Here is a 72,089-nt window from a genome sequence, read left to right as displayed (position 1 = left end):
ACACACCTAACAGGACTTAAGCTGAAGGAATGACCCAAATGGTGATCAAAAGCTGAAATTTGCTTGAACTTGAAAATACATCTTCCTTTTCATGCCCCATGTTGTATGCTAGCAAAGTAAAACCTGTACAATCTTTGCATGTGTATAAAGTTAGTCAAACTCCATTTAAGTGTGAAATTATGTCAACTGAAACTTTTTCCCCCATCCTTGAAGAGAACAATATAAATATGACTTAACAGGGGAGGGAAGTCAGAGGAGACTCTTCCTTTGTGTCCTGGGATGCTCAACAGGCTGTACCCTCTCCTTCCCCATGGGGACTCCTGTCAGGTAAGCTTTATTCCACAGTAATACTATTGCTTATGCATTCTGATGTCAGTGCATTTATCAACAGCAGTTTGTGGATCTTACTCTGTCCAAGAGGCAAGAAATTGCCCTGTTTGTGGATGTGGAGTCTTACTGAGTTTGCCCAGACTCACAGTGCAATGCATGTCAGTTCTGCATGAGGGACTGCACTCCTGGCCAGAATTACTGTGCCACCCCTCTGTGCCTCTGGCACCTCCCCAGGCTCAGAGTGCCAGAGTGCTCACTCTGAAATATTGTCTGTGAAGGTCTCCCAGCATCTCAGACAGGCAGATAATGCTGAGTGAGGAAGGGAGGGCCCCCAGGCCCCCTACATCTGCAGACAACACAGAAAGCAAAGGGGGAGTTTGCCTTTCTGATTTTTTATGTGACAGAAGAATTTGTGTAGTCAGCAGGATTGCCATGGATAAACAGTTACAGAACTATGAATGTGCTCCTTCCCAGGCAGGAAAGAAATGGGCCCAAAAATTCTGGAAATACAAAGCAATTATTTATGCAGTATTGGAGGCTCACTTATCTTACATGCAAAAGGGAATTAAAGAGTCCTTCCCTCAAATATATTATATATAGAACATGCTGCTTTGAAATCAGAAAATGGAGTATTAAAGTCATCAGTGGCTTTTGAGAGGGGAATAAAAGAAAGATTGGAAACCCAATAACAAGCTTATAACTGAGAAAGATAATTTTAAGGTTCTGTTCGCTTCAACAGAGCATAGGGAAAGACAATTATTGTAGAAATTAGGTAGGAAAAAAACACAGCAGTGTGAAACAAAATTGGAGAGAGGAAATAGAGGGCAGAAAAACAACTGCATTGTTACTATCTTTGGAAACTGAGCAGCTGCACAAACAGTTGCAGAAAGAAAAGGAGATAAAGCAAAAACTGGAAGAAAAGGTAAAAATTATGCTTAAGAGGGCTGCCATTCCAGCCAGCATTGTACAGATAAGAAAACCAATTTTATCCCTTGGAGAAAGGTGAAAAAGCTGAGGGGACAGTGGCCACCCACCATTGTCTGCAGGAGACTGAATGCAAATATTAACCCTTTAACTACTGCTGTGCCAAATTTTGTGGAACTGTAATGCAAATTCAGGGAGCAACCTATTCACAGAGGGCAAAACTGGACATAAAATATAACATAAAAGATGTTATTTATGATTCCACTCTGGGAATACCTCAAAGCTCAATTCATGCTCACCCAGAAGGAAGTGCAGTGTACCTTTGACAGATTCCCACAGGGATTTAAACATTCACCCATGACTGCACATTCTGTGATTGCCAAACCTTTACAGTCTCCCTCTCCCCAGATGTGAAATTCCATGATATTGTAGCAAGAGGAGACTCCCCTGAAAAAGTAGGGGAAGCAGCAACAGCAGCATGGCAAGCACTTCTCAAAGTAGAAATTGAGATTCCCCCAGAAATGCCAAGGGCCATGTAAAGGACTTTATCTGCTACATCTGCAGATAACCCAGAAAACAAGGAAGCCTTCCTTCCCCAAATTTTTAGCTAACACCATCTCATATGAGAAACCAAGGAAGCAGTAAACCAGCCATAGATTTTGGCTTTCTTTAGTCTGCAGCAGCTCAGCAGCTGCTGTGCAAACAGGGCAGGAGTGGAAGGAAGGCTGTAGGAGGCAGGTGGGTGGGTAGGCAGCTGTGGCAGGAGAAGGCTGGACTTTGGTATAGCCCCAAACCTTGTCCTTACAATGTACACAATGTACACAACACATAAGTCAGGGGGAAAAGGGGGAGAATCTGATCCAAAGCCTACTGAAGTTACTGAAAAGACATCCATTGACTTTTTCAAGCTTCATCTCCAGCTTTGAATGAACCAGGGTTCATGAAGTGCACATATTTTAAGCAGAACAGCAATTAAGGGAAAACATGTTCCTTTTCAGATAATTAATCTAAGTAGTTTGTATGATACATGCCACAGCTGGACTGAGTTGGAAAGAAATGAGCATGGGGGCTTTTTTTTACTGTAGCAAGTGTGTGTTACACTGATTGACAAATAAAACATCAATTCTGTGGCTGTTCAGGCATGAAGCACTGTCAGAGGTGCTCAGCTCCATCACACCATGCCTGTAGTGCAGCCTGGCACCATTTTCTCACACCTCAAGACACTGAATACAGTTTCACTGCAAAGGGAAAAACTGTCACAAAAGTAACTTAGACCCGGTTGAAGCTAGTGCTGGGCAATAGTGACCATAATTCTCATACCTCAGTGGTCCTGAAGCCATTCTGTCTCTGTGCTGTAGCTCCCATGTTGTGGATCATGGGGTTTGCACACTGAGAGCCACAGTTGCTCCTCTTCTCAGCATTCAGCATTCCAGCTGTGGCTGATGCTGCAGGTACCCCTGTGTGAGCCAGTTTGCCATCCTCCAGAAGACCTAGCAGGGACACACGGAATTGGGCAGTTAATAGTGAGGAGCAGTTTGAGCTGGCTCTGCCCTGTCTCTGTTTTGCCTCATTTTGTGGTGGTGTCAGTGATGCAAGGTGTGGTACAGTACCCAGTGAGAGCAGTCTACCTCCCTGTGGCATCTTCATCCTCACATTTTACATCATTTGGCCTTTTTCCTATGGTCCACTGCTCTGGGAACCATTGGCTCAGGAAATCTTGGGAAAACAGTCAATGAGTGCAGCATGTCAGTGGATTTTTGTCACCTGCAGGTCTCCACTGACTTCTCTACACACACACCTCCTTGCATGAGCAAGAGTTGAACTGAAGACCCAGAGAAGGCCCCCTTAGATCTGTTCCAGTTCTGGGAAATGAAGGGGTTAGATGTGAGCATGGCAGATGATACCAATATGGATGAAAGGCTGCTCTATGCATGGCCTTGCTTTGAATATTTTTTTCATTTGAAGTTGAGAAATTTAGAAAAAATTATTTCATGTTGTTTTGCCTATCAGCCATCAAATAAATGAGTGGTTTGCTTTCTGCTCTAGCTGTGTGGATACACATGAATTGTACAATATGATATTGGACAGCATAGATGAATTTTCCCGTCTTACTGCATTAACAAAAACCAGTTGTCATTTATGCTGGGTGCAGAGCACTCAACATCTGGTTGCAACAATGGGTCAGAAATCCAAATACAAGGAGTAAGTGGGGTGGATGACTGTTGCTCTCAGTTTAGTTTTTGTCAAAGCTTATTTATGAAGAGCTTTATGTTAAAAGAGAAACAAAGAAGGCAAATTTACTAACTGGCAATGCAGGTATCAAACCTAGAAAAATTAAGGAGTCACAGACGCTAAATGAGAAAAAGTATGTGGGAAAACAATGACAAGCCATGGCTATATGAAGTGACATTGTGTCATCAAGACCTTCTATATTAATCAAGCAGGAATTCAAGTGCTGTGTTAAAGATATTAAAAACGAAGCAAAGTCATGAATTCTTTCTCAGAAATCTGTAAAAAAAGATGACTTTTCAGTAGAAAGCAACATTTGTCAGTATTAGCTAGCAAAAGAAATGACTGAATTCAATAAAGTTTCACCCAAATATTCAAAGCCTTGGTCTTGAAAATATATAAAATTTTGTGAATAAAAGGTCTTTAAGATCTCTTCTGACTCAAGCCATTCTACCATTCTGTGAGTTAATGTCTGACTCCAAACTAGTCACTGCATTTCCCTGAGCAGTCAGAAGATGGAGGCAGAGTATTCCAAAGACACTTTAACTTGTAATGGTGGTAACTAATAATGCTGTCATGTAGGTTTTGATTGAAAAAATTTGAACTGAAAGTTGAAAATACTATAATTTATTTTTTACAAAAATACTTCTGTCTTTGGAAACTGCCTTTTCTGCTAGATATAAAAACTGGTGTTGTTCTTGTGTCCAAGTTTAGATGCAACTTCAGTAAGGCAACAGTAAACTTCACCTCTCCTGCATCTCCCAAAATTCCCCTCCTAGCTGTGTTTTAGGCCTTACCTCTCCCTGTCACTCCACAGGACCAGAGGAGAGGCACCAGTGCCTTGGTGCAGAGCAGAGAGGGGCACAGGCTGGTGCTGCAGACAAAAGCAGCTGTCAGGGAGGGAGATGGAGAGGCAGCGAGCCACTGTGAGTCAGAGCTCCAGCCAGGAGCTCACTGCTCCACCTTGCAGTGGAGCTCTGAGAACCAGCTTGAGCACAGCTCTCAACAGGCAAACTGCACGGGAATTACTCACTAATTCCATTAATTGAGTCTTTGACATTTCAAACTTCCAAATGATGAGTTTTTCCTTCTGTGGAGTCATCCTATGAAATTACTTTCCAGCATGTATCTCTTTGGCCATCTGGTCTCAGACTAAATTGTCTGGTGAAACATCTGTCAGCTAAAAAGCCATTTTGTTATTAAGTCCAATTGTTCATTTATCAGATTGTGTTGCATCTTTTGGTCTTGCACAGAAAGATTTTTCTTACATTAATCCATTTCCAGAGGCAGATGGAAAATCTCAATCCTGAAAATGTATATCTGGATCATTTTTTGTCTCTGTTAGTTTGCAGCCTGAGCATACTTGCTGCATCCTGTGTTGCAGGGGTGTGACTTTTTTTGCAATACTTGTCAAATATAAACCAAATATCAGAATTGAGCATTCCACTGTCACTACTATATTTTTATATGGATGACCTAGTATCACCAATACTGGGCAAAAAGATTTTTTATTTTATACTGTAATATGTTTGCTATTCTGAAGTTAAGGAACTATTTTAGAATTCATTTTCATTGGCAAATAGATGATTTAGACAGTGGGCAACAGCTTAGAGGCTTCAGTGATTCATTATTTATGAACACCAAGAAGAAATTACAGTGAGCATACATAAGCAGTGCTGTTAAGAGCACGAGATTTGTTGGCAATCCATAAAGCAATACCTACTTTATAGACTAGATACATAACACAAAATTATGATCGCCAAACAGAGATGATGTTTAAAAAGGATTAGGAACCCAGGGCTGCTTTTAAAATAGCAAATATTTTTTGCATTGCTATTTAGGATTTGCCACAGTACACAAAAATGAAGAGTTAACTCTCTTATGTATTATTGGAATTTAAAAGTCAGCAGGGTGGCAATAGTAAGGGTCTTGCCTCATTGTGGTTTAAAACAAGCAAACTGTTGAGATATTTATGCCATCCTCACAGCAGGGGTTTGGTAAATAACCTCCTTGGTCTTTCATGGTAGAGCTTCAGTTTACATCAGTGTTGTTAAAACACTGTAAACATCTGAATGAACGGGTTCAGTAATGCTGTTTTCATTCTCATCCTCTCATTCATGGCACCCCTGCCAAAAGTCTGTGGGCCTCTTTAGGCCAGGGGAAACAGCAGATCCCACCTCAATGCTCTGTCAAGTACACACGTTTTACTTTCAAATGAACTGGCAAGGCTGCAATATGCTCAAGGTTCCATTCCCAAACCTGAGTTTCTGGGTGATTATTAAATGCCCATGAATGTGATGGGGACCCTTCCCTTGGGAATGGCTGGTTGGGGTTTGGGGAGTGCCAGGCTGCTCCTTGTGTGGGGAGGAATGGAGGACAAGGGGCAGGTATTTCACTGCATGTAATCAGGTTTATTTGGAAGGAACACACACAAGTTCTGTGTCAATGGCCACAGGGAGAACAGCTCTGCAGCAGCCCCATTGCTCATAAATTCATAAATCCAAGTCTACCTTTCCAGCACAAAGTGTGCCTAAAAGAACTTGTCCTCCCATGGCAGCGTTTACCACCTTCCCCTCTGCTTGCTGGCCTGCACAGGCACACTAAGTCTTGCCTTTCTTACCATGCCAATAGAAATCCCTTAGGCTGGGGCTTGACAAATGCTTTTTTCAGCAGCATCGGGGGGAAAAAAGGATATTTCAAACTGAAATCAATCCTAGACTTTATTTTTTCCCCAGTGATGCAAGCAGTCAGACTGGCACAACTTGGGAGGTAGCACAGGAATCAGAACAAGCAGCTTAGCTTGGTGAGCTCTCCAATAAAACAAAACAAAAACGATAATTTTAAAATTTGGAAAGAGTTTTCATAAATTGTCAGACAGCATCATCCCAATTTTGTGGTTGAGAAGATAGATATTTAAAATTGCAGTCTGAAAGATTGCTCACAGACCTGCAAGGTTATGTCCATTCAAAATGTTTAAGTCATATAGCTTTAAACCTCCCCCCCACATTTACCTGGGGAGGAGCTGCCTAAGAAAGCTTTGAAAATAATTATTTTAGTAAATAGGGTCCTCATCACAGAGAAGTCAGTGAAAATGTCAAATTCAGAATGAAAACTTAAGACATTAGGCCTGTATTTCTTTTTTTTTCTAGTTTCTTTTATTATAATGGCAACACTAGTGAAAACCAAAGAGAAGCATTGTATACATGCTGTTCTAGTTCTTCATAGAACCTAGTTACACCTAAGAATTCAAATTATTCAATAACAGTATTTCATAAAGAAGAGAGGAAATTTTTACTCTTAACTCTTTCTAACCAGTTTTGTATGAATATTTTTGTATCACCTTTGTACAAAGATGATGTGAAAAGGGGGGAAATCACCTAATTTATTCAGGTTTTGAATGTAAAACTGGTCTGAAAAGCAAAGTAATGTCATGGATTGACATCTGGCACAGAGAGACAGAGAAGAGATCTAGGGGGAACAATTCTGTAGCCCTAAAATATCAGGACCGCAGGAAACTTCTCAAACCACAAATAACACATAGGCAGGTCTGCCTGGATCTCCTGCACAGGCTTAATCCAAAGAGTAAATCTTAGCAAGGTTCAAGGTGACCCGAACATTTCTGTGACTAAGAAAATCAGTGATGCTGCAGTAGCTAATGCTGTTGAGAAGTTTGGGCAGGGTATGAAGCCTTGCAGTAAGGAGACAAAGTTAATCTTAGCCAGCAGAATCAACTATTTGTGGAGAAAATCATTCCATGTGTGTTTGCCACAGTATTCTTCCACTTCATCTTAAAGCAGGAGATGAATTCTGACCCAAACCTGCTCTAGGTCTGACCCAGTACCCAGGAGACCCTGTGCTCTCAGGTGTTCTGTTATGGAACAACAGGCATACGTTTGTTTAAAGCAGGTAGCTGCTGATTAGCTGAATTTATACCTTTGGAACTGACTATGAACAAACCAGTAGGGTTCCATTTTCTAGTTCAGCAACACCCTTTTTTATTTATCAGGACTGTTATCTCATGTATAATGCATAAGATGCTGGTTTACAAAGTGCCTGCCTAAAAAGATGCTGCACTGTAAAGATGGACTCTGAGAAAGCTCACGGGGAAGAAAAATGGAAAGTATTATCACCACATGCAGGTGCTTCCAGAGGAAATACATGCTTGCAATCATCATCAAGTTTCTTGAATTAAATGTTAGAGTGATAATAAGCACAGAAAGCAGTGAAACATTTGCTTTCTCTACCTATTTTCCTGATTTGAAACTATATATTTTTGGGAAAGCCACGCATCTGCAGGCCTGAGGGCTGGTGCACGCTTTGGCTGCAAAAACCAGGCATAGCGAGGATCCAAAAAAAATGGAGTGGGGACTGTGACAAAAGTCAGGTTTAAGTAATTTCCTCCAAAGCAGTAGCCTCAGGGATAAGGCCAGATGCTCAGGAAATATGCAATAGCTCTTTTACCTAACAAGAAACAATTTAGAAACTTTGACACATAGCAGAGAGTGGGTTTGTGAGCTAGGATGAAGGATCCAGATTTACAGAGGGATGTCCTACTGCAGCAGGAAAATATTATCTGAAAAAATGTTTTGTATTAGTAAATACAATAATTCAATAAATTTTCTTCCCAGACATTCAGAGTATCCAGAATGATTTCTCTGAACTCTAATATGATATGAATTTTAGACAGTGAAGCAAAATACAACAAACACATTTTCACTTTCCACACATTTTGGAGGTCTCTCCCCAGCTGTCTGCAGGCAGCAGGGCTGAGCCAGGCCCAGGCACAGTGCTGGTGTGGGGAGGCAGCCAGGAGCTCTGTGCCTCCCTCCACACTCACAGGGGGAAGCTTATTTCAAGTGAGCTCATCCTAAAGCACAAACAAACTCTCCAGCTGCAAACCTTGATATCACCTGCATGGCCTGAAGTCACAAGTACATGCTAAATCTGTGCATATTGGTATATTTCAATTTCAAATGGGGATACAGAATCACAGAACAACTGTCTTGTAAACAAATTTAATTGTGTTGCAACCATGTCTGTGAAATAAAGGTGAATATAAAAATTTATATTTATTCCAAATAGGAAAAGCATGCTGCAACACTCTTTAACAAATATGTGATCATTTCAAAGCTCCAGACAAAAGGTTCTTCATGGCAAATAGAGTCCAGAGGATGAATTAAAGGGAATTGGCTTGACCATCAAGGGAAGATAGAAAAGACAAACATGGTGCTAGGTAAGGGCTTAACACCAGAAAGACAACAGAGTTTAATGCATGAAGGTACAAATTTTGATAACTGGAGCAAGATAGAAGAACCAAAATTTCACTATATTTTGGAATAAGCATCAGCAATATTTTGGAAGACCTTGACAGCTGAATACATCTTTTGCCTGGGAAAAATAACACAGAATGGATTAAGCAACTAACTAGTGTCACATGATGTGCCAGAAACAGACCACTCCTTCCTCCAACCTGAAAAAATAACACAAAATAGCAAAGCTCTGAAGTGCTTTTCATGGTACTGGATTTCAGAAGGATAGACAGTGGGGGTATTTGCTTTTCCACATGCAAATATACTGGCTGTGTTTCAGTAAAGCCCATGAAAAGTACATGTTAAAAATTATATACTCCATGCACAATACCTTGTATCATGGGTCCAAATTATGATAAATCAGCCTGTTTTCCCAAAGTGTGGGCTTTTGGCTCAGTTCCTGTCTAAACCTTTCCTTAAAACGCCAGGAAAGACGTTTTCCTCACAGGAGAGCACTGTGTGAGATGGAAAACAAGCAGCAGGCTGCTGGCCCTCTCTCAGTCTCCCTTCCCACAGCGGTGCCCACCCTGTTGAGAGCAGTGCCTACAGCTGGAGGTGCTCACAGGCTCCTTCCCTCCCTCTCCTTTACCTGGGCTTTCTTTCTCCTTTGGGATGTAGGAATAAAACATCTCTCATTATGGTCTAGACTAATTTCCAACATGGACATGCAAAGCATTACTATCAGTCTCATTACTTAGCTAAACACACCTGGAGTTTCATGATGAGCAAAATGCATCATTTCACTTAATCACACTGAGGAGCAGCAAAAATATTTAGGCAGACTAAATCTAAATCCTCAAGAAAAACATTTAAAGGTACATGAAACATGAGCTGAAATGAATCCTCACTTTTGCTTGCCAAGGTTCAGCAGCTGGAATTGAAGTTAAACATTCCAAGTAGTACCTTGCACATTTGTCACCATGATATTTTCTGAAAAATCCCTTCGCCAAGATTTTTCTCCTGAGAAGCTGAGAAGCCTCAGAAACAAAATGTAGACAATAATTATCTGATTGCTTGGAATGTGGTTTGGAGGCTGCTTACCAACAGGTGCATCTCTGATTGGTTCCCTGTGAATTATTTTTACTTGATGACCAATCCCAGTCCAGCTGTGTTGGACTCTCTGGTCACTCACAGGTTTTATTATCATTCTTGTCTAGCCTTCTGAGGTCTCCTTTTCCTTTCTTTAGTGATAATATAATATAATATAATGTAATATGATATGACATAATATAATGTAATATGATATATGATATGATATGATATGATATGATATGATATTATATGATATAATATAATATAATATAATATAATATAATATAATATATCAGTCTTCTGAGAACTTGGAGTCAATTCTCATCTCTCACCTTGTCCTGGAGACCCACAACACCACAACACACATTTATATTTTAAAATAGTGATTGACTACTGGGATAATTTACAAAGGCTTAGGCAAAATGTCAACCATTGGAAAGCTGTAAATTCAGTCTCAATGTCCCAAAGGTGTGTTCCTTGTGGGAATTAACTCAGAGAAGTCCAGTGGGCTGTATGGCATGGTGCCATTCCCAACCTTACAGCATAAATATACAGAAGGATACTGCTGACTTAACCAGTGTAACTATGATCATAAAGTGCTCTGGCTTTAATGCATCTGAATGCATGTTAAAAAGTCATCACTCACATTTATGTTCACTCTAAAATGAAGGCAGTAGCTACATTAAAACTTCATGCCATCAGCCATCAACCATCTTCTAGATAAATCCATTGCATTTTTCCATCTTTTCCACACACAGTGTAAATACTCAGAAAGCATTCAGGCATCAGCATTGTGCAAATGTCAGATATTCATGCTTTTAGTACTGCAAGTGCTTGAAACAATTCTGATGGCCCAATTCTGATGGGAAATGCTAGCAGTTTACTAAAATGAAAAGTGCAACATGAGGACAATATCTAGACAAAATGTACAGAGACAGAAACACAACTATATACACTGTTTGGAAACTGGTAAAAAAACCCACAATCAAAATATTTCAGTCAGTCAATGAAGAATGGGTTGGTTATTTTTCTCTCCAGTAGCTATCATACATCTGGACCAGCTAGCCTAAACCTTCCATGTCCCAAGAGACAGAGCCAGGAGGAGGCTCAACATTGCTTTGTTTTAATCAGCTGCTTCAAATGCAGAGGGGCTCAGTGAACTCAAGAAAAACTTAAAAAGTAAAGTCCTGGCTCACAGCCTCCAGCTGTCCATATTAATTGGTAAAATACCACTCCTTCATCTACCTCTTTCATTTACTTTTAACCTGTGTTTTTCCTAAACAGAACAGAAAAGGCATTGTGGCAGTCTAGGGAAGCAGACTGGTGTTTTATTTTGTAATGTATTCATCAGAAGATAAAATTGCCTCATTGCATTATTTCTTTGTGCACAGCAAGGGACCAAGGCCCTTGTTTCATGTGAGACAGTTGCTGAAAAATGGACCCACTCACCAGAGCCAGAGATCTGCTCCTGTACAACAGAAAGGAGGAGTGCTGGGTGCAGGTCAGACAGAAAGCCTTACAGTAAACTGCTGGCTTTGAGCATTCTGTTCCTTAGTCTTAAATATTACAGCTGCAATTGAAGATAAACCCCAACTTTCAATCCCAGATTTATTTTAACTGGAATCTGTTCTAAACTGCAGGGGCATCTGAGGGGAAAAAAGTTGGAACGAGCAATACCATCTCTGTTTCTATGAAGAGATATATTTTGAGAACTGATTACAGTTAAAGAAAAAAGAGATTTTGGCCACTTCAATGCTGAACTACTGCCATATGTGCTTTATGTGGAAATTTTGGAAATTTTAATCAATGAACAACAGGGCAAGCTGCACTCTGAACTGTGTTCCCTGTATGCAATGCATTGCTCTTCTGCTTTGAGATTGGCAGGAATCTTTGCTTAAATCTAATAAAATTTTTAAATTTTTGCTACGAATTCTACATTTCTAAACTGGAAAATGCAGAATTAGAACTGTCTGTAAAGTGTAAATACACTCCCAGGGAAAAGAAAAAACAATTTTTAAATGTCCTGAATCAGGATATAAAGGCTGGGATGGGGCAAAGAGTGCTGTTTCCGCAAAAAGAGTCATTTTGCAGAGCAATTTCCTTCTCAGCATTTTGCAGGCAGGATCTGCCATTGACAGAACCACGACTCAGGTTTCCTGCTCAAACACTTTCAGGCACTCTCCCTCTCTCACCATCCCTCCTCCCCACCACATGCTGCAGAGACAGAGTAAAATCCCTTCCTTTAGTTAATGACAGACCCTTAGCTCTCAATCACTAGGAATATTTTTGCCTTTGAAGATTTCAGTGCTGCCAAAAAGAGGGTTTTTTTCACAGGGAAGCAATTTGGAGAGATGGTTCCAGTTCATCTTCCTGCAAATCATCTCTATTGATGCTCAACAGCATTTCTGCTTCCTGGTGCTGTGACAGCTGGGAAAGTCTTTCATGTAATTCAGTCCTGTACGTGACATTTTCAGTGAATTTTCTTTATCAGTGGGTAAATTATTATACTGGGGTAAACTGTGGGGATCAATCCTAGCAGGTCTGCCTTAGACTGTAGGGAGGGTTTATCAAGGCTGTTGGCCACTAACTGAATGGATGCTAATCGAAGCCTGAGAGGTTTTGTGCAAAGATGATCACAGTTTAGGTTGGCTGGCATTACAACTCTTGCAGTGATTTGAGAAAATCACAGAGCAGACAGTGCAATGAAGAGGCTGCTGGGGAAGGAGGAAGCACCTGGAGAGCCCTGTCCAGCCCCTGCCCTCCCTTCTGTCACAGGGCTGGGGGTAGCTGCTCCCCCTGAGACACCAGGACTGCTCAGGAGGCTTCATGCAGTATCAGAACCACCTAATCTCAAACAACATTGAAGATTTCCCAGCAATTGGGTCTGATACCTCTCGCAGAATAGCAAGCTGAAGGGTCATAGAAAAAAATTTCTCATCTTTCAATTACCTTTGACACTTTTACTTAAGTTCTGCTATCTATGGATGCATCCTTTTTTTTTTTATGGCAGTCAATATTTATTTAAAATCAATAAATTTAAAAATACTTCCAGAGGTGGTGGAGTAGATTGCTTAGCATAATCAGATGGGCCAAATAAGTATTGGTGCCATTTTTTAACTGAAATGTGAAATGAAGCCATTATTGCACTATCAAATACAGCAAAGGTGAAAATGTGTGGAAAGGAAGCATTAACAGCTAGGGTTGGGCTGAAAAATATGGTCATTACAAAAAGCTGTATTTATCATCTGAGTCTGATTTTTTCCAATAATTTCAGTGATCTCTTGTGGAGCAACAAATAGTGGTTTAGGCCAACACTGTAATCCTTGATCACCTTCTGCACCGAGCAAACCCCAAGTATATGATTATTGTACAAGAAAATCCAAACAAAGGTTGTAGTGCAGTGTAATTTTCCTGCCAGAGAAGAGCAGAGTGAGAACATGTGAGAGGAACAACCCTGCAGGCACCAAGGTCAGCAGAGAAGGAGGGGCAGGAGCTGCTCCAGGCACCGGAGCTGAGATTCCCCTGCAGCCGCTGGTGCAGCCCATGGTGAAGCAGCTGCGCCCCTGCAGCCCCCTGAGGTCCAAAGAGATGCAGAAATCCACCCACACCTGTGGATGAGACCCACACGGGAGCTGTGGGTGCCTGGAGGAGGCTGTGACCCTGTGGAAGAGCCAGTGGAGAGAGGGCCCTGTCCCAGGCTGGAGCAGCTGTCCTTGGAGGGCTGCACCCATGGCAGGGTGACCCACACTGCAGCAGTGCTGGAAGCACAGCTGCCCATGGGATGGACTCACACTGCAGCTGTTCACACAGAGCTGCTGCTCCTGAGATGGACTCACATTGGAGAGGTTCATGGAGAACTGTCTCCTGTGAGAGGGACACCCCTTTTCCCTGAGCAGCAGGAGAAGCCTCAGGTGATGAACTGACCATAAACCCCATTCCCTGCCTCCTTGAGCCACTGGGGGAGGAGGTAGAGCTGGGAAGGAGGGCTTATTTTACTTCTCATTATCCTGCTCTGATTTTGTTAGTGCAGTAAATTCATTTCATATTGCTAAGTTGAGCCTGTTTTGCCAGGGACAGTATTTAATGAGTGATCTCTCTCCCAGTCCTTATCTCAACCCATGAACCCTTTATTGAATTTTCTCTCCTCTGCCCATCTGGGAGGGGAGTGAGTGAGTGCCTGACATCTGGCCCAGGTCAACCCACAACAGTGTGTTGAATAGGAAATGGCAAAGGCACTGCTCTCACACATTCTCTCTCCTCTGTCCTCTCTCCAGCTGCTCTTCTGCAGGTTCTTCCCCCCATTACTTCTTAAATATGTTATCCCAAAGGTGTCCCCCCGACTGCTGATGAGCTAAGCCTTGGCCAGTGCTGGGTCCATCTTGGAGCTGCCTGGCTCCTCAGGACATGGGGAAAGCTTCTGGCAGCTTCTCACAGACACCAACTCTGTACCTGCTCCCACTACAAAACATTGCCACACAAACACAACACATTATTATACCCGTGGTCTGGACTAACATGGAAAGGGAATGGATGCAATATGTCTACAGTCCAGAAGAACTGCATTTATTCACTTTCACCATAATTCTGAACTGTAATAAGGCTATCTCCTGAAAATATCACATCAGAATCACTGCTATAGTTGTTTATTAAACATACCGGATTTTGAAACAACCCGTTAATAAAAGAACATAAGGGCATAAGAGCACAAAGAGATCCTGATATTCCTGTGTAATGCACTGATCCATTTTTGTCTCTTGACCTAAAACACATGGTTTATTAAACACTTCTCTGCAGCCCAATTCACGAAAAACGCTTTGCTGCACGGGCTTCTTAATTGACAACCTGATGTTTGCTTATTTATGTCTGTGGAGCTCTTGACTTTGCGTGCACCTGGAGAGGGCGGGAGCGGATGACGGCAGCGCGGTCCGAGCCAGCATCGTCCCGTTGTCACGGAAACCGGAGCTGGCACGGCACGGCCCGGCTGCGACTGCCCCGGCACGGCCCGGCCCGAGTGCGGCTGCCCCGGCACAGCCCGGCCCGGCTGCCCCGGCACGGCCCGGCCCGAGTGCGGCTGCCCCGGCACAGCCCGGCCCGGCTGCCCCGGCACGGCCCGGCCCGGCTGCCCCGGCACAGCCCGTCCCGGCTGCCCTGGCACGGCACAGCCCGGCCCTGCTGCGGCTGCCCCGGCACAGCCCGGCCCGGCTGCCCCGGCACGGCCCGGCCCGGCTGCCCCGGCACGGCCCGTCCCGGCTGCCCTGGCACGGCACAGCCCGGCCCTGCTGCGGCTGCCCCGGCACGGCCCGGCCCGGCTGCCCCGGCACGGCCCGGCCCGGCTGCCCTGGCACGGCACAGCCCGGCCCGGCTGCCCCGGCACGGCACAGCCCGGCTGCCCCGGCACGGCCCGGCCCGGCCCTGCTGCGGCTGCCCCGGCCCGGCCCGGCCCGGGTGCGGCTGCCCCGGCACGGCCCGGCCCGGCTGCTCGGGCTCGCAGCCCCCGCCGCACACCGCCCGAAACGGACTGGCCAGAACTTCCCCGCCAAAGGTTGCCCCTGAAACGCCGCATTCGGCATCCTGAGGCCCGGCCAAAGCCGAGCTGCAGTGACGAGCCCGGCCCATGAAACACCCGGAGCTGTCAGCCACCCGGCCACGGCGGAGCAGCAGCGGGAGCCAGCACTGAGCCCCAGAGAGCAGGGCACGAATCACTCACAAACACACAGGCATGTCGGGGCAATCGTGCGAGATAAACTGTTAGCCAGCCAGACTGCTAGACAGTGATAACATTTCCCCCGTATTCCTCTGATTCTCTCTATTTTACAAAGGACTCGATTGCCCTCCCATTTCATAGCTGTTCTGCAAATGTCTTCACTGATCCTAAACTGCAGGTTTCATTCCTGGCAGCATCCACTTACTGCAGTTCTGTTTGGTGATGCCATGGGCAAGTTGTCCTCCTGAGTACATCAGGTGAGTCTGTGTGAAATATGGATAATGTTTTCTTTAATACGCTTCAGGAAAAAAAACCCCCAAATCTACTTCACTAAGGAAAAAGTGTAAAGTTCAAAGAATAAAAAGCAATATTTTAGCTGATAGTGTGGGTGACGTTATGATAAAAAATCAACAAGTAATTTAATAGCTGAGGAACAAGTCAGCCCTGAGGCAATCCATATTCAGCTTTTCCATTCTGAGACAAGAGAATTATTTTTTACTTGGTTGCTACATCATTTAAAAATTAATTACTTTTATTTGCATTTCAATAACAATCCCTATTAAAGACTGGGGTCTTACTGCACTGATTGCTGTGGAAAAACAGTGAGGAGAGATCCTGTCTTAAGGGACTTGCAGCCCGCGGGGTAAATGGATTGTAAAGTCTTTCTGACCACAAGATAAAGACCCATATCCACTCTGAGGGGCTTTAAGGTATAATAAAGAAAAATAATTGAATACAGCAGCTAACCTTATCAGTGAAAATAGAAAGAAGTAGAAATAAAATGGCTTTAAACCTGCTTTAAAACAAACAACATTAATTTTTTTTTTGTTGTTCATATTGAATGTGTTCATAGAGTACATTTACAGTTCTGGTTTCTGGCAATAAAGTATACATCTTAAATTTCTAGGATATACATCTACATCTACATCCACATCTACATCTACATTTCAGCAAGCTATCCCAACACAGCATAACAGGTTGTGCAAGCATGTTCCAAAATACTTGAGAGTTTCTGTGTGCTTTTTGTGAATTCAACCTTTTCGCCGTGGTTTGTGTGCAACCCGTGGTGGCTGCCCTGGGGACTCATCTGTACCCACAGATTATTACTTCCTCTGAAAGTCATTGCTTTGCTAACAGTTCCACTTAGCTGAATCAGACCCTCTAAAGAGAAAGCAATTTGTGCAAAGAGTTGCAAGGATCAAGGAACGGTTACTAAGCAGAAATGCAGCCTATTATTTCCCCCAGCTATAGCCTACGCAGTAGCTCAGTCCTGTGAAAAGTTCTTTGCTCACATAGCAATGGATGTTCTTCCAAGAAATGGCTTTATTCTAAGGGCTCATTGTGATTCTTTCTTTTTTTTCTCTCTCAGAAGCCACTCATCCTATGAACAGTACGCACACTTGTTTTCCAGAAAATGCCTTTCAATTCCAGCACCTACAGTGCTTCATGGAGTTGTTACTTTTCTATCCCTCCTCATCCATACCTGGTTGCCCTGTTCCTCATTGGCAAAGCCTCAGGAGTGTACTGCAATGCTATCAAGTTACATAATAGACATTACTATGTAAGTTACAAGCACCTATATTTGTGTCTGTTGGTGACTTCTCATCCCCTAAGTCACTTCTCATGAACCTAAGACCCTCTCTCTTATTTTAGATATGTTATAGCAACTAATACTGGCCTCTATGTCTTCCTTTAAAAATAGGGAGATTACAATACACTTTATAGAAATGGATGTAAAAAATCAAGTAGAGAAATTAATAAATACTCTAAGAAGGGATCAATTGAAATTGGAAAAATAAAAAAGCAAATAAGAAAATAATAAAAAAACTCAATGCTTTCCTATTAATTTAATAATATTTAAGCTTTCAAAATGCTTTGGTAAAGGTACAAACATTTGGCTACAGAAATACGTACAATTCCAATGAGAGCAGGCACAGAAACCTGAATGTACTGGATGAAAAAAGAGAAGCATATGATGAAATTTGTGGTGGTATGAAATTACTAAGATTAATGTATGGGAGTTACTAACCCTTTCCTCACTGCTACACTCTCTGATTCTGTATACACGACATTCTTTCATCCCTGAGTGATTTACTCCTCTTTACATTTTGATGTCCAATTCTGCTGGTTTTTTCTACAACTGAGACATGTTGGCAATCACAACCACCTCTTACTGCTTTTGTCTTTTCCCAAATTTTTTTTCCCCAAATATTTCTTTCATCCTGTCTCCATGTCTCTGTCTTCACAGAATTTCACCAGTTTATTCCAAATGAAAAATGACAGAGAAGAACTTTATCGTCTTTCCCCAACCTCGTTTGGCTGGTGCCCCCTTGCCTGGCTGCCTCCTCCCTTTCTGTGTCCCAGTTAGAGCTCCTTCCTGCCTTGCCTTGTGCCAGTGCCATCTCCCATTTCCCCATCTCTCCCATCCTGCTCTTGTCCCCTCCCTTATCCTTTCTGTTTGTCTCTCACTCTAAGTTAGTTTTCAGTTCTCACAATAAAGTCACCTATTCCTCTTCATGTCTTAAACCCATATTTGACCTCATTTGCCCCTCCAATTGCTCCTTCCTCTCCCTTTCATCTGTAAATTCACTTGAAGTACTGTTATTGTCCCTGGAGTACCTCTCCTTATCCCTTTTCCTTCCCTATCTCAAACCTTACCCTACAACAGCTCTCCCTGAAGTACTTCACGACTTCTGAGGCACTAATTGGGAGCAATGTGTGCTCCTCAGGCTCCTTAAACTGCTGCCACCACAGCTCTGTTGAAGAGTGAATCTCTGTTGAAGAGTGAATTGTTTTTGCTTCTACTCTGTACTTTCCTCATCACTTTCCTTCTGATTTCTCCTGCAAGGTTGTCTTGTAAAGCGTTTCATGCCCTCATCAGTCTCTGCTGGTCTCGAGTGTTGTTCTCTTCTCCTTATCTCTGGTATTCTCATCTCCAAACACAAAGTCAATTACCCCATGTTTCTAGGAAGAATACTTACTGATCTACCTCTTTATTACCTCGTGTTCAGAGTCAGATCTTGAACTGTCTAGCTTCTGTTTTTGATTAGGCACAACTCAAAGTAAACATGGCTAAGATAATGGTGGGTAAAAAGCTAACACTGTTTAGCTTTCACTGCTGGAGACAACACTGTTACCCATAATTTGAACTTACTGCTCAGCATCATCTTGAGCTTCTTTAAATTTCTTATCTAATCTTCTTTAACATGGTATCTTATAGACTCATTCACCTTCAAATTCTCATGGTTTCCCATGTGACTACTGCAGAGTCTTTCTTTGGCCTTTAGGAGTACAATGTAGACCCTTTGTGACTTCTCCCTCCCTGTCACATTTTGGTCAGCCGAGAGTTTTGGTCTCCCTATTCCAGCTGGCCTTTGATGCCCACCCCACCTTTGTGAATTTTCACTCCTGCACTTTCATAATTTCTTCCTGATGCTTTATTACTTTCTACAAAGGCTGTAAAGTTACTTATTTACATCTGAACCTGCCTATAGGCATTTACTGCTTTACATGGAAATTGTAATTATTCTGGGCAGCAACCATTTGTACAACATCTAGCACAATGAATTTCTGGACTTAAGCTGAGATTTCTAGATACTGCTGCAATACACAATAATTCTTACATCAATTTAAACTGCACATCAGATCAGAGCTCCTCAATCCCTCTCTCATATCTGTCACTTCTATAACACCTCAGGTGCACAACTGGGGATGTAGCATACTGACAAGAACTGGGAAATTCAAACTTGCAGGTCTGCTCCTATCCAACCCACCCTCTAGTCAACTTTCTGTATAAGAGAAGGCATCAGAGGTAGTGTGGAAGAAAGCTGCCTCTTCCTCAATTTCAATTTATTTCCTAAGTTACTTGTCTTGTAAAAGAAAAAGCCACGTATGGGTAGAACCTCAAGAACCTCAAGGACCGAGTTCTCTTCCCTCTGATAACATTGCTCCACAGCTGACGGCGTCTGTACGCTCTCGCTCGCAGCCGAGCACGGACGTGAGGGGCTCTCTAGAGCCCGAGCCGGCTCCGGTAGCCCAGAGCCCGGAGCGCATGGGGCCGCTCCCGGGGCCGCTCCCGGGGCCGCTCCCGACTCTGCCCGCTCCCGGCGCTGCTCCCGGGGCCGCTCCCGGGGCCGCTCTGGGCGGGCTGGGCCGGGCCGGGCAGAGGCTCCGGGCCCTCCGAGCAGCCTCGGGCGCCTGCATTTCCTGGCGGGGGGGCTGGAGCGGCGGGGTACGCTCTTCTCACAGCAGGAACACGGGTACACCCCGCTGCATGCACACACACACCGGGTGTGTACGGGAATATACAGCGGGGGCCGGTGCGCACACAGGATCTGTAGGTGCACACACAGCGTGTAGGTACATACACAGGATGTGTACGTGTGCACGCACGGTGTGTAGGTGCACACACAGGATCTGTAGGTGCACACACACGATGTGTAGATGCACACACACGATCTGTAGATGCACACACACGGTGTGTAGGTGCACACACAGGGTGTCGCCGCCGCTCCCCTCCCCGCGGTGCCCGCCCGCCTCTCCCGCACTCACCGGGGCGAGGGCCGCCCTGCTCCCGGCCGGGGCCCTCGGCGCTGCCGCCCTCCTGCGGCGGGCTCTCGGAGTCCGTGTTGGTCAGCCAGGTGGACTCGGTCTCCCGCGTCCAGCTCTCGTAGTAGCGGGGCTCGATGGCGTCGGCCCGGCTGCCCCCGCAGCCCATGGCGACGCCCGCTCAGAGCCGCCGCCGCCCGGGCAGCATCGCCCCGCCGGGCACGGCCGCCCCGCGGCCCCGCTCACGCCCTCGGCCCCATCCCCGCTCGTCCAGCTCTCCCCGGGTCCGCTCTTCCGTCTACCCCTTCTCTCCGGCTTTATTATCTCCGCTGTCCCCCCGCACCCCACCCAGGCTCCTGGCTGTCCCCTCCCCTTCTCCTCCCGCAACCCTCATCCCTCCCCTCCCGCTGCTCTCCCATCCCGCCGCCTCCCGGCTGTCCCCGATCTTTCCCCACCGCGGGGCTCTCCCAGAAGCGGGGCCGGCCCTGCCCTGCCGAGCCCCTCCGGTGCCCGATGCCGGGGCAGACACGGGGGCAGCTCTCTCCTCCCCGGGCTAGGGTCTGCGTGGAAAGGATTTACACGCACATGCCCCCGTGCCACACCTGGCACCGCACAGCAGCCCCCGGCCCGGCCCTGCACCCAGCTCGTGTGCCCTGGCTGGGTCTTGGGCTCTGCTCCACTGAGCCAGCCGTCCCCTCCCTGTTTCAGCCGGGAGAGCCTTGCTCCCACTTTGGTGCTGCAGTTTGCTGCTGCATAATTGGGAACTGAAGCTGCAATACTGAGTGCTCAACTCCACTCTTTCCTCTTGAATACTCAGTCTGGGAAACAACCAAGAACATGAGACTCGTGCAAAACAGACTGTAATTTAAACTGATGCTTGGGTAATCGGAGTGACAGGCAGAGATTCTGCCCTGAGTCATATTGATGGTGGTCGCAGTTTGTATTGCAAGAGCTGCCTCACAAGGTCCCTGCAGGGTTGGAACCAGCCCCATGAACACTAAACACTGTGGGATCTCATCCTGAGGGGGAGACTTTATCCCAGGTAAAGGTTTCTCTCCTGGAGTAATTTTGCAGTAGAGCAGCAGGAATGACTCTTTACCCTGTGAGAACTTACAGAACAATACAGAAGTCATGTTCTGCACTTCATGCCATCGCCCAGCATGGCTGTCAGCTGTAAAGGATTCATCCACTGAAATCCAAAATCAAGCTGTCCAGTGTTTTGGGAGCTGCAAGTAGGAACACAAAGTCTCTGGAGTAAGAGCTCTTGTCCCTAAGGCTGGCTCAAGATCTTTATGAGGATCCCACAGGCCTTAGCTCTGCATCCCAGGCAGTAGGTCCTGTTTCTTGTTCTGAAGGGATTCAGGTCAGGCACTGCTGAACAAGCTCCCAGATCACCCCCTGTGCTTCCCAAAACACATGACCACTGCGGTGCTTCTAAGCAACTTCCCAGCCAAATACTCACTCCCAGCAATCCTAATTTCTGACTGAGATCTGCTGAGATCCCTCACCCACATGGGGGCTGCCAGCAGCTCTTGTCCCCATAGTTGTGCTGCCAAGGTCCCAGGGTGACTGGGGCAATGTTCTAAGCTACTTTTTCATTGCTGTGGTAATGTTTTGCTGATTAAAAATACATTACTTTTTATAAAAAGCAGTAAAAAAGAGATTGTATTTCAATCAAACTGCTCCCCAGCAAACAGTCCCCAGGGCAATGGGATATAGTGGTGTCTGAGCCAATAAAGGAACCTAACACACATCCTGACTCCCTTCCCAGGAGCTGTGTGTGCCCTGGGTGAGCACGGGGCATGGCCCAGGAAAAACTGCCAGACATCCCTGAGTCTTCAAATGAAAACCTGACCAACACATCAGTGTCTCACACTGTAACTGTGCAAAACTTCCTAGACCAAGAGCTCTAAATGAAGAACACACTGGAGCACAACCTTGGGGGAGCCTTTGTATATTGTTTCATTTTAACTTGAAAGTTTAAGGGGCTCTGGCAGCTGCTCCCTGCTGGTATGTGTGCTTTCACATCACTTTGATTTCAGTTCTAGCTCTATTTGCAGGAACTTTGTCTTCTGGCACTTATTTTTCCTAGCAGTTTTCAAACCCTTGAAAAACCAATGGCAGAAGAGCAACAAAAGGCTTCTCTTTCTTTCCTGTTATTACTACCCCCACTAGAGAGGAATTAGACCATAAATGTGAAGTGGAGCCTTAAAGCATTACATTGAACCATGTTCATTTTCCTTGCACTAGTATTTCACAACACCTTTCAAATTTCCACTTTTGGTGGAGTGTTGAGAAAATTACTGCAGAAAAATAATAATGGAACTATTACAGATTTCATGTTTAAACTTCTGGTGTCATTTTGATTTTGAATTTAAAAACATACTTTCAAATAAGATTTTTTTGTACGACTAAAATAAAATGTTTGTTTACTCTAGTAAGTAAATGATTTTGTTTTATTTTCATCAGCTCCTAGTGGGACTGAGAACTACTTTTTAAAACTGTAATTTTTTCCCCATAGCTAAAGGAAGTTTCATTCTTTGGTGTGTTTAAAATAAATGTAAGAGACTAGGACAAAAAAAGATGTTTGCATTGTTTTATTAAAAGTGCCAAATACAATTGTGGGTACCCTTTTATCATAATTCATTCTGAATTATTGAACATGACTCCTCACTGCCAGGTGTGCAGGGCACAACGCTGATGGATCTGCCCCATCCTGACTCCCTCCTGAGCTAAAGAGCAAACTCTGAGGCACAGAGCCATTGTGCGGAGGGTGTGTGCTGTGGCTATGAAATACCACAGCCCAGGGCAGGGGAGTGCATGTTGGCTGGCATGAAACAGAGATGGCATCTTTAATACAGCAAGGGAACTGCACAAGGGTATGAATTCAATAATGTTAGCTTTGTACTGAGAATTGCATAGGGAAAGGAAGTGGGCAGACAAGGAAATCTGCCTCCAGAAACAGAAAATACCCAGGATCAGTTGAACCCTTGGCCTGATTCCATCTCTTCCAGGAGGGTAATCATATGGGAACCACTCAACTGCTCACTACCCCTGTGAAGCTGGGTGGAGATCAATTGATGCAGGGTGGGAAGAGGTTGATGGCAACGTGCAAGTGAAGAATTAAAATCTGCAGAACACTTAAGGGGAAAAACTTTACAATTTATTTTTCTTCCTTTACTTCAGCGCCTGAGGTGGTGTAGCCTAGCAGGAGAGGGATTAAAAATGCAATTTTTTAGATCAAGTTTAATTTGTCATGCTGCTACCCTCACTCTTGGAGATGATTAAGGCATTAAAATCTGACCTCTCTTCATTAATTGCTAAAAAAGGGTGGTCTCCCACAGATCCTATTAGTGGAGCTTGGACTGTGCTTTAGCTGCTCTGGTTTTGTGCTGCCTTGTGCACACTGCAGTGATGCTTTTCCTCCTCATGCTGTCAGGGATGTCTGCTCTGTGTATGCTGGTTTCTAAATATGCTATTTGAAATAATGGGAGTAGGAAGTAAAAGGGCAGGGGCAGGGTGGGCAGGGGATGAACAAGGGATGGGAATTTCAGGGAATTTACATTTACCTCGAAAATAGGTTTAAAATAATGAAAAGAAACTCTTACTCATAAAATCCATGCACAATTGTTGTAGGACCCACTATTAATTTTCCCTTTGGTGAAACTGATTCCTTTGCATCCCAATGACCATTTCAGTGTTAGGTGCAGAAGAAGCAACAGGAGATTTAGGAGATGTCCTGCCTCTCTTCATTTTTTTGTGTGGCATCTCTGCTTGTTTTATTAGATGGTATTAAATCTGGTTTCAGACCCCAATTTTTCTCACAAATCTCTTCACCCCAGAAAGCACCAGCAGATCAGTTTACTGACCTACCCAGGATCCCTGTGGTTCAAGAACATTTTTAGAGGAGGGAGAAGAATTTGAATTTAAAACTTTTTCTTTCTAGTAATGTATTCCATGCATCTGAGGAGAATGAGAATTATTTAGCTGTGTTATACACTCATTTGACATCATCACTCCAAGCTTGCAATATGCCTGGAAGCAAGATTGCCTCTGCAGCTTTCACACAGTTTATATGAGTAAATTATTAAGCATTCCTCTTTACTGCTGTGAACACTTGAAAGATTTAATTTGCTTGCCTTGATTTCTCAAATAATTGTCTTTAAAAGTTTTGAAATTTATACCATATAATTTCCACATTGCTCTGCATTAATTATGCATTTCTTTCAATAAGGAAATAGTAGCCTTCATTTATCTGATATGGCAAATCAAACAAGGCAAGTTTTCAGTTTAGTATTCACAGCTTCCTGGACATGTGTGGATGATACTCAATATTAGCTACATGTGAAGGTTTGGTAAGCTAGCTCCAAACAGCTCATAAATAGAGAGAGGTAAATTAACTCACTCGTCCACTGCCTCTTTTTCATGTTTGAAAATTACTCTGAAACAGAACCTCAAATTCCAATTTCACAGAGTCAGAGAGCAAGGCCTTGAATTCTCCCATCTGAAACTAAATTCTGAAAATTTAGTTTCAGAATAATAATTTACTAGATTCTCAATTGTGAATAACTGTAGCCTGGCAGCACAGAAGTTCCCTGTGATGGAGTACTCTCAAGGAAATTTTGTGGTCATTTCTTTTCAGCTTTCTCAGCCTTTGAACCACATCTGGACTCTAATGCTGACCTGAACTTGCCAGGGTCCAGTCTCCTTCCTTTGTGAATAGTAAATGTTTCCCAGTGAACAAACTATAAGCTTTGCATAACTGGGAAGTTTAGGATCAGTATAATCATATTCACTTTCCCAGCAAGTAGTGAAAAACCAATGCACTGAAGGCATCAAAGTGTCCCCACTGCATGGCATCTCACTGATACCTTATGAAAATTGGGGCAGATGTGCATTTCTGTACAATGTGCATCCTGCCCTTTCTGTGAGCTGTGTGAATAGAAATCTTCAAAATTCGTATGTGGAAAGACAAAACCTCAGGTTTGCCTCATCTAACTTCTGAACATTGGGAGTTCAAACATTCCAAAGTTGCATGAGGATCTTTGCTCCATGTGTGAATTGAGCAGCAGTGCCCTTTACTGCTCTTGGAATGCAGAGCTACCCCACTTGCAGTCAAGGATAGAAAGTAGATTGCAACCACTGCACAGAAGCAGAGACTGGGTGATGGTGATGGAAAAGGGGGATCCTTGGGGGATAGCATGCTTGCTAATTGCTAGCTGTATTTGTCCTCATGGAAAATAACTCCTACTTTCCTGTGAGTTCAAATAGTTCAAAGGGATCAAAAGAAAAGGAGGTAGGAAAAAGGTCATAATGGAGAAACTTTGGCTTGGATGAACTTTGGAGGAACTTTGTCACATTGAGAGCTGCTGGTTGTTCTAAACAGCCCTTGCCTTCACCAGACTGTTTGGAGGGTGCAATGACCACCTATGGAAACACATCCTACAAAGTATTGCTAAGCTGTGACAGGTTGAGATCTGTCTCTTAAAGAAGGTCTAAGGTCTTCCACCAGTCCCTTTGGGTTGTTCAAATAAACAGGTAGCTAGTGAAATAAAATTATTTTCTGGGACAAAACCATTGGTCAGCTGTGCACCAGGCATAATTTGAGAGTGTTTAAATATCTATTGATTAGGGCTCCTGAATAAAGGACATCAAGTGTAATATCCAGCAAGGATATTAAGTGTAAGTAAGAAAGGATAATGCAAAGAGAAGCTCAAAGTACCTGGGTGGTGTTCCCCAGCAGAAAGAGCCATTGAGTTTGTCCCTAAAAGGTGCAAATCAGTCACTGCTGCCCTGCAGAAGCTGACATGGGCACCAAACGTGACGTCCCTGGAAAACTCAGACTGCAAACAGAGCTGTAGCACAGAGCAGTGATGGATTTATTCTCATCTACCCAAGTCTCTGTAGAGCTCCTCCACATCAAATCTGTTTACCTTGTACTCTGTTCCAAGACTACACTTTGTTCCTAATTAAGAAGGTAAATCATAAAACCTAGTTATGAAAGCAATATTTTATGTAACTAAGTATCATACTGGGTAAACATTTAGCACTTCAGTTGTTCCTGGCAGAGCAAGCCTGAAATTTTATGGCCCTAATACCCAAGTCTTAATTAAAATATATTTGACTTTTTCCTTTGGATGCATTCTTCTCTCTGTGGGTATTACAAAATTAAGCATGTACTGCCACAGTTTAATTGTTTACAGGTAATTCATTTGTTTTGAAATATACTAGATGCTCTATCAGCCTAATGCAACAGTGCAGGAAAATGTAAATGCAATTAAAAAGGAAGTAGTCAGACACTCCATTAGTTGTGTTCTACATTAGGAAAGCTATGTAATTTCAGGAGTTTCTAGTTCTACATATACAGGGCCTACTCAGTCAACTATAAACCTGACAAGTACAATTTTTTTTGCTGTCTTCTTTTCCTAGGCTTTTTTTCTGTTCCCTACAGTGCCAGGAGGACAGGAGAAAGGAGATGGAAACTGGCAGGACTTAATTACATTTGTGCTATAAGTGTGTAAGAGTCCAATTAAGAGCAATCATGCTGAATTTTAAACCATATTTTGTCATCTAAATAATAAAATGTTCAAAAAAAAGGAGAAAAAAAATCATCTCCATTCAATAAGTACTTGTGAATATTTCTAAGCTTCAGCACAACCTTTGGTACATGTGTCTTCCTTTGAGCTCCACTGCTTCTGCTGAGCTTATTTGAAAGTGCCACTGAAAGTTTACCTCAGTGCAATTATTCTGAATTCAGTCTCACTCTTTATAAATGCTAATTCTGAAAGATCCTGTCCTGCTATCTGTCCTCTTTTATTCTGTCTAAACACTGTGGAGCCTAGAGCAGCATCTTCCTAAGATTCCTCCAAAGTTCTGACTCCTGGGTTGGATGTGGTCAGTCCAGAGGAAACCAGAATAGCTGTGCACCACCCGTGCCCACTCCCAATACTTTTTAGCACTGAGATGTGAAATGCAACTGTAAATATTTTGAGGTTTCCCCCCTTTTAGGCTGGTACACAGCATATGCAGCATATGACTCACTGGCTGCTGCACCCAGCCGGTGTTTGCTGTTGCAGAAAGCAGATGATACTGTTATTATGCAAAATCACTTCCACCCACCCTGGTGACTCACCAGCACGTCACCAAACAGGATTTACATCAGTTTCAAAATATATCTCCATTGCCTCTCCATTGCCATTCCCATGTCAGCAGATTACTGATTTCTTCCTTGCACTCCTTCTCTGAATGACGACAACGCGGCCGCGTTTCCCCTTGGAAGCAGAGCAGGGCTGGAGCTGCTCCTGCCTGCTTGAGCTCCGTTTGCCAGAAGGTTTCACTTACAGACGGAGCAGAAATGCTGGCAAGGGCTGCCTCTCCATCGAATGACCAAGCCCTCTTCCTATGAGGGAGGTTTCCCTCTTCAGCTAAGATTTTTCTTGCTCTATTAAGATCAGTTCCATTAATTTGTGTCTTAAAGAGTTGATTCATCTGTGAATTAATGTAAGGTAGCACTGATCTCAGCTTGCTGTGATGTGACTGTCTGTAAATGGTGACAACTCAAGGGTTGCTTGACTTAAACAGATTCATTTGCCCCAGTCTAAAATTGTTACACTTTTTAATTCCATAGTCAAACAAACTGCAGTGAGAAGCCCGTCGATTCAGGAAAGGAAAACGAAGATAATCCTCTTTTAGAAATGTTAGTTATTCTCCTTTGGTAAGACACTACCTCACTCTTGTGGAAGCACCTGGTGATAATAGTAAATAACTAAATGCATTCCTATTTATTTGAGGAATTCTATTAAATTATGAATTTCATGGTTCTCCACTCTGGCATGTTTTGTGTCTCAAAGTGAATAGATAACATTTAAGTGTCATTGAATATTTGGGCTTAAATTTAATTGAGATTGGATGGATTTGCAAACTTGAACATACTTGGAAATTTGGAAGTTTAGCTCACTCCCTCATTTACAAGCCTGCAAAAAGGGAATATTCCAGCCCTTGTTTGCTGAAAAAATAAACACACACATTGTATGGGATACCATACCAGTACACCAACTAGGACATATGTATAAAAGCTAGGATATGTATAAAAGTAAAGAGGTCCCTTTCAGGAAGTTCTATCCTGAGGAGTATCCCAGCTGCTTTTGAGGAGGCATGGGCTCATTTAGGCTCAGAACAGTCTCTGAATGTTTGATCCACCCAGCTGCTCTTTTCAGAAGGAGCTGTTCTGTGGACCAAAACACTGCTGGAGGGTATCATCCCTTTATCCATTAGGTCTATCCATGACGTCCTTTCAGTGCCCAGGTGTTCATTCAGCTTCACTGTGCCCCTGCTGTGCCTGTGGCTGCATTGTGCAAGCAGAGCAGCCTGAGTCAGCTGGCCCCAGAGGAGAGCAGCAGCTGGAGGGCACCAAGTGTTCGCTCTTTGCACACCTGATGGCTGAGACCAAGCCACGAGCCTGAAGCTGCTGTGTCTGACCACAGCTGGATCACTGGTACAGTCCCAGCGCACTCCTCAATGCTTGGCTGGCTTCACACTTGGCAGCACCTTTGTTTCGTGTTCTGTGTGTGATTCACCATAAAGATAGGGAAAACCCCCACAAAATTAAACAGCAAAACAGAGATTTGCAGAGAGCTCCAGGGAAGAACTGCAGCTTGAGGAGGTAGGAGACATCACAGTGTGGAAATGAAGCCCTTGGGATTCAGGATGAGATGAAGACATGTAACCCTATCCATGGCCCACTACATTCCATGGGGATCTAAGGAACAGAGAAGTTCAGCTGCTCTGCCAGAGGGGATTCAGGTAGACAAGCAAAGCATTTCATGATCCAGGTAGGATCCAGGTGGATATGGGCCTCCCACTGGCCCCATGTCTTGCCTATCATCCTACCTTTGATGATCTTAAAGGTCTTTTCCAACCTAAACAATTCTGTGATTCTACCAGCAGATCTCAGCTGCCTTATGGTGCTTGAAAGAGCACTGGCCACGCCTGCTCACACAGCCCTGACAAACTGCTCAGGCTGCCTGTGCTGAGAGCTGAGCCAGCCAGCTTACATGCAGACATCACCATTTTTGCTGTTTAGAACTGAATTTCACACTTTGGTTAAGCTGCCTTCTGTTTGCTAACCCTGCTCCTCCCATTCTTGTGCAGGAAATGCTTCGCATCCTGGTTCCCTTGCCAAGTTATGCAAAAAGGTTGGCTACTTCAAAATATATTGCTTTTAGATATTGTCCTTTGTCAATATTTGCTTAAGATAAAACAAGGTGTTAGTAATTACATAAAAAAAATAGTTCTGTAAAGCAGCTGATCCACTTCCAGAGGTTGTTGTGACATTCACAGCTATCTTCTGAAACTTGAATTTCATTGTCGTGGAAGACCACTTGTTGTGGGTTTGTTGGTTTTGGGTTGGTGTTTTTTGGTTGTTAGTTTGTTTGTGGGTTTTCGGGGGTTTTGTGGAGAGAGTTTGTGTGGGGGTTTTTTGTTTGTTTGTTTTTTAATTTTAATTAGGAAATTGTCCAAGAGGAACAATGTATCCACACAGTTATTTTAAACAAGAATGGATTTTGTATTATTATTCTCATTTGGCTATTAAATTTCTTGGGGTCAGCTGTGTGAGAGCCAACAAGAGATACAAAGACCTGAATTAGGAGCCTGAACTGTCCTCCAGCAAAGCACAACAATAGGAAAATTATAGGTTTGATTCAGCATTTTGAGTGCAATCCAAGTCTAACAGAAACAAATGGCAAGAGATCATTAACTGAAATGGGGATGGCATGTAACCTACTCATTTAGGCTCCAAGTTTTGAAGCTTTGAAGTTTGAAGTGCTTGAATGAAAAATGTACTTTTTTATTACAGCAGCTTTTTTTTTCACAGAAACAAAAAAGAATCCCTAGCTATCTTAAGCAATACCTTTTAATAAGACCAGCTGAAATATTTAATAACTAAACCTGAATTTTAAGAATTAGAAGTGGGTCTTTTTAAAAGAATGTTAAGTTATTTTTACCTAATTATTGTATTAATATGTTTCCTATTAGGAAATATACTAAAATAATTTTAAACCACTACTTTACAGCACTAACCACAGTAATTTCTAGAAAAATACCAAGATGTAGGTACCATAATCCATTCTGGTATCAGCTGGGCTAATTCTTCCTAAATAGTTTAATTCTCAATTTTCCACTGAGTTTGGTCCCACTGAAAAGCACTGAGTGTTAGGTTTGAAACTGTTATTTGCAGTACTAATGACTGCCACAGCAGTCACAGTGCTGAACACGGTGGCAGCAAATGCCTGCTTATCATCTACAAAGAATACACCCAGGCCCATGAGGTGTGTTGGTGTTTCAAGATGGCTTTAGTGCTGTCCCCTTAGAGACACAATTCCAAAAGGTTTGGTTCTTTCATCCATCTTCATTCATCTACAGTGCCATTGGAACACCTCAAGTCTTCAGAGGAGGAAAAAGTCCTTTGCAAAAGAGCCAGCCAAAGCTCCCTCTGCCAAAGTTGGGCAAAGATGTTTTTCTAAACCACAGCATTTCCGCAAGGTGACAATCCCAGGTGAAGACCAGAGGGAAACTGGATTAAAACCACCTCTAGCTGGTAACAAAGATGCTCATAGATATGTACTTACAAGCATTTTTCTAAATTTTTATGAAAATTTAGCCACTACAGGTGTGTCGCACATTTCTAGAAACTAACAATTTTGGACAGTTTAAGTGAAGAATTCTTATTGCACCCATTTGGTATTTGGGAAGAAACTTGTTACTTCATTCTGATCAAGTGAAATTGATATAAGCTTTATTCTTCAAAGTTATGTACCCCAGTTAAAAATGTCATTGATTTACTATTTAGGAGAAAATAGTTCATCATTATTAATTTCAGATTTTGTTGCCAGCAGGAATGAAAATCTGCTGGTTTTCAGTTTCTCTGTAAGTGCAGACACAGGGAGCCTTACAACACTCTGCTGACACAATGGTGTAGAGCCAGGATCCACCAGCACAGCAATGGTGCCAGAACTGATCTATTTCAGAAGGGGAAACACTCAGCAAGTGCTACAACGGCATGTTAAGGCAGATCCTGCCATTTCACACCAGGCTGTGTGCAGGTAACAGCAGTGGCAGAGTAACAGCATCCCACTGCTTCAACACTATTTGATATGGAAAATTATCTGCTGGGAGAAGGAGGAAGCCAAAGAGTCTTACTAGTTTAGAGCAAATGACAGTAAGAAATTCCTACAGGCTGGGTTCTGCATGGCAGACATTCCTCTCTGTGCACAGATTACTCATCATGGTCCGAAAAAGTACATTTAAATTTTCCTTACAGTGTCTCTAAAGGTGCTGAGCCCTTCTAAGCCATCTGCATGCCCAGAGTATCAGTGCCAGGCTAGCAAAGCCTCCGTGGTGCCACAGTGGCACTGCCACCTCTCCCACACAGCCCCAGAGCAGTACAGCCCTGTCACCTGGGGATGAACTCTCTCTGGCTGCACCTGCTGTCTATTTCCTATTGCATCCATCTAAGCTCATGATGCTTGTTTTCTTGGGGTTTCTCTGACACATGTTTAACTCTGAATTAAGTTGAAAGAACACTGACATAGCTAACTGATCCACAGTTGCACAAGGGGTAAGTGGAATTTTTATGGATAGTTTGACTCCAATAGCTGGTGAAAACAGTGTCTTTTAATCTTGATTAGTTGCTGTAGCATTAGTAGCTGAAAATCCCTATGTAATTTAGTATTTTCAGACTCTTAATCAGTGGAGCATAATAAGCAGATTGGCCAAATAATCAGCCTTTCCTTTGCTTCACAATACTTTGGGGCATTGGTGATGGCTGCAGCATGATGGGATTCAAGTCACAGGCTCCAGAGCCTGGTCCAGGTTAGATAAACCCTTATGAGCAGGTTGCAGGTCTCTTGTAACAACACACAACACAGTCAACAAATACATTGTGAAATATAACCAATTCTGAAACAGTATTGTCCAAGAAAACAGTTTTAGTAATGACTACAAGCTTTCACAAGGGTGAATGTGGCAAGGTAAACTGTTATTTAGCTATGGGAGATAAAGACAAAAATGCATCTGAATTTAGGGCAGCTAAGTGGGAACTGCAGGTACTAAACACTTCTAAGAAAACCAGGCTGTTGAGAAAAGAGGAAAAATATCACTTAGCAACATGAAAACATTCAAAAATGCAGCCTCTGGTAGTGTGGCAGTTTATAAATACAAGAGGAATAAGAAAAGGGAGTAGTAGAAGAGTGTTAAGAAGTGGGAAAAAGGGGAAAATGGGAAAGTTGCAGTTGCAGGAGGACAGAGAATTAAGAGATTCAGTAAGGAACGTGCAAGAACCTGTGACAGAGTAATGAAACCAAGGTGATGTGAGAGAGCAGAACAGGACTGGGAAGCCAGCAGGGCTGAGGCCCTGCTCCTGGCTGCTCTGCTGTGGGAAAGCAGGGCCTTACCATGTGAGATTGTCCCATGCAAGCCAGAGTGACACTTCTTACAGCTGCTTTCTCCATCATGTTTACAGGTGAAAACAGCTTTCTGTTTTCCCTTAGCCAAAGGAGGTAACCAGGACATGGGGAAACAGGTGGGGTTCAGCTGGACCAGCTGGCAAATCTGCTTTGGACTGATGCTGTTGCTCACACAAGGCAAAACAAACAGGTGCCAGAGAAAGTAACTGTGTGTCATGATTCCTACATGTCCCCAGAGAGCAGGAATTTCTCCTGAAGAGTCTGAAAGGAAAAGGCCAGGCTCTACTAGAAGTTATCAAAGTCCTCCATTTTGAGTAATTGATTTTAAAAATCTAAGTTTGTTGTGGAAATAAAACTTAGTAGCTTAGGGACTACAGGAATATTTTCACACATCAAAAAACTCACAAATCTATTTAAAAAATATTTAAAGGCCTGTATCAAAGCTCTACAGCCTTCATCTGCAGGATCTCTCCTGTTGCCATGGGTGTGGAGCAGGGTTGAACATTGCAAAAGGAGATAGTACAGAAGGTTGGAAGCTGAAGACTTTTGCTTTGATGGAAAGTACATGTGATCCCTCAAATTCCTTCATTTAATATTTGGTAAAATAAGCAGTACTAGTAAACAGAGTAGTCAAAGAACCTACTTTTAAAATATTGAAATCTTATAATGTACCTTAAATTAGACATATACCATTTTAAGGAGCAATTCTGAGTCCACCAGAATTCTCTTCCACCATTGGGACATACCAATTGTTTCAGGCTCTTCAGAGAGAAGCTGGATATGTGCTTAGCACCGCATGAATTTTTAGGGAGTACAGGGAAGCAAAACATAGTAATTACAGAGAATATTAAAAACTTCCTTGGTACTATGAGACCACGAGACCATTCAAAGACCAAACACTTCAGTTCAAACTCAAATCAGTCAGCAAAGGCTCCGTGAGAGCTTTACCCCGGCAGTTACTTGAGAGCAGCTCGAGGTTGCTCTCTAGAGGTGGAAAATACAGATTTCACTTCTGCACATGATGCAACCAAAGCAACTCGTCAAGGACATGTGACAGCACGCACCCGGACACGAGAGATCCTTGATGAGCCTGCAGAGGACAAAAGCTAAACCCATTTCATTTCCAGAAAAGTGATAGTGAGGCCAAAACCAAGCAATCAGTCCTACGATGGTGGGCACACACACTGCTCTTCGTAACTCTTTAGCATGACAGTGTTGTCATCTGCTCAAGGCTGGCTCTCCACCACCTCCTTTTGCCCAAAGTAGCTTCCCCTGTAGTTTTTTCATTGGCTCTGTCCAATGTAGGACTGTCCAGAAATGTCCACACAGCCACAGCTTCCCAGGTCTCACCACCACCATCCCACCCAGTGTCTCAGGGAAATACAGCATTGCAACAACCCCCTCACAGACTCCAAAGAACCTCAGGAAAACCACATCCCACTCAGTGAAGCTGCAGGAATACAAATATTACACTTGTATTTCCCCAGAGCCTACAAAATGTGAGCTTCTTGGTGAAACAGAAACCCCAGACCTCTGCAAGAGGAAACATTCATGATTTAGTGTATCCACGATTCTTGCCATCAATGCCACGGTACAGAGTGACAGAGTTCATTTGTTTATACTGAAGCAACATTAAATGATCCCAGGCAGGGATCCTATCCCCATGAAGTGAAGTGTGATACCATTTGCTTCTGACTCATCTCACCAATTGTGCTCTTAAAGATATTTAAGTCAGTAGAAGATAAACTACACAGTCTGCCTGGAAACAAACACTAAGCTGCTGGCAAATACTGGAGTCTTTCACTCTAAGAATCCAGTCCTGGTTGGGCAGAAGACAAACACTGCAATTGTTGACATGGAGCACAATTCAAACATCCCTTCTGCAGTGGGAATTCTGCCAGAAAAGCACAATTTAAGTACAAAGATATCTGGGAAGAAGTTACTTTCTAAACACTTCTGAGAAACCAGACACCGCCTGAACTATATCTAATAGTTCAGCAGATCATAGATACATTAATCGTTCAGAAAGCTTCCAAAATCATCAACATCTTTATGAAACCTGAATTAATATAGAGGTTTAAATGTATTTCAGCCTATTATATATTAAAAAAGAACTGAAACAAAGATCCCACATCTGCTGGTCACTATGCATTGCTATATCCAAGAGCTATATTCCTTACAATAGAAATAACCCCAGAAGACAAGCGCTTGAACACTGCAGAGGCCTCCAGTACCCTCTGCTCAAGAAAATAATTCATCCCAAGAACACCTTATCAATGTTTAGTCATATTGATGGGAGGGTGTAAGGAGGGAGCCTGACTTCTCAGTGGTGCCCAAAGAGAGACAATGGGCACAGAGATGCATCTTATCCTGCCTAAACAGAACACAGGTTTACTACCTGGATGTTTGAACCCCAGGGAAGATGGCACTGAGAGGGCTGTGGAGTATCCAGTCTTGGAGATTTTCAACCCCTCACTGGACACAGCACTGAGCCATCTGTTCTCCTGACCTTGCTTCAGGAGGGAGGACTCAATGATGGTCCTCAGTGGTGCCTGCCAACCTCAGCCACTGCCAAGCTGTGGTGTCTCCTTAGTGCTGAGGTGAAGGGAATGAACCACCCTCCTCTTCCTACTGGCAGTGCTCTTCCAAAGGTGTGCTGCTGGCCTTCTCCATTGCTGCATCATGCTCAGCTTTCACAAATGGAGCCCTGGGTCCTTTTTCTGCAAGAATGCTTCCTGGCCAGTTGGCTACCAGTGTGTACTGGTATGTGGCCAAGGTGGCATTCTCCTCAGATGTGGGACTTGACATTTCCCTCTGTTGAACTTCCCAAAGTTCCCATGCTCCAACTTCTGCAGTGTACTGAGTGCCTCTGAAAAGGGACCATTTGGCATATGAGCCTCTCCTCTGTTTTGTGTCACCAGCCAACTTGGTGAAGGTGCACTGTCCCATCATCCAGGTCACTAATAAAAATGTTTAAAAATACCGGCCCCAGTATTGAACCCTGGGATATACCAGAAGTAGCTGGTGGCTTCTGCATGGACTTTGTGTCACTGATTACAAACCTTTGGCCCCACAAATTCACCTACTTCTCAGTCCACCTCACCATGCATTTACCTAGTCTGTAGTCCATCAGATTGCCAATGATGCTACAGGAGACAGCATCAAGGGCCAAGATACACAAACAGCTACTGCTCTGCTCTCATGCACCGATCCAATCATCTCACTGCAGAAGTCTATCAGGTCAGTAAGGCACAAATCCAGGCTGACTACCCTTAATCACCTTCCTGTCCTTGGCACAGTTTGCTCCTTCATCCTTCCCAGAGATCAAGGCCAAGCTGCCCAGACCTCAGCAGTAAATCTGGGTTAATAGTTCCCCCCATCCTCCTCTTGGCCTTCTTCAAGATAGAGAGATGCTTATTTTCTTCCAACAGGTTTGTCGTGGTTAATTTTCCTTAAAGTTCACTGAAATCCTCTCCTGCTCTGACCTCAGCTATTGTGATGCTCCCTCATACCCTTTCCCATTCAGTAAGGAATTACTGGGTCTGCTTAACTGCCTCTCCTACAAGCTCCTGGCTGCACATTCCTACTGCCTCTCCCCAGTTCCCTGCTCATTCTTCTTCCCAGTCCTGGTGATCCCAGAACTCACTGCAAGTATTGCTTTGTCACACAATTTCATTACTAAGTTTTATCTGTGAGCTTTCAAATGGCATCCATCAGCATTTCAAGATCTATGTTAAATTTACTAAAAGACTAGTGCATTGCTATTGTAGATACTTCTCCTGTGCAGCAGCTATCTCCCCTTCTCAGACTTTGACTACAGACTGTAAATTGTAACAATCCAGTTATGTCTGCTTTTCCTATTAAGACATAAATCATCTGTTGTTACTTAATTATAAGAAAAATAACATTCCCATACTCCTCACATTCCAGAGTGTACCATGTTTTTCATTTCTTCCACAAATTATTCTCTAACCTAATCACTTGCCATGCTTTTTGGAAACAAAATGAAAAATTTCCATTTCTACACAGCTTTAACTTTGTTTCAGTTGCCAGGAATCTTTGAAGAACCACAGAAATACAATAAACTGTAAAATTATGTGGGTCTGGTTCTAACTTTTCCCTATAAATCAAATCTAACAGACTGACTAACTAATCTAACTGACTCCCAGCTCCTGTATCCAAAGCATCTCACTTCATCACTAGAAAGGCCCAACAATATCCAGACATCAGCTATTCCAGGCTGGTTACTAATATTTAATACTCTGCAATTTTCCCTTGTTTTAAACAGCAATTTTGAGTCTACTCAGCCACAAGTAATGCCAGACTAGATACATCACTGAAAGGAAATGCACTGGAGGTTATTTATTTCCCTGTAGCTCACAGAAGGGACCACAGCGGAGCAGGAACTGTCCTGCAGCCTAATTAGAAGTGTGTGCCAGAGCACATATCCACACTGCAGCCTCTGGAGGACCCAAATCAGAGCAGAGGAACAAGCCCTGAAGGAAATGTGACTCACAGAGGATCTGTGCTAGACTAGGCTTACTCTGGACTGCAGTGTGTGGAAGGAGCCATGCTGGAGCAGGGGAAACGTGTGAGGGGGAAGATAAAGCAGAAAGGAATTATTAACATCTCTCTAAGCTGCTGGACAGAAGGACAGAGGTTAGAAGTAAAGGAGTTAAGCTGAGCCTCAGGAAAAACAAAAGGGATAAGGTGTGTCACTTTTTGCCTGCTTCTCATGAACCAAATCTTCTTGAACTGGCAATAAACTCCTGCAACTGCAACTCTCCCATCTTGCCAAAGCCTCCCTGTTGTACCTGTGACAGTAACTGATCTTTATCTCAACTCAGGAGCCTTAGCACCCTGTTTTCTCCCCTGTCCCATCAAGCAGGAGTAATGAGAGAGCAGCTGGTGGGTAACTGGCCACCAGCCAAGGTCAACCCACCACAGCCTCCAGTGAGCATTTCCCACATTCAAACTTGCATCATTTGCCTCTCCTTATTGCCATGTACCTCTGAGAAGTGCTCAGGCACATCAGAAGGCTCCATCTTCTCTGTATTCTCTGTTCAGGCAGCTGGAAATATCAGTAAAATCTGCTCTTTGCTTTTCCCATCTCTTCCCCAGCATGGAGAGACACGATTCTCCCTGTCAGTGTCTCATGCTCCACCTCCCTGACAAGCTTGGGTAGCTTCCACTGGACTTTCTCCATCGTGGTGCTCCATTTTCTTGCATTACAGAGCCCAGACAGGACTTTACAAGTGCCAAATACTGGGGAAGGATGGCTACCCTCTAGCTAGCAGCCATCCCAGGAGAAGGCTGGCCACAAGCACAACTAGTTTCCCATGAGCAATCCCAGCTCCTTCTCTGCAGTGTTGCTTCCTGCCTAGTCCACACCCAGCCCACACTGGGGCATAAGAGTTATTCATCCCCCAGCACTGGACTTGGCAATTCTCTTGGCTGCAGTCCCTGCAGGGCCTATCAGCCCATTTCTCCAGCATTTCCACATCTCTGTTTTTCAGCATATTGACTGCTTCCCTCACTTTGGATGGTGGTGTCCTTTGCCTCCATTCACTTCAGAAGGATCTAAGGCTGATTGAGCAAGCACCAGTATCTTGAGCAGGGTGAAATACACAGCAAAGCATTTCATACAGCACTTACTGGAAACCTAAGCCCTTACCTGCACTTGTTTGTAGAACAGCTTCGAAAACAAAATCAAAAGAGAACTAAGGTGAAGAACAGAGACAACAGTTCAGCCTGATTTCTCCTGTGACTAGAGAGGCAGGACAAAAAAACCCTCTTTACCTTTAAGCAGTGTGTACATGTTATAGTGGGCTCAGAACCAAGATGACTACTGCTTTGTGAGCAGCAGTAACAAAAGGCAGAGGAAGAGGCAGAGCTGGGTGATAAAAGGGAAAACCTCTTCCACTTGGGCACACTTTTAACAACCTGGACAACAGACTAACAGCTGTTATCTTTTGTAAGGAACTGAGAAGTGGGAGAAGCAGAAATGTGACCACAACAGGACACCTGATCTCACTATTTCCCTTTTTGTCTATAAAAACAGGAAGAAAAGCAAACATAAATTTACACAGCAAATATTTTCATAGATGTCAAACCCTGTCAAAATCAATAGCTAGATGCAACTCTTGCACTCAAAACCCAGACTTCCCTTTTAATAATTAGAGATATCGATGTAGGCTTACAAAGTTAGCCAATTCCCCCAAGGTGCTGTTGGGTTATGATTAGAGATCCCACAGCTGAAAGCTCTCGAGTTCTTGGAGCTCTGATATTTTCAGTTAGGGACTAAATGAGAAAAGAATACAGTGGTTACAGTACTTCAAATACTAATTTTGATAAATCAGAACTCCTCCAGTCTCACTCGATTTAAGTCAGTTTTAAACAATACTGCAGCTTTTACTGCATATTTAGCTACTCAGACAGGCAGAATACTTGTAATAGATGCTACTGAAATAAACAACTCCTCTCTACCCACATGAGAGGGAAGCCATCATATTCCCTGTTTGGAGAACAGATATTACAAAAAAAAAAAAAAAAAGTGAGCATCTAATAGCCCAGTGTGCAAAGCTATAAAATTGTCTCAAGCTTCAACTGACTGAAAAGAAAGAAGAATTATCAAAATCCCAGCTCAGCCCAGCTTGTTATTATCCCAGCTTGCTGTCATCTTCCCAGTAATTGTCTCACATCTTTTCTTTAGTCACAAAGACATAAACATGAAAAGCATTCATACATATGTGTGGTGGCCAAACAACATACTTGAGCCTTTCTGCACAAAGCAAAATTAGTTCCTGCATCTCCTACAAGTACTTGTGCTGAAGCCAATTCTATTTCTGTACCAGTGCCGTGCAGGATGCAGCACTATTAAAGACTTAACATATTGCTTCAGTTTAGACACAAGTATCTGCAATTTTATGTGGTAGAAGAAAGTGACACATTTGCACAGGTATGTTTATTTTCCCTGTGTTTACAGTGCATCAATTGTAATTTTAAACCATTCAGAAAGCACGATTTCATACCAATTTTACATACTTTACATCACAGTTCAACAACGTTAACACAGTTGTATCTACTAAATCAAATGAACAAAATGGCCATGAACATTTACACTAGTCTTCTGTAAACAAGTTTTTTTTTATAAACAACAGTAAATGGAATTAACACAGACCACCATAGGAAAGAGGGATAAGCTTTTCCTTAAATAAATCACTCTGTTTATAAATACTTCAATTCTCTCAATATACATTTACAGACATAGTCGATTAAAAGCTGGTTACCTACACTGCTCTTTAAAAAGAAAATGTCTAGAGATGGACCACAGTGTGTTCAATTCACCTAACATAAGAAGCAAGCATATGATTAGTAGAATGTTAAAAGTATTATTATACTTCAACCTCACTTCTGTTTGTTTACACCAACACTGAGAAGATTGTCATGTTAGGGAACTTTTACTTGAATTCCAGCAAATTACAATCGATCTTGTAGTACACATATGGGTAGTACTCCTGTTGGCTGAGGTTTAAACCTGGAATATCCATAGTTGCCTGCAAATAAAGTTTTGAAACCAGTTATACTCTTACAATTCAGACTCCTACTAAGAAGTAGCTGAAATATTAATATGTTTTAGAAGCAAATAGGCCAGGTAAGATTTCAAGGTTAAATTTTCACATTCAAGTGACTGTTTAAGTAACAGGTAAAGTTAGAACCTTGACAAATGACTAACAGTATTTTTCAAATTAAATACAAAGTGCTTTTTTGAAGTCTAAGTAGTTCTGTACCAATAATTCACATCCATTACTATAGTAAACACATCATCACTACTACATCTAAACACTGCCAGTTTCTGATGAGAATGCTATAGGGTGCTGTATGATCCAGGACATTATATAAGTTCAGCATCTTTAATTTTCACCTAAATTGTCTCACATACTCTTTCCACAAAAAGGCCTGGAAATACATTACATTCAATACAACGTTAAGAATCTTTTTTAATTCAGCTAAACTCATGGTATCTTCAGTTAACCTTTAACTATGAACATCATTGCTTTTCAATACAAAGTCAATTAGCAGAATAAGCCTCCCAACAAACCAGTTTTTACACATGAAAATGAGACCTCTACAGATGGAAAGGCTGATTCCATTTTGACAATGATTCAGCCTTCTACAGCAGAGGACTACTGTGCTAACTTGCAGTCTGTATCTTTCCATCAGCAGTAGGAAAGAATGCAGTAATAAGAAATTACATGTGACTTTTAAACCAGACAGCTCTTCAAATATATTGGATGCAACTTTAAACACCATCTGCCTGCAAAAAGTGTAAAACAGAGGCAGCATTTTTTTATGGAGACAAAATTCTCTGTACTGTGAGAAAATGAAGAATATGGAGAGGGGCAGCTTTTTAATGATGCCAATAGACTTAGTTTAAACACACTAGTAGCAGTTAAATAGTACTTACATCAATGATAGCTGCTGCACTGCTGTCAAGGTGTTTGTACAAGTCATACAGAACTTCCCTCAGTTTCTTCATTGTTTTCTTATTAGGCTGAAGCAGCATTGCCTGGAAGTTAACTGGCAAACCGTACCTGAGGAAGTCAAGTAGAAAACCATGGAAATGCTGAAATAAACTTTCTTTCATAATTCAAAGCAGAAATTTTTTTTTTTGAGAAAGAATCCTATTGCTGAAGAGGAAATTCTGCTAATTTCCATTTTTGCAAAACCATTCTGTGTTTATAATTCATAAGACAACAAAAAAGTAGAACTTCAAGCTTAAAATAACAAAACAGAAGCCTAAATATTTTTAAAATAATTTTAAATCCTTGAGTATTTAGCATAATTCTCAATGTTACCTGAACACAGACTAAATTTTGAACATTCCATTAATTTACTTTGCTTATCACACTTGGCGGACAATGCAGTTTTGACTTAATCTTCCTTTCTAGGAGTGTGGAAACTGCTGCCAACATTTCAGTCAGGTTCAGCTTTCTTCTTTATTCTTTACTCAAGTTTTGTCTTCACAACAAGGCCATAGCAGCAAGAATACAAGTTCATGTGATTTGTTTTCTTTTTCTCCTTTATGATAACTGATCAAAAAGGCTAAAAACACCTTGCCCTTTACTGACCACAGTAGGAACATCTTCAACTATAAAAAATAAAGGTCTTTCCTTTGCAGAACAACTACATCTGTTCTTGACTAGTAACAACACTTGTGGATAGTATGAAGAAAAAAAAGCAGATAAAATTTCTAATTAGAATATTGAGCGGTTTAAAACTGAAAAATTTAGATTACAAAAGGCATGTCTTAAAGAAAAAGCATGGATTTCATGATGCCAAGCTATTGTTATTCTGAACTATTCAAATTTGCCATTAATATAAGATGCAGTTAGTTCTTGTTACAAGCAGCTCATAAAGTAACCTAAAAATCAGCAAATATGTCTCCCTGCTATGTACAGAGTATCTGTAACTCCTAAAGCAATAGTGAAAAGACTATCCAAGGGGAAGATACACAATTATCTACTTCAAATATTTCACAACTGGCAACAAGAGCTATTGCCACCAGCTATTCTTACTGCCCTACTTTTAGCTTCCTCCTTACCAGAAGAGCAGCATTCACATGCTTCAATTTGGTAAACCCAAGCTAGATGTAAATTCTTACCAAGTCTAGGGAGAAAATCACTATTCAAATCTGCCTCATTACCTTAAAACAGATTCAACAAAAACACGCAATGCTTTCACATGAATCCACGCAATGAAAGCTTCACTGAAATTAACTTTCAGCCACCGAACCAGAGGCCCCTGTGAAAGAATAGAGAGGGAAAAAAATAAGCTATTCAAACATCAGAAAAAGACTCAGCCCATTATGCACGTTTGAGCAGCTACTCAATATCTGTACCACAATAAAAGACAAGATAAAGACAGAGTTCACTATGGACATAATTGCTCAAGAGTGTTTTGATATAAAGTAAAGAGACATTTAATGAGACTTCTCATTGTCCCTTCAGGTCCCCATCTCAGTTGTCATGATCTAACTATATTAAAGATTCTTTTAGTAATATCTGATTATGCAATTCAAACACTTGTCCATTTTCAAACTTCAAACATTATCAGCTGCAATACCAGCCCTTGGTTCAATGCAGTGAGGAGCACTTGTGCTGCACAAAATTCAATTATCCCAGAGTAGATTAGCTGGGTGGCAGGCTGCCTATATCATGTCATCCCCACAATGCTTTCTCTGAATCACAACTTCATGAAAATTTTATGTAGCAATAACAAGTCTTAGATGTCTCACACTTCTGTAATGACCACTTTATTAAGACTTACAAACTGTTTCTTCTTGTCAGTTGACAGTCTATTCATTTCTTCTTTATCAGCTTTCATCTCTTCTTCATTGTACTGGAAGTCACGGACCATAAATCTGCAATAAAATCAAAAGTGTCTGTCTAGAGATCCTTCAAAGCATGAGAGACAGAATGCACACAAAATAAACCTTACTTATATTCTCTGGCTTTGTGCTTGAAGTCATCCACTGCCTTCCTGAACAAGGTGACATTACAAAGGTAGCTGTCTTGGTCCTCAAAGAGTACACTACACAGAAAGAAAACAAACCAAGTGTCAGAATTAACCAGGTTCAAGCCAGCACAGATCAGTCACACAGTACCACATGTTGTACTTTATTGCTGCAAGGCAAGACATAAATGTAGATAATTATACAGGATTTAGTTCCCAAATTAAGCACCTCATACAGAATGTAACTGACTGCTCTTAATTGCTCTCTTCATAAATGATGGCAGCCTACAGTTCACATTCAGAGACTTCATCACACAAAACCACTTCATTTGATATTTGTTCAAATTAAAACTTATTTAACAAAAAAAGTAACTGAAGCTGGTTTAGTACTGGACTGAACGTTTGGACTACAGTTTTATTAGAAATGTGTGTTTTAAAGAAAAATGAAATGGATATAAAATAGAAAAATACGCAAATTAAAAATATACAGGTTGGCAAAACAAAATGTTTCTTAGGCTGTAAAGATGACCCCTAGATTTACTATTTTATAATTAAAAATAATATTGCTTATTTTGAGGCTTTACCTTAGGAAAAAAAAGCTTTAACAGATTTAGACTGTTCCTCAATGTGATACTGTCTTCAATACAAGCATTATCCAACAGTTTAACAAGTTGCCTTTTCTTAAGCCAGCCCTAGGCCATGGTTTCCCAATAATTAAATAAGAAGCACTAGCATGTCTTCCAAATGTGAAGCTATCCAGAGCAAGTTCAGATTCTTTAAGTGGCACAGAACTGGTAGCATCAGATTTTCCTGACCAAAACCTCAGTCTGTCAGTTAAAATTAACCACAAATCGATGCTTTGTGCTACATGTGGACTTTATCAGTCAAAGTGGTTACAAGGTTGTTAAAGTGGTTTAATCTTGCCCACCACAGCACCTAGCAGCAGGCTGATACCAAGGACCCAAAGATACAAGCTACCTTTCTTTCAACACAACAAATTTACACTTCCAGTTCTCCACTCTTTGGAAGCTTTCAGAGCTCATATAACTTGTTTCAAATCCTGTGAATACAGACCTAAAGCTTACAGGCTAGCAGCCAGCATTTGTTGCTTATCTCCACCACACTCCAGCCAGAGGCTGAATATATCTGACCAGAATAGATTAACTCTTCAATCCTCTTACTTTTCTCACATAAGTTACATTTGATAACTTTGTTAACCCTAGAGTTCACTTGAATCTTTCCTCAATTATTTGATCAGATTTGATCAGATGAAGCTATAAAGCTAGACATATTGACAAGTTTTGGACCAATCTTTAAAATTCAAAGTCTTTCTAGATAAAGAACACTCCTGAAACACAGCACACGCAAATATGAGATTTAGCATTTCACAACTTACTTGCTGGAACGTGGTACAACCATCTCTGCTAGTGTTTCATACTGCTTAACCCAGTCATTGTAATTTAACCTAGAGAATGCACAGGTTATTGTTAGACTTTTAATCTGAGATTAATGGATCAAGGCTTTGTTTTAAAGGTAACAACATTTAATCATCACATCATCAGTCTCAGGTGCAGGTTTTAAGAAATATGCAAGACTCAAGAAACACTCAGTTCTCCTCATGCTGTTTTTATAATTATTGATAAATAAACTATAGTGATTGCAAAAGTAACATATTTTCAGTCTTCATGTCAGTTTACAAGTGCAACATTTTTTAAATCAAAGAACTATGAAATTAAATCATCATTAAGTAGAGATCTCAGGGGACCAAATGGAATTAACTGTCAAAGTTAATCAGAAACTCCTCATGCAACTCTGCTCTTTTGAGCAGAGGAATACTTCTTCCACAATTATACACTGGTTCCCTAGAGTCCTGCACTTGCCTGAAGGACTGGGAATTTTGGAAGCCCTGTTATTCTGTAGTTACTTGTGAAGAGGTTCCATCCTCTCAACAGCAAAAACAAAACAAATAACAGCAGAGATATTCTAACCACCTGCTTTCTGCTAAAGCCACTGCAAAATTGGTTTTCCTTCACCAGAGGAAAAACATCTGACAGACTCTAATAGCTCCTGTGGTAAAGAGAGCCAGTGGGCTTTTCACAAATTAGGAGCTCTCTGCTTGCAGCTCCAGTCAAGGGCCATTTTTTCATTTTACAACAGTTTTGAGGGCATCTGTATCACCACTTTCCTTGGTCAAGGGAAAACATGAGGTTTCTGTTGTTCACATATTTCAAATAAGAACAGCCTGCTCCCCCAGCAAGCCTTTCACAGGACATAAGCAGGGTTCCAATGGCACAGACTTAGCTAAGTAAAAAAAAAACCCAAAAAACAGTGTTCAGGCAATCTAAAAACGTGCAGAGCAAAGCAGTAAAGAGTTCACTCAGTAAATGATGGAAGTTGGCATAGTCCTAACCAAGATAATTTAATGATTAAGCCTTCTAATGTAAAACAAGTCCTGTTTTTACTCAGCACTTACTTTCATAAGGACACTATCTGGAGCATGTCTACTCATAGCAAACACTGAATAAGAGACATAAATCTAATTTCCAGTTTCTTCAAGAAATTCATGAGCACCCAGCAGTCTTTATAAGAAGTTTTGGTGAACAAAGGAACACAGGCACAGACGCTCACTTATCTCTCCTGAGCATCTTAACAGTTCTGTTTGCTCATCCAGGAAAGCCCCAAGTAAATTGAGATGTCATTCTGACAGTATTATAGAGTTGTGAGATCTATTATTTGATTTATATTTCTTATTGTATTCTACTCTTAGGATGAATAAACTTACTTCGGCACAATCACTAATAATGTGACCAAATATTCTGAATCAAGTACAAAGTCCTCTTTCTTTACAATATCAGCAAGACTTCTGGTTAGCAAGCTTCCCCTGCAGAGAAACAAAGCCAGAACAATTACATGTTTAAGAACTGAATTTGTCTGGATAACAGTTTCCAGTGCTTGATAATACAGCATTCTCAAAAATACATTTTACCTACATAATTGCTATTAGCAGAGCAAACAAAATGTCCTTGTATGCACTTTATATCTCACTGTCCAAAGTGACTGAAGTTTTTATCAGCAGCTCCACTGCTGTGCATATTCCAAATACGTCACACGCTTAAGGGGAGAACTTGTCTTTTAAAAAGTGATTTAAAATGGCAAGAACCATTAAAACCATTAACTGTGGATTCTAGCAAATGGAGCCTCAGAGTTATAACTAACATAGTACAGACCCACATGCAGAACATCAATAAAAACTTAAAGCAGTGTATTTCCTTGTATTCATTAAAGACCAAGAATGCACATAGGTTTAACAGCGTTCAGCTGACAAACTGCATGGCTTAGCACAGAACTGATGTCTCACTCCTAAAACACCTTGTCATGTACTGTCATTGGCATGACCCATGGCTCTGAATCAGCCAGCAGGCTTGTGCCATCCACTGTAATGGCAGGGTTCAGGCACATTAATCAACCCCATTTGCACAGAATAACTACTGTACCTCAGTACTGATAATCATCACACGTACGTGACAAGACAACACACAGTCCTCGTTTAATTTAATATCTCTGTGTACCCAACAGTTATTGTACCCAACTGTCTCTGCTGGTAAATTCTGAGGGAAGAAAACCAGTTAAGGTGGTGTGAAGGAAAGACTTTCTTATTTAGACAAGACATCTAAGTAGCAGTGTTACCACTAACAGCAAGCTCCTCTCAGAAGTTCCAGCAATTGATGCTATTTGTACATGCTCTTGTGATTTCTTAATTGCTGTTCAATCACAGGTAAGTTAGCACCAACCAGACAGCTGCTAATAAATGTTCTTTTATGACAGATGCTCTTCAAGACTGATAAACACCTCAAAAATACATTAAGCTTAGAGTTAACATTTTCTTAAGTTTTCATGATGAGATAACGTTCCTGCACTACATTAGCAAAAAATAATACAACTTACGCATTCTTTCTTTCCAAATTCTGAAGATTCCCTTTGAGATTATTGTATGCCGAGGCTCTTGCTTTTAGATCATTGTCAATCTGGTTTACTCCCTTAAAAATGAAAAGAAAAGGAGCTGTGTCTAAAGAACTAGAATAGAACTTAGGTTCAGCTTGCCACTGCTGCTCAAGTAATCCTGGAGGATAGATTTGAGAAGGATGGCTTCATTAGCATGATTACCAAAAATTATTCATTCCCAGCTAGATAACTTGGCAGCAAGTGGAAGACTACAAAACAAATGAAGCACTTTAATTAATACATGTTAAACTGCCAACCATACTCATATCAGTGTGTACCTTATACAAGGAAGTGTTTTAAAATCAGCACACTCAGTAACAGTTGGGTAACTGCAATGGCACAGTGTTGATCTGGGATTACAATGCTGCCTACTGCCTCCTTCACTGCCTCCTCACTGTAGTAAAGAGGTACAAGCATGAAAAAATCCCCAGGGAAAAGTTTCTGAACACTGTCAAGGGACTCTCCCTTTATATACACTTAGACCACTGACAAAACATTTTGTTTGCATAAAACATTTCAGCTTGGAGATGCAGATATGATTTTGTTTCCACAAAATATATCTCTCTTAAAAGCAAGGTCTTTTAATTAAATAGTGACCTTGTTTATGGTAACACCTAAGTTGGCTTGTCTGTAGCAGGAAGTCCTCAAAAGCCTGAACATTCTGTTATTTTCATGTAGCAACACATTAACAGTTTGCACTTTTACAGATACAGAAATCCTTTAGACAAAATACTCTGAAAATGACAAAATTAAACAGATGAGTACTTAAAGCTATTTAAATCCTCTGACTGATACAACCTTTAGCAAAGCAACATGCAGAATATTTCAGCAGATGTCACACAAGGCATATACCTTCATGAAAACTTATTAATACTACAAGAAGTAACACCAGCACCTTTTTTTTTACATCTGGAGGACAACATAAGAGGAAAATAATCAGAAAATATTAAGCTAGTACCTTTGCGCATTTTAGCTCTTCCCCAGACTGACAACCCTTTGCCTCTTCCAAGGATCAAAACTTTCAACAACAGTATAACTATGCATTATTAATGACAAAACCCAAAAACCTTTGATACCATCATTGCCTTTACAAACCAGTTCCATTCAGCATTTCCTACCTGACAATACTCTTAATTGCTCTCATTTGTAGAGTCAGTAGTCTTTTAAAAAATGACTGCTTAGATAAAAACCTGTTACTGCTGCACTGACTGAAGTTTATTGTCAAAAACAACCAGTTTTGCTTCCTACTGAATGTTAGGGAATACAGAACCACAAACCTCAATGCCACAACAGAGCTCTTGAAAATAAATTTTTGTAAAATTACCAAATGAGGCAACAATACAAACTTCCTTCTGCGAGTAGAATTGGTGAATAACTCACAAAGGTCATGGCAAAAGGAGGCAGACTCACAGTATTGCTAAGGAAAGTGCCAGTCTAACACAGTGAGCCTATCTCTACACAGAGCAATCCCAGATATTTAAACCACTTTGGTAGTCATTAGCCAGTGTCTTGCAGCCATACAGCTGAGCTGTTGCACTTGGATGCATGCCTGGGCTGCTGAAAAGGTTGGACATGGGCACTAAAAATATTGAGGCTGTCTCCTTGCATAAGTCTGATCACTAATTTCAAATCCAAAGAATAACTCGATTAAGTGAAGCTCTCAGCACAGATGCCATCTCAAAAGTCTTCTGTATTGATGCTGGGGTCCACAAAACTTCTGCAAATTGAAAGCTGAAAAAACTGATGAATAGTTTCAGGAGATATAATTTTATTTTAAATGTTTCTGACACTGCTGTAATTTCTTCTCAACTGACAAATCCCCACCGCAGTTGCCATTACTCATTTTGACAGACATCAGAATGTGCTGCCTGAGTGAGTGAGGATGACATAAAACCACACAGGAAATGTAGTAATTCATTATTTGACAAACTTTTCAAATTATTTAACATCAACCTGTCAAGAGGCTTCACAGATTTTAATTAATGTAGCTCTATCAATTTTCCTATATCTTCACTTTGGCATGTGATTACATGAAGACTTTATCTCTGTCAGGACTCTTTCTGCCTTGGGACAAAACTGTTTCAAGTCCTGTGATATGATCTCCTTGGGGTCATTTCTGTAGGAACATAAGGCATCTTCAGTCACCTTCCTTCTCTTCTCTACTTTATGGACATACATCTATGGCTCACAGTTTATATTTTATAAACTATTTGAAATCAGATTTATTACACATTTATGTCCTAAAGCTGTTCCTATGGAATACAAGCACAGCTAAACATGAAGCAAAATGGAAACCCCCAACAGGATGACTCAAGCTGAACTCCAGCAGACCTGTTTGTCTACATTTACTATCCAACACAACAGGTCAATGAGGTCCCTAAAGTAGATGAAGAATGTAAGACAATTGAAGTTCAGGTTCTAGAGCTTTGTTGAAGCAGATTATTTATCTAGCAGACTCTGGGACACAGAATAACATGCACTGAATATTTGATAATTTTTAAAGAAGGGGCATATCTCTTCATGTCCTAGGTTTCTTTTTCAACAAATTTAATTTCTGCAAAAACAAGTGCTGTACTATAACTGCTGTAAAAAGTTCAGTGCTTCATTTTGGTACCTTCTTCTGAAGAAGTAAATATGTGCTAGTGTCAGATGTTACTATTTTAATTTTATATCTGTAAGATATTCTTAATGTGCAAATCTTCAGAGCCATAAGACAGCCAGTCAGTCATCCTCTAACAAAAGGCCACACTGCAGGTGTTTTCCAAGAATACTTACTAAATGTAATTTGTGAAATAAATTCAAGATACAATGATAGTCCCAAAGAAAATCTCAAAAATCAAAGTACTAATTGCATTTTCAGTTAGCTTTGTAGCATATATTAAAATTTTGTAATCTCTGCAAAAAAATTAATGTAACAGTTTCAGGAATCTGCAGTAATAGCAAAGCACAAGTCTGCCAGCACTTACCACCATCCCAACCCCACTATAGTCCCTACACATCCACCACCAAAGACTGTCTCTATAGTACCCAGAACAGCCCCTTCCTTTTTGCAAGTTATGTACTTCCAGTTAGCAACACAGGCAGTTCCAAGAGCCAGTCTGTAGATTACAGAAAGCAGGGAAGGGGAAAAAACAACCTGAAGAGGCTGGGAAGATCTTAAAGCAAGGATTGTCTACAGAGAACTCTCTCACTGTCTAAGCCAGTCACTCCTGAGGACCCTGTAGAGGCTCACAAGCAAATAAAAAAATAAAGCCCTCAATGTATGAAACACTTTGCCTAAGTAAAGATGAGGAAAACACATGAAAACTCTCAATGAGCTTTCTTTACATCTAACAATGAAGGCTTATTTCTCCCCTCACAACTGAGTGCCACAGCTTTCAGAATGTAAATAAGTTCCCTGGTTCACTGCTTAACAGCCCACAGGGTTTGAGAACATCAGACAAACAATATGCTAACACAGCAAAACTGAAATGCAAATATCATTTCCTGGCTATTTATTTGTTAGCTCAGTGATCCTAGGAAACAAAAATCAGCAAAGATTGCATGATAGCCTTCAGAGGGCACTCTCCAAATCCTAGGCACATCCCATGTATTTCTTTGGTTACTAGCTGCTACAAAATTCACTACTATTGTTTGCTGACTAAAACAGACAAATTGCTTTGAGAGCAAGTTTTGTGCATAAATATCCCAAGTTCAAATAGGGAAGTTTTATAAAACAAGATACCTTACCTTTGCAATAATTTCTGAAATATTCTTCAAGGATTGCTTGATTGGGTATTTGGCCATATCCCACTGGAACCTTGTTATATAGGTGACCAAGTCAACTAAAATTTTAAAGAACTTTGTTAAGATTGACAATAAAATGACAATAAAAAGTATTATATTCTATGTAGAACTGCTCTAACAGAAGAGAACTGTAACAGACTGGACCTTCCCATGTGTGTACCCTGTTGCTTAAGAAATTTGAAAATAAACAAGCTGTAAATTATCCATGACCTCTGCCTTCAGATATTGGTTTCACCACCTCTGTAGACTGTAAATGACATTTATCACCAAGTCAAGGATGGTTGGAAAACTACAGACAAAAGCAACTACTTTTTGCTCTGTGTGAAAAATGGGTGGGAGAAGGGAAGGTTATGATGGCAAAAAAGGCAGCAGTGACCATGTGGCTCCCCTGAAGTGACAGGTTTGTACATCTATCTACAAAAGACACTAGTCCAAGCCCTCATCCACTCATACTAGCCTCTCTTCCATCAATACAAGCTGTGATAATTCTATTAAATGGCTCTGAAAATAAAACATTGGTTCAGAGAAAAGTGCAGCTCTTTACTGAAATAAAATGCACACTGGCACCCCAAGTCCTTCTCAGCAGGGCTGCTCTTGATCCATCCATGCCCCACCTGTATTGACACTGAGGGCTCCCTGACCCACGAGCAGCCCCCTGCACTTGGCCTCCTGGTACCTCAGTAAGTTTCAGGATCATTGCCTTCCCTTCTACAGTTTTAGAATACATTAGGATATCATGGTTAACACTTTACCTCCATTGGCCAGAAGATTCTCCTGAACTTTATCTTTACTGTCTTCTAGAACATCAGCCATATATTGGGCCACCTTCTTTACAACACTGAAAATTGGAAGAAAAAGACAAAAATATATTTAAAAAAAAGCAATAAAGCCCTTTGAGAAATACCTGTCATTTGAGAAATACCATTCATAAAACTCATTTTAAATTGCCTGAGACTGGATCAAAAGTGACTGGATCAAACAAGGATGATGACTCCTCTACATCCAAACTTTCTGAGAGCACAAGCTGGGCTCAATAGCTGAAGGAGACCGATTTCTCAGTATTCCACAACTTTATTTAAAATCTCTACTGCTGCTACTCACCAGATCTCAACAAGGTGAGCTAGCTCTCTCACATTGGTGTTGACTTCAAGTGTAAAGTCACTATATTGCAATTTTTTTTAAAGTCTGTTGTACTTCCAAAATTCTAACCCCTTTCTAGAAACAGGTAGAGAGGTAGAAGTCAACAGTAATACAAACTAAACACAGGATAACCCTGACAATGCAATCTGACACTCAAGACCTGCCTTCCTAACTTAAAAGCCATGTATAATATTATTCACATGTGCCAGGCCAAATAGTTTCCTTTTCCAATTAAAAATGTCTATATAAGATTGCTCTCCTTGAAGCAGAAGATGGCTCCATGAGTTCTGGTTATGTGAAATTTTGCTACTTTTGCTTAAAATCACTTTCAAAAAGTCATTAGTTTCTTCAAAATGAATAGGTTTTGCATTTTAATATTAATACTTTTAAGTATTTCTATGGATTAGGAAATTACATGGTTACTTTCTCAAAGTGTGTAAACAGTAATCCTGCTAGAATTACAAGCTTTTACTTCACTTCCTCACCACTCCCTGCACCTGTCAGGCTCAATTTTTAACAATTCTCCAGGACCTAGCACCACCCAGCACTACTGAAGTGAGAATGCATAATGTTCTACTATTCCATAAGAAGTTCAGATTATTTTTCATTTTTTCAAGAACAGATACTGTTCTTGAAAACCAACATCTTAGCTTTCTTAAATCTGAGCTTGCTGACTGCCTGCAGAGGATCACTGTGATACAAAAAATGCTGAAAATAACTTGTGTATTATTAGAACTCAGCAAACCATCACATCATTCTAATACTCTGCATCCTAGTAAAAATGAACTGTTACCTCTCCACAAATGCATCCAGTTTAGCCAGCTCATCAGACAAACCAACCAAAACATCCAGTGTGCCAACCTAGAAGCAAAGATCAAAATGCATTAGCAGATGTATATAAACATAGAAAGAGAAAAGTAGCTAACAGTAAAAGCTACATCTCCCAACAAGTATCTCTCCAGAACTCCATAAAATGCTGGACTCTAATATTTGAGACACCTTGATTTACCAAAGCCACACTGTTTCACTTGTTAGATATCACCCCTGCCTCAAAGCACCACAGGATCAGATCTAACTCTCTAGTTTGGTGCTCAGTTTCAGTTCTGCAATCCAGCCATCCAAAACATGTTAAAACAATGTCTATGCTGTAAATTGGCTGCATTTTTCACAAAGCAGTTGCTTGAGCACTTAATTCACTACTTTAGATCAAATGTGAAATTTCACTGCTCAGGAATCTCAGCACTGGAGGCAACCTGGACATCAAAAACTTTGACAATACCAGAGTACTGCAGCAGTGAGACCAACAAGAGTCTGGACTTTTTGCATCTTGGGTAATAAAATATCTAGCTTGTCTACAAGATTTCACTCTTTCTTCCCTTCCCCTCCAGAAAAATACCTTCTTCCCTAATCTCATGTATCTAGAGTACACATTTCTCACCCTGAAATATTACAGGGCTATTAACATTTAACATATTTGTAACCTAGCATCTACTTTCTGTATATCTGACCACTCAAATTCATATTAGTCCTTTTCTGTTTAGTTCTGAAGCAGAAAGGAGCAGAATTACTTAAAAAATATCACACAAATGACTTTCCATGCCTCACCTTCTTGTGGGCCACAAGCAGAATAAGGAAGCTCATTTTAACTAGTCACTTAAAAGCCTCAGGACAAGCAAGTCCTTAAGCAATAAGACTGCTGTTCAGTGGAGACTAAACCACTGTTTAAATGAGTTTTAACTAAAGGATCTCACTGCTTTAGCAGTCTCACCAGGTCCACAGAAGCCAGACTATTTCCCACTGTATATAAAGTATATTCAGCTTCTGCTCCTTTTAGGAAGCACAGTAGAAGCAAAAGAAATTGCTTCTAACCCTGATAGGCCCCAACAGTTTTCAGCAGTAACTCCTCTAAATGCTGCAGGCACCCTACAGTTTGAAAGCCATCCTGATTCATGTCCAAGGATATCCTGGGAGGAGACAGACATTTGTTCTAGTCCCTATTCTAACTGAGGACAGTCCAAATGTGAACACAAGTTATGGCAGTTTGAAGATGTTCAAAGGCACACTGAAGCACTCTGTGCCCTGGGCTCATTCCTTAGCAGAGACAGGAAAAAGGCATGATGTTACCTGAACTTGATGCACTCAACAGACCAAGACTGATGGCATTTTTCTCCTCAATTTTGTAAGCCTTGAAGGGCTTTCACTGAGCTCCAATTCTTGTTCAAGAAACATCCAGGCATCAGGAAAGAGCTTTTCTAAATGAATACATTGGCTCATAATTTTTCCGTATCCTGATGACTGTATTAAATCAAGAATAACTACCTTCAGATTTTGTTACTATTTGCTTCTCACAGAATAGTTCAAACAGTTTTTTTTCCATTTTCCACAACACATTGGCAGGTCACACTGGAATGCTCAGTCAGAGATAAACCACTGCTCTAATAGAAGAATGCTACTTCTGGACAGAGAAAAGGCAGAGCAGCTCTTTGATCAACTCCTGTATTTTAATTTGAACCTTTCACTGTATCTCAGACAGAGAAAAGGAGCAGACAATTCAGAAGGGAAAAAACTTAAAACAATTTTTTAAAAAGGCAAAACAAAACCGTCAAAGGAAACTCTCAATAATCAGATCACAAGTTCTTATTTTTCTTCTCCAAGTAACTGCTACCATCATGAGATCAAGACTACCATCCTCAGAAAAAACTGCTTTATTTGCTGAAAGAACACAGGTTGCTGAATCTTGAAAACTTACAGTGTGAACAACTAACTTAGAAGTTCAGAAAAAAAAGATTACCGTTGTCTGAACTATTTCTTAGATCCACACATACACATCAAGAGAAGTCAGCTGCTCTCTCTAAATCAACTGCAGGTTTTAATCTAGAGAAACAAAGATGGTGCAAAACAAACACACTTCTTAGGACATGACACAGGGTTTCCATACCTTCAAGTCCGGAATATTGAACTTTGAGTTAGTGGAAAGGTTGTTGTGTTTTGTAGTTGCTGCGTGTAGCTTCTCCCATGTCTGCTGACAGGTCTTTTCTCCAGGAGCAGAAATCAGCCAAAACTCCGTCATTTTTGTGCCTTTATCTTGATGGCTGTTGATTCAGAGGATAAAGGCAAGATGCTAGCAGAAGGGAAGCAAGAGAAAGAAGAAAAAATATCTGCCATTAATACAGCAGTCAAAGCTTTGCCTGAAGAAAAACATCTCATTCCACATTGCTAAAGTGCTGTTACAGCCACCATAAGAGATTTTACCAGAAGTATCATGTGGTTTCAAATTCATTTTTTCCTATCTTCCAAATCACATTTACACAGTTGGAAAATCTTTTTAAACTGCCCATCCTGTATGTTAAAGTGGGCTGAGTTTGCAGCATTAGCACCTTTCATTAGCAACTGCAATTTCACAGAAAGATAACAAGCAAACAAGCTAACTGAAAAGAAATCAGATAAAACAGGACCCATGTTATATTTTCACACCTTTTCCAGTCTCAGGAGGTTGCAGTTTATTGCAGCCCCAAGACACAAAGTCTCTGTGAAAAGTCTCTGTTTGAGCCCGCACGTTCAGAACGAGTCGGAGCTCTTCAGTTCTCGGTCTCAGAGTTATTTATTGTTTCTTATCTATAAAATTCCTTCTCCTGCCCTGCCGAGGTCCAGCCAGCAGGACAATCCCAGGCACTCTGCCTGCCCCCAGGGAGGTGTTATCCCTGTATACAATGTTTACAACTGTTTTCCAATACCCATCACCTATGTTAGACAGTGAGCTTCTACTCTAAACCAATCTCTAAGTGCCAACACCACAGCAGAAGATGCAGGTAGAGAAGAAGAAGAAGAAAGGCTGGATACACCCAAGGCCCTCCATCTTGTCCCCAAAACCCCTATTCTAAAAACCCCAAAATATACTTTTTCACCTAGTGATAATTTTATTATTACACTACTTAAACTTCTGTGGCTTTCAGGTCTTCATACAAAGCTGGCAATTTGCTCCATGAGTCATAATCAAACCCACAGGTGTTCTGGGCTGTGTGCCAGGGTCTCTGAGCCCCCTGGCAGGGGTCCCAGCAACTCTGGACACCTAGAGGGATGTCCTGAATTCTGACATTCCAGTGTCTGTAAAACAGACAACTTTTTCTGAAAACATCAGAAAAAATAAGAAAAACCGAACAAATTTCAACTCTGATATCTCTTTTCCAATCACTTTTCAGATTAGGACAGTGTTTTAAAGTAAATCAATACCTAAAATTATTTAAATGCAATAAACTCTAGTTTATTCTTTCAAGTAGCTTTTCCTGGCAGCTAAAAATTTCAATAAAAAGGAGAACACTTTCTAGTCTTGGTATCTCTGTTACAACTGCAAACCATCAATAAGATTACACATACTGGAATTAGTGAAGAAAGTGTTGGCACTAAATACAAATGATGTTGGTTTATTTTGCAGACAAGCTCAGGAAGTTGAGAGTATTTATGTTCTTTTGTCACTAAGAAGCAGAAACAGCTGGTTGAGAGTTACTGGATGTTTTTAATCAGAGAATGAAGAACAAAATCAAAGTGTACCTTGACAGAATCTAAATTTTGACATCTGCAATGTCTTCTATAGCAGCTTTGGATGAGCAGAGACTAACCTGTTTTCATGAGCACAGAGTACAGCACTCAATTTTTTTGAGGGAGAACGAATCAAATGTTGTATTTACTAGAACCAGTATGTGATAGCAAACTTTGCCCAAAACAACACACAGAGTTCCTTCCCCTGTGTATTCATTCAAGGGTGTTGCAATTCCAGGTAAGACACGGGCCTGATTGCTGATTCTTTGCTCAGCTCCTCAGGAAGCCTAAAACTGAAGTTCACCAGCCATTAAATCACTATCATGAAGCACAGCCTGGCACAGCAGCCATCCATCCCCTTGGACTTAAAGGACCTCATTTCCAGCAGGAGATGATGACAGCCAGTCCTGAGGCCCTTGACAGGACACCCTCTGTGACATCTGGCACTGCCCACCAGGCCCAGCACAGCAGTGCCAGACAATGCCAGGGCAGGTGCAGGTAGCTGAGAAATCACAATATTTACAAGACCAGACACACAACATCAGTTATCACTACCCTACAGGGCTGCTTTGCTTAGCACCAGCTGCAGTATCTCACATCACAGGTCTCCACAGGAGTCTATTAATTACTGATGATTTGGAACAAAACAAATTTTCCTCTTATTTGGACTACTATGATGCATTATCTTCCTTAATGCATGCCAGACTTGGCACAAGAGAGATTTTCCTGCACTCCACTGAACTCTGGCCCTATAAAAGGCACAGGAAAGGCTACAGTAAACTTCACCTACTCAGGGAGACACCACTGCAGCTGACACATACTCTCAAAGTATTGAAGCTTTAAACTGTTTTTGTCTGGATTTGACAGGACTAGGACTAGAAAAAGTTGTTGGGTAAACTAAGCGGTGGCAGCAGCAACTTGCAAACATCCAAGCAAAATACAGAAAAGCAATAACACAGAAATCCAAGATCCTACTCAGGAAGACAGAGGGAACGTCACATTCTCATGCTTTCCACAAACATCAATACTCTACAGAATATTTATAAAATTTCCAGAAGAAACAGTTGTAGCTGCCAGGAATCATTAAGTCACTGGACTTCCCTTTTTCCCTCACCATTTTTTGTCTGTGTGGTTGGTTTTCCTGAAGCTGGGTTCCATCTCTAACAGTCACGGGAAGTAAGATAATTTCACATTTCAGGTAAAATGGAGGTATTATCAAACACACACAAGGGAACAAAAAGCTTGCTAGAAGAGTTTTAAATGTTTTTTACATGAGGGGCCTTGAAACCAGAACAATGGAGAATACTAAACAAGAAGTGAAGAAAGGAGAAGTGCTACAGAATGGTTTGAAACACAGATAAAAATGCTGGTCAGACAAAAATACATACACACTGATTGTTAAAATGAAAGCTAAGCAAATTAAAGAAAAGAACCACAGGATAAAGCTGAAAATACCAAGCGTTCAAAATAAAACCTAGAATAAGCAGTAAGAAGGGGTAACCTATTCACACAATGTACCTCAATGACCAGGACTTTTTTGTAATGTACACTGCTTCATTTCCAAAGAAAAATCTGTCATGCAGTACACTACAATCTAAAATAAAACTTATGAACAAGTGTTTTCAGTGCTTTACCCAGAAAAACATACAGGGGTGTCAAAACCGAATCTCAGCTATAGCATTGTATTTTTCCAAAAAAAAACCCAAAAACCAGGGCAAGGGGCGGGGGACAATTTCTTCTATTTAGCTCAACAGGAAAGCTCCGTTTACTGATGCGGCCCAGCACGGAGTCCCTAGAGTGTCACTTCAAGCTCGTTTTCAGAAATCACGTCTGGTGCTCGGCCTCCACGTTCCCTAAGCAGAAGCGGCCCCGCGAGGCAGCGGGGGACAGTGCTCCGTGGGGAGCGCCCACGCTTGTGCGGAGCGGCCCGGGGCTGGCCCGGGAGCGGGGGGCGCTGCGCTGGCTCCCCACGGAGCCGCCGGGCCGCATCTCAGCGCTGGATGTCAGTTCCCACAGCCCGGCACCGCCTGGGCTCCCCGGGCCGCGCTGTCCCCTCGGCCTCCCCGAGGCAAACAGCCCCGGCACCGGCAGAGCGGCGGCCCGGCGGCCCTGAGGCCCAGCAGAGCCCCCGGGAACCGCGGTACCGCCGGGCCCGGCCGGCGCAGCCCTTCGTGCCAGGCCCTGCGCGGCCCGGAGCCGGGGGAGGCCGTGCGCCGGGGCAGGCCGGGGCGCTGCCGCAGCCGCTCGGGGAAGCCCAGACACTCGTCCTTCTTTCCGTCGTTCCCCCCTTGCCTGCCCCTGCCCGCCCCGGGCCCGGCCCCGCCGTTACCGTCACTGCTCCATCCCCGGCGCCGCCGCCCGCTCACCCGCCGGTGGGTCACGTGACCCGCGGTCAGCTGACGCCGCCGCAGCGCCGGGCGCGAGGGGCGGGAGGAGGCGCTGGTGCCGCGGCTGCGCAGTGACTGCCGGCTGCGCTGGGGCCGCGGGTTCGAGCCCCGCCCCGGCGGCCTGGCTGCTCTCCTGCGTACCGTGCTATCGTCACAGGCACCTCAGGGTACCGACTGCCCCAGGCCACTTCTGATTAATGTGGGCTTGATTAGGGAGTTGGTGTAAAACTACATGTGGCTCAGGGCGGCCCAGTGTCAAGGAGGCTTTGTACGATTCTGCCCTTTGGACAGAGAAGGATGGTCGGGTTTGAAAGCGTGTGTGTTTGTTCTTGCTGCGGCCAGTAGATTTTCCTCAGATTACAGAAACACAGAGTCATGGAACTATTTAGACTGGGAAAGACCTCTAGGATCATCGAATCCACCACGTTGAATACCACCATGTAAACCAGACTGCCACTGGGTGCCACATCCAGTCTATCTTTAAGCACCTCCGGGGATGGCGACTCCACCACCTGCCTAGGCATAGACAATCCATTCCAGTGTTTAATCACTCCTCCAGTGAAGAAGTTCCTCCTGATGTCCAACCTAAACCTCCCCTGGCACAGTCTGAGGCCTTGTCCTCTTATTCTACTGCTTGTTACCTGTGAGAAGAGCACGACCTCCCCCGGCCTCAGGCTCCTCTCAGGGCTCTGCAGAGCGCTCAGGTCCCGGCCGAGCCTCCTTTGCTCCAGGCCGAGCACCCCCAGCCCCATCAGCTGCTCCGCTCAGGGCTTGGGCTCCAGAGCCTTCCCCAGCTCCGCTGCCCTTCCCTGCTCCTCCATGCCCTTCCTGAGTGAGGGGCCCAGAACCGGACACAGCACTCGAGATGCGTCCTCACGAATGCCCAGTAGAGGGGAAAATATCAGCTTTGGGAAAACACACAGTGCTGGAAAACAGAGTGTACTTTAGAGATCTCAGCTATGGGAACGTGCTGGAATGCTTAACTGCTGTCAGTCTGCAGTGAAGGGCTTGAGAAAAGAGGAGGCTTGCATGCAGGTGACAGTGGAAAAACATGCACATGAGAAGAAACTGCTGCTGTTTTATTTTGGCACCTAACCCCATTTGTCTTAGCTTAGAGTAGAAATGCTGAGTGAAAAAGAGCAGGTTGTAAATTGTTCTATTGCTAGTTAAGTTGTGTGAAAATGCCTGTCATTGTAATTCACAACATTATCTGAAGAAAGCAGAAACTGTGCACAAAAGACAAACTGTTTTGGTTTGCTGGTTGTAGGGAAACAAATAGTTTGTTCCTATTTTTCTTCAGTTTTTTGTTGGTTTTTTTTTCTTTTTCCAAATAAGCAAGAGTTGGAACCATTGTATAGCTGTGGGTGGCTTGTGCAGCAGAGAGAAGGCACAAATGTGACCAGAGATATCACAAAGGTGACTTCACACAGTTCCAACCCAGCGAAGGATGTGGCTTTGTGACTCTGGGAGCAACTTCAGACCTCTAGTCCTGAGCTCTTCTGCCTTTAAGTATTTAAAGATGCAGAAGCTCCAAACTCTGCTTAGTCAAAGTGTGAATGTTGTTAAACAAGATCTGATCTGACAGATTAGTTTTCCTTCAGCCATTTATGTTGTCCTTCAACCACCAGAGGCTGCTGAAAATGTTCCCATTGCTGGAGTGCCCACAGCCCTTTAAAATGCTCTTACATGCTCCTACTGGTACAATTTTGTTAGAGAGGCTTTTCTCATAGCAGTATAAAAAGGCTTACCCTAAACTAACACAGTAAAATAGAAACTTGCCTACCTTAAAAGTGGACAGACTTATTTTTAAATCCCAAATTAACAATTGCAGCAAGAAAAATTTCTTAACAGATGCATTATTGAGTTTTCAATGAAAAATCCTATAAAATTTTACAATAGGCACATTTTCGCATTAGTATTGCAAGGCATTTCCTCAAAATGTGGCAATAAATGCCATATGCAAACACTAACCAGCAAATGCAAGACATTATCTGTGTTATTTTTGGAACAAGATAAGATTTTTTTGAGTGATCCGTAGCTCCAAGCTATCAGACGGAAACTTGGCATCGCCCTCTATAAATAAACAGAGTGGTTAGTAAATGATACTCTAAAAGTCTTTAAGAGATGAACAGCAAGCATTTCTAACCTGCAAAGTGACAACGTGCCTGTAAAACTGCAGGAGGGCATTCTGAGGACAAGGACCTATGATCTGCTACCTAATGTCCACTGCCTAATGTGGTTGGTTTTATAATGATATTTGCCATTTGATTAACTGATATCAATGAGGTACAAAGCAAGGCTGTAGGCAATCTACAACTCTTCACTAGAAAACAAAAAAAAAGGAAAAAGTGATTAGCACAAATCAAACTACCAGGATATTATCACTCATGGAATAAATGCACAGTACTGGTGAGCTGCAGTATGGTCATTACATGAGATATTGGTAGGAAACCCAAACCAGGTGTGCAATCATTATAAATGCTGTTAGGGACAAATCTGTAAATAGTAGCATTTAAAACCACAGCTGCTACAATAGGAGTGGATATATCGTAGATTAAACAGATATGTTCAATAATATTTTTATACTACTTCCCTGTACTATTACTCCATCTGGCCTGACAAGGATATTTGTATGAGGATTCTGAAGCCTGGAAAAAAATAGATACTTTTTCTTTTCTTATGTCTTGAGAAATCTATTTGTTGAGACTTCATTCAGGGAGGAGGGAACTATTATGTGTCTTTTTGATCTCAGTTATTTTTTGTTTTGATTTTTGAAAAATAATTATCTCTTTAAATCCTTGTATAGAAGTTTTGTTCTATAATAAAAATATATGTCAAAAATTACTTTGGGTCAGGCCTGTATTGAGCTTTGAATATCTGAGTGAGTATTTTTTGTTGAATACTCTTAATATGCACGGGCTAAACACAGATTGACTTGAGTGTGCACTGGGCTGCACGGAGGTATTTGAGATAAAACTACTTAGGATTGAGGAAGCTTACCTGGGAGTTAGCAAGAAGTGATGGGGGCAGGGCTGCCCTTAGACTTGATCTTTTACCAGCTGCATGAAGTGGTTGCTCTTTTAGATCTCTAGAGTAAAAATGAGACCACGTGAGATAGGTTGTAAAAGCAGCTGCTGCTGTTTAAATATCCTGGTGATGACAGTAGCCCTACTCAGGGTTAGGAGGGTCCCACAGGATTTTATATGACCCCAGGCACGTGTGCTGCAGCAGGCAGCAGTGGGGAGTCCCCAGGGAGGGAACCCAGGGCAGCTGTGCAGGAGCCTCGGCCAAGGAGCAATTGTGGGCAGTGCCAGAAGCATCCAGGGCTCTGTCCTGCAGAAACATCTCAGCTGTGAGTGGGGACTGACATTCCACATTCCCTCACAGCTATGAATGAACGTGGTGAACTTAGCTTCCCATTCTAGTGTGGTGGGTCTTGACATCTCTGGTCATTTTTGAAGGAAATACAGATTTTATTTGAGTTCTTATTCACCAGGTTATTATTCACCTGTTCTAAATTTATTTATTTGTTTTTTAGCCAAATTTCCTCCAATTATTATTGCAGAGCTGTGTGTTCTTTGGTATGTGGATGTATCCAACAGAGATCATCAGAGATGGGACAGATTTCCCTTGCTTTTTGGTGTCCTCTAAGGCTTCTCTGATATACTAAGAAAAGCTGACAAACTGACTTGCTGAGGACAATGGGAATTTTATCATCAGATTTAACATTATCATAATTTTAAATTATTTTTTATTTATATGTCAGTGGGATTATTTTTTTTATTCTGGTAATAAAGGTGGTAAAATAAGGATTCTATACAATTTACAGGACTAAAGCCCTAAAAATTGAAAGTTATGATTTTAAAGCTGAAAAATATCTGTAGATCAAAAGATAGGGAAGAATAATATTGCTGTAGTTATATTCCAGTATCATGTTGTGCAGTATTCAAATATCTGAAAAATAAATGCAATTAGGTAAGGTCATAATGTTCTCTGTAACATCGGTAAACTGCAATATAAAGCCCCATCCTACAGCTTCCATCAGTTTGGCTGATATGAGAATGAGATAAAAAACACTATTGTTTTCCCAAAATTATTCAAAGAAAGCAGAGAAAAAAAATTCCATTACTTTGTTATTTATTTTTCCTGGAGGTGCTCTTTTGAAAGCATTTTAATAAAAAATATCTATCAAAGCACATTGCTCTTCAATCTTTCCTGATGTTGCCTGGGAGACACAAGCCTTAAGACTGAAATGTAAGTCTTTGAAAAAAGACATTTGCAAACTGTAGAAAATATTTTTTCATCAGGTAAGCTTTGTGCTGGAGACAGAAGGTCACTTTCCTAGCTGCTTCTGTTTTAAAACTTCATCCCTGACTTTCAGCTTCAGTTCAAGTACTTGAGGCAGATAATAAATCTGAATTTTCCAAATTTTTTAAATTCCTAAATTACCACAATTTACATTGAAATCCCCATTTATATGTATTTATGCATATGAACATTTAATTATTCTCTACAATGTGGGCAGCATGTTCAGGACAGGTGCAGAAGGATTTAAACCATCGTGCCTGAGAAGCTGTGGGGCAGGCTGTACTCTGACAGAGTTGAAATCCGTGTCCAAAGCCTTGTTCCAAATCCAGCTGAGGGAAGCTATGAACAGCATTTGTGATCCCAGTTGCACACTCCACATGGACAGCACTGGCCCTGCCTCCCTCCTTCCAAACAGGACAGAGTTCTCAAATACTTTGCTGTGATTTGGGAGAGCACCTGATTTATGGAAGGGAAGCTCAGTATTGCCATGGGTCTGTTTCAGAGCCCTTCATTGAGAGTTCTGGTGTAGAGACAAACTGATGGGGGCTGCTTTTGGGGCTCCTGGGCTGTAGCCCTGTACAGTGTGCAGCACCTGGGGCTGTGTTCAGGCCCATGACTGTGCAGCACTTCCATCCACACCTGCTGCATCCAGATCTCATGTTAGTCCCATTCCCAAATAATCCAAAGTCAGGCAGTCCCCTCTTTGTCAGTACACCTGTACCTACAGAAGAGCCCAGCTGCCGGGCTCAGGCAGCAGAACTTTGCAGGGTGCACAGCAGAGCAGTGCACAGTTACTGATCTGTACAGTGGAAGGAATCTCCAAGTCCAGAGGGGTCTGTCAGCAGAATGATTGGATGCTTCAGGAGCTGGGGGAGAAGCCATGAATAAGGTCTTGAGACACCAATAATGCCAGGTATCACTTCCCAGGAGTTAAATGCCTGAACCCTACTGTGAGCCTACACTGAATTACAATTCCATTTAGGTAATTTCATTATCATAGAGTAGTATTAAGTGAGTTATATGGCTGTATATTCTGAAAAATGGAAACCATGTATAATCACATCAGTAATAGCAATAATGGGTTGGCAATTTATGTTTTATGACAGATTCAGAAGATATGAGTGACAATAAAGTACCAACTGTTATAACTTGGCACCCAGCTCTAGAAGCAGTCATTCAGCTTAGCAGGATGTATGTCCCTTGTGCCTTTGTAGATGACACATTGGAACAGAAGTTGCTGACTAAAGAAGACATAATACACACTACCATCACAGTAGTTTTGACAAGAAAAGCAAAATCCCAAAATTTGAAAAGCAAAAAAAACCTGTCCTAGACGGCTTTCCTTTAAAATTATTTTTTAAAAACCAATATGAGTAATTCACTGTATTCTCAGAAGTTCTCCGTTTCCCCTCATTTAAATCCTTTGGTTATAATCCTGGCCAAATATTTTCCTCATCACCGCATTATGTGAGAAAATGTTTTAGGGCATATTTTGATAATGAACTGCTTGATATCAGATTGCAAAGACCGCTTATAATGTCATCATCTCCCGTCTATGTTCTTGTCTGCTGTTCCTGCCCCACATTTCCTCCCCTTTTGACCAGCATGAGCAATCTGCAACCACATAATTGACTCATGTGGTTGGAAAACAGCCTTTTCCCATCCCCTCAGTTATTTTTCAGTGGAATCAGTTCTTTAACCCAATCTACTCAGTAGTTGTAAGTGTGCCAGCACTTGAAGGACAGAGGTGAGGGAACAAGAGGCTGATCCATGCAGCACTTCCTCTGAATCTTGTCATCACATAAATAAAATTACGTATGTGTTTGTGGTTTATATGATGTTATATGTTTCTTTTGCTAACTACAAGAGTAACATCTGCTACATACAGAATTAATAAATCATGTAAGTTTTGTCTTTACTTCAAATTTCTGATAGAGGGCAATGTTAGAACAGCTTATCTTCTGTCCTTGTTTTTCACAGTCTGTAAAGGATGGTATGTCTGGCTCTTCACAGACGTGCAGCAGAGCTAATAATTCACTCAAGGTTCCTGGGAGCTGAAGTCCCATTTTGTCACACATACCTTCAAGGCAACCACATGGACTTTGTGACACTTATCACTGCCAGTTTATTTTTAATTTGCCAAAAGGGTGGTGATTTACCTGCTGGTAAATTTAGATCTTTGAGTATATTCCCCATTTCTTTACCAAAATGAAATTATCTCACAGGAGGCACTGAAGTTTATGGTAGCACTTACTCCTTATTCATGAGGATAAGTGATCACTAGCCAGTGGCATTTTGGATATTTTGTCTTTGAGTCTATTCTACAAATGTAGCCCAAAGTTCAGACAAGCAGTACATTTTATTCTGTCTGACACCTGGAATGCAGAAACACAATAAACATTTTTCAGTTCATTCCATCACATCCCTTGCATCTTTTTGTCTTTTGTTTATTCTGGAGCTAAAAACATTGGAAGTCTCTCTTTTTAGCTGGCTCTTCTGGAGCTGAGCTAAATAACATACTAGATTCTTCCATGTCAAATTCCTTTCAATCACATTTGTTCTGCTTGGATGGATTAGTAATGAGATCAACAGTGTTTCAATTAAACAATGAAGATAACACAATCTTGCACTGAATTCCCTGGATTTGGAAAGTACAATGAGAAACAGCACCTTCTTAAGATAAGGCATGCATTGAGAAGAAAAGGGATAGCTGGAAGAACTGTTGACACTTGCTACATGTATTTGAGACAGCAGTAAGATACAGAGGCACTTTTTCTTGCCTAAAGCACAACCTGGATGGCAAAAAACCAAATTTGGTAGATGCAGTTCCAAGTTTCATGTAAGGTAATGCCTAACACGTTGCAGGTGAGAAAGGACATGTAAAAGTGTGAATAATAATAAATTCCAATAGCAAAGATATCTCTTTAATATTACTTTCACTCTTAAATCTGAAATATAAGTTTCTCATATATGTTTATTTTATGAATGAGGAGAATGAAGCATTGGAAAGGGATCTGACCTGCTCTCATTCAAGCAGTGTTTGAGTGAAGATTGAATCCAGGCTTCCAGCCCCTAGCACATGGTCAGAAAGGCCCCACTGTGGAAATTGCTACCTTGTCCAGGCTGCCTTTTCTCATCAACAGCAGAAATCTAGATTTGTATTTCAGGATGCACCTTTACTAATAGGACTGCTAGTTCTTACCATGCAAAGGCTGGCTGAAAGGATGCACTTCCCAATAAGGAAAATGAGCACAGGAGAGCTTCAAAAAGGACAGAAATGGTGCAGTTCAAGTTGGGATCATTATATTTGAAATCAACTGTCTAAATGCTGTATTTTATTTGTGTTTCAGGTAAAAATGTATTTAAGAAGGGCATAATTGCCAAAGGAAAGAAATGGCCTTCTCTGGCTATGACAGAGGGGAAGGTCATCTAGCTGGACAGAAATTCATGGAAAACCTTATTTCTTCACATTAGATATATATATTTAAAGAGATATTTTGGCAGACAGTGCTTGTGGCAATGCAGAGCACATGCTGCTCACAGAAGTGCTTGGTGGATCACTTCCCTTCCTGTGCAACTGAATAAAATCCCTGTGCTAACTTCAGCAACTGCTTTGGTTTATAACTATTATTGGGATAGTAACTACTTTTTTTCTTTCTTAAAAGGTGTTTTGCATGTTTTATTTCTTTTTTGAGCAAGTTATTTGACTTCTTCACTCTCATATGCTTTTCTTCTTCTCTGTATGTTTTTCCTCTATGCCCATTCTTCCTCACGTTTTGCACTGATCTGCTCCTGCCCTCCACGAGCCCTCCAGGGGAATGCTGTCCTGCAAGTGGGGGACCACTATGGTTGCTGTGATGGGGTAGCCATGATTTGGAGGTAGCTCTTGAGTTTCTGTCACCTCTCTTCTTTAATAATGACAACTCCTGGGATCTTTTGGCCCAGAGGCTTGTGGGTTTCCAGGCTACCATGAGCAGGAGTTTATTCTGGTCTGATCTTCTAGTTGCATCACTGGGGTATGAGGAGTCATTGTCTGCTAATACCTGGAGTTACATTTATACAGTAGATTGGCAGGACCTGTGTATGCTGTGGTCATGAGGACAGAGTGCCTTGGGAAAGCCTGGATGTGCCTCTAATGCATGCCCAGACAAAATGCCACAGCTGTGGGACCTGTGCAGAGCAGTGCAGCTCTGCAGGATGGAGCAGGTTGCTCAGAGAAGCTGTGGATGCCCTCTTCCTGAAAGTGTCCAAGGCCAGGCTGCATGGGGCTTTGAACACCCTTGCTGAGTGAAAGGTGTCTGTGCCTATGGCACGGGGTTGAAACTAGGTGATCATTAACGTCCCTTCTAACCAAAATCATCCTGTGATTCTCTGATTCCATTTATGTCTCTGTGGTGAAGTAGATCTCGTGTCTGTGTGAAGGATACACAGCTGAGCAAGGGCTGGCTGGCAGAAAGAGTAGGTGCCATTTCTGTGTTTCCTTGCTCTGCACCAAAATAGTGATAGTAATGTACAATCTGCAGCATGCCAGCTACAAAACCGACAAAATAGGTAATTTTAAAAACCCCCTTCTGATTACATTTTATTGATATTTGCTATTTTCTGATGCCACTAACAATCCCCACCTTTGAGTTTTTCTACACAGCCCATGATTTTTTCTTTTAATGAACTTGCAGTAAGTGGGTAAAAACCAGTGTAATACTGTATGCTCCTCCAGTCTCTGTTGCAAGCATTGTGACACCGCCTCTGTCTCCCCACATTTGCAGAGAGACCTTTTGCCTTGGTAGCTTGCCCATCCCATTGGTCTTAATGGCACACAGCCAGTCTGAAGGATTAATGCAGACTGTGACAACTGATAAGAGCTGGTGCTTGCAGGGGACCCAGAGTATTGGAGATCTAATACTTGATATGTCCTTTGCTGAGCTGGAGATGTGCACAGACTGCTGGATATTTCTGCTAGTGTGATTATATTTTAAATTTGACTTCTAAGTACTCAAAGTAGGCTATTTCTACAGAGTTATATATATTTAAATAGGTTCCTTTAAAGTGTCCCTTTATGGAAAGGAAGTGTTCAGGGCTAATTATGGTTGAGCACTAGCCTTATATATCCAAGGCCATAACATACCTGTAATCTAACCCATGCATCTGATTTTTAAGGGCAGCACACACAGGCTCCTGGCAGCTTCCACCTCCCATCCAGTCACTAGATAGTTAATTTTCCAGATTTTACATTTCTGTCATTTTTATTTTCAAGTTCTTAATGAATTTATACAAGACATAAAATACACAAATGGGTGAGATACTCCTTAAAAGGAAAGCCACTGCCACCAAGGCCTCTAACTATTACAAAGTCATGCTGTTTTTAATGCAACATTCATGTGTATGTCACACCAGCTGTTTTGCTGGATTAGCCACATGACTCACATAGCATTATATTCTTTCCCTGACAGTATTCAGCAGAGGAAGGGGCAAGAAATATACTAACCATGTTTAGCTGAGGACTGGGGTAAACCATGACTGATTTCAAAATTTCAGTGTGTTGCAACTCTGAACACTGGTGTTGGTGTTCATGCCCTTACCAACTCCTACAGAGTTTTAGCCATTGGTGATATCTGTCAGCTGGGAGTCCCACAGTTGAACTGTCTCTCATGAGAGAGAACCTAACTTCATGTCACTCCTAAATGGGTCACATTTTGGTTTCTTAAACTCTCCATTCCTCCTTGTATCAGAAGAGAGAATAGAAATCCACACTACACATTTTCTGTATTGTCATTATCTGATGCATTTCTGGTACTCATGTTTCTGTGCTTAAGCAGACTTTTCCATCTTCAGGCTTATCCACCCTGGAAATAAGCTGTTGTTAAGGAAGTTAAGAGTGTGAAATTGAAGGTCAATATTATTTTGCACAAACTTTTTGCGCAGCTACTCCTTCTCTGCACTTGGAGGGCTTTTAAAAGTGTCTTCCAGATTGCTTCTACTGCATACTGAGAGCACGTTGTGAAGGTGCCAGCTTACTCCCCAGAGCTCAGATCCTTTCCCACTATACCTCAACAGGCAGGGCAGATGTGCTGAGCCAGGTGCAGGGCACAGCAACACCATCTGGGCAGGACAGCCATGTCCCCTGGCAAGCTCCACTGCTAGCCCTGTGCAAGCAGCCCCTCCAGAAGGTTGTTGATGACCTCCCCCAAAGCCTCCTTTAAGCCCCTCTGACTCTATTGTTCCTGAAATAGGGTGAAGTGCTGTCATTGTGTGCATAGACACAAAGGGCACAGCACAAAAGAAAGGGCAGACAGGGTTGTAGGTAAATAACTTGGCTGCAATTTCACAAATTCTGCATAATGTGGAAGATTTAAGTGATTTATAAAAGGAGAAGTAGAAAAAAGATTAGATTTAAAAAAAGGAGAAAAATAAATGTCCCTCAGTTTTTCATGTCTGCATTTGTTGTGCAGTCACAAATGCTTTGGTGCTCTGATTCAAGGAGAATTTTGTCATATGGGTGAGTTTGGAGGTAATCTTAGTATAATTCTTTAGCTTGTAGAGCAATAGCATGTCCCAGGTGGAGCTCTGCAGAGCTGTCAGTTTTATTTGTTTGTTGATGTGGTTTTTTTTGTGTTTTTTTTTTTATTATTTACAGAATATCTGAATATTTGAGCTACAAGAGCAATGCAGAAATCATTTATTCTGTAAGGACTTTTCCCTTAAAGGCAAGCTCACAGCCTAAAAGGTCTCCCAGGCTCTGTGGAGGGCTGGCAGGAGTTTCTGAGTGAAGGCCAAAAATATGTTCTTGCAGCAGTGTTTCCAAACTGATGGCACTACAACAGAGGCAGCTCCACTAGAGACGAAGCAAGCAAACCCACGCTTTGGCAGGCTGGGGAGTTCTGCCTGCCTAGACGTAAGGGTAGCTGTCATCTTTTCAGTTTTATTTGTCTTTGCCTAAGGCACTGGGAGGAATTATGTTCATATGGTAAATAAAAATAGTCCAGGTAAAAATATCCTGTGTCTTTATCCTCTCACTTTTATCTTACCCAAGAGTTATCTGCATCACTTGGGAAAGCTGATACTCTCTGAACACAGCACAAGCCCTATATAGTGTTGGATGCTGTGACTAATTACTGGGTAGTTACAAGTGCTGAAAAGAGCAAAGAAGAAGACAGACCCCCTGAACTTTCCACTGTTTTTGTCTTGCTTTAGCTGCCATGGGCTTAGCACTGCTTTCAGCTGGGGCCAAGATGAGGTTTCAAATGACTGGTGCAAATGGACTAAAATTTCAGGGTAGCACATGCCTGGGAGGACATTCTCTTCTACCTAGCTAATTCCCAAAATATAATCAGCAGGCATCGGCTGAGCTGAGGGAGCCTCTCACTTGTACAGTGCTTTACCCTGCTGGTTGACCTAGTTGCTGATGCAGAGAGTTACACACAATGCCAAGCCTGTTAAGTGACTGCAGCTTTCTTCGCACAAACAAGCAAACAAGAAATTAAAGAAAAGCTTCAGCAATGCTGATAAGCTTGTAGGGGCACTTAGGGCTTGTTTGTTTGGTTTGGGATTCAGTTTGGCCTTTCTCTGAACCCAGCTAAGATGGAAAGCTGTAGTAAGCTTCAATGCAGCACATGAGACCGGAGGAGGCCAGAGGTGGCTGCAGCTCCCTGGCATTTGGGGCTTGCAAGAGCACACACAGCATCAGTCCTGCTCTGTGTGTCAGCTTCCCCAACGCCCTGGAAGTGTTTGCTCTGTCATGCTGGTGTTGAAGAGATAAAAGGAAAGATTGAAACCATCTGTGCTATAACACACCCTAGCCAAAGGTGTCCCAGGGTTTCTGAAAACGAGCAGTGTCAGTGACGTTGCCATGCCTGCTTGCCCATGATTGTCATATCACTGAACATTAAAGAGACTTTGAGGAACTTCGAAGGGGCCTGAAAAGTGGAAAAGTGTGCAGCAATTTGTGCACAGTAGCTTGGTAAGGTCTACATCATCCTTAAAGGAACATTTAACTGCTGGTCTAAATCCTTTTCACTCCTAAAAGTACACAAATATGGAAATGCAAATACATTTAGTACTAGCCACATGTGTTTTAGACCTATATTTAAGTGCCATGTAAATGTTCTGGGGTAGCAGTTAAAAATAATTTCAGTAATTTTAGAATTTTTTTTTCAGTAAATAAACTTTGTTTTTAGTACCAGGCATCCCACAAAGTGTAGGAGATTATGGTAAAACATGATGATGGTGGAGAAGTGAGGCTTGCTCCTTTAGGAGGCCCTTATGCCTGTAACATAGATAGGCAGGAACTGTTTTTATGTTCTACTTGGGAAGATTACTTGTGAAAAATTTAAGAACTGAAGACAGGATTTATGATGCACAAAGAGAAGATAGTTCTTTGCTCAGTAGTATTACTGCTCAAGGAGCCAGACACTTTACTGGATCATTTGTTGCTCTGCCTTTTTCAGAATATTTTCATCAGGTGTTATTCTTATTTTTAGTATGTCTTCAGTCAGGAGAAGTGACCCCATAATTTTGTTTTATTGAAAAGAAGGACCATGAATTTTCCTTCTCAGTTTGACTGTATATATGAGGTGTATGCACTGTGGTACTGGGTAGAAGGCTACAACTTGTGGATATTATTCAGGGCTGTGATGCTTTAGATATGTAACTGCAATAAGCTGGAGGTAAATGGATCTGATCTGCGTATAGAATATTCTCTTAATGAAAAAGCACATGAAAGTAGATAGATCTTGATGGTACATCTACATTTTTAGGATGCTGATGGCAATCACAGACTTTCAGCAACGTTTTTGTGAGACATGAATGATCTAGAAACCATTCTTCCTACTAAAGATGAAACTGTAGAAAGAATCTCCTCATCACCAGCAGCACAAAG

General features: G+C 41.9%; 2 protein-coding genes across 3 annotated transcripts in view; both read right to left on the bottom strand.

The window, feature by feature from the left end:
- BAALC (BAALC binder of MAP3K1 and KLF4) overlaps nt 1–20,268 on the bottom strand; it is a 26,581-nt gene extending 6,313 nt beyond the window's left edge. For both annotated transcript variants that reach the window (XM_054273959.1, XM_054274042.1), the window contains exons 1-2: nt 20,080–20,268; nt 2,575–2,744 (exon numbers count right to left, since the gene is read on the bottom strand). In XM_054273959.1, coding sequence (XP_054129934.1) covers nt 2,575–2,744; nt 20,080–20,245 — 336 coding nt within the window. In that variant the 5' untranslated portion in view covers nt 20,246–20,268. The remainder of the gene's footprint in view (nt 1–2,574; nt 2,745–20,079) is intronic.
- A 19,217-nt stretch (nt 20,269–39,485) lies between these two features.
- On the bottom strand, nt 39,486–58,944 carry ATP6V1C1 (ATPase H+ transporting V1 subunit C1). Its single transcript, XM_054295826.1, has 13 exons — nt 58,849–58,944; nt 54,922–55,104; nt 52,777–52,844; nt 51,596–51,681; nt 50,787–50,881; nt 47,001–47,092; nt 45,838–45,936; nt 44,452–44,520; nt 43,041–43,133; nt 42,870–42,963; nt 42,247–42,344; nt 41,008–41,134; nt 39,486–40,096 (listed from the first exon to the last, which is right to left on the bottom strand). Exons 2-13 carry the CDS (start codon nt 55,051–55,053, stop codon nt 40,001–40,003), a joined length of 1,149 nt encoding a protein of 382 aa, XP_054151801.1. The 5' UTR covers nt 55,054–55,104; nt 58,849–58,944; the 3' UTR covers nt 39,486–40,000.
- Between the last annotated feature and the right edge of the window lie 13,145 nt (nt 58,945–72,089).

The sequence above is a fragment of the Melozone crissalis genome, unplaced genomic scaffold (genome assembly GCF_028551555.1).
Source record: "Melozone crissalis strain CALT ecotype California unplaced genomic scaffold, PUWL_Pcris_2 ptg000002l_1, whole genome shotgun sequence".
In the NCBI taxonomy this organism is placed as follows: domain Eukaryota; kingdom Metazoa; phylum Chordata; class Aves; order Passeriformes; family Passerellidae; genus Melozone; species Melozone crissalis.
Note: the sequence above shows the minus strand (reverse complement) of the source record. Positions and strands in the feature narration are given on the sequence as shown.

Coding starts and splice junctions, on each gene's coding strand:
- ATP6V1C1 (XM_054295826.1), bottom strand. CDS start 55,053: ATGACGGAGTTTTGGCTGATTTCTGCTCCTGGAGAAAAGACCTGTCAG. Junction 45,937..47,000: donor AATTTGGAAAGAAAGAATGC/GTAAGTTGTATT, acceptor GTTTCTCTGCAG/GGGAAGCTTGCTAACCAGAA. Junction 44,521..45,837: donor TTATTAGTGATTGTGCCGAA/GTAAGTTTATTC, acceptor TGCATTCTCTAG/GTTAAATTACAATGACTGGG.